The 67901-nt window shown below is 26.6% G+C and overlaps 5 protein-coding genes and 1 long non-coding RNA gene across 8 annotated transcripts; 3 read left to right on the top strand and 3 right to left on the bottom strand.

The window, feature by feature from the left end:
- The first annotated feature begins 9362 nt into the window (after positions 1–9362).
- LOC135922900 (atlastin-3-like) lies at positions 9363–21115 on the top strand. Of its 2 annotated transcripts, none has more exons than XM_065457413.1 (11): positions 9363–9400; positions 9447–9668; positions 9834–9983; positions 12320–12424; positions 13928–14035; positions 14484–14576; positions 14994–15132; positions 16683–16810; positions 18546–18674; positions 19371–19931; positions 20395–21115. In XM_065457413.1, the coding sequence occupies exons 2-11, from the start codon at positions 9456–9458 to the stop codon at positions 20650–20652; spliced, it is 1884 nt and encodes a 627-aa protein (XP_065313485.1). In that variant the 5' UTR covers positions 9363–9400; positions 9447–9455; the 3' UTR covers positions 20653–21115. The 2 variants fall into 2 exon arrangements, with proteins under 2 accessions (XP_065313485.1, XP_065313486.1); XM_065457414.1 differs by having other exon boundaries at positions 9379–9396.
- A 5191-nt stretch (positions 21116–26306) lies between these two features.
- On the top strand, positions 26307–27665 carry LOC135930826 (mitochondrial nicotinamide adenine dinucleotide transporter SLC25A51-like). The gene has a single exon (XM_065467615.1). The coding sequence runs from the start codon at positions 26346–26348 to the stop codon at positions 27663–27665; it is 1320 nt and encodes a 439-aa protein (XP_065323687.1). The 5' UTR covers positions 26307–26345.
- Positions 27666–30014: 2349 nt separating this feature from the next.
- Positions 30015–34478, bottom strand: LOC135932079 (large ribosomal subunit protein mL40-like). Its single transcript, XM_065469424.1, has 4 exons — positions 34342–34478; positions 34132–34302; positions 33888–34086; positions 30015–30186 (listed from the first exon to the last, which is right to left on the bottom strand). Exons 1-4 carry the CDS (start codon positions 34470–34472, stop codon positions 30070–30072), a joined length of 618 nt encoding a protein of 205 aa, XP_065325496.1. The 5' UTR covers positions 34473–34478; the 3' UTR covers positions 30015–30069.
- A 1541-nt stretch (positions 34479–36019) lies between these two features.
- On the bottom strand, positions 36020–48631 carry LOC135931687 (serine/threonine-protein kinase VRK1-like). Of its 2 annotated transcripts, none has more exons than XM_065468956.1 (13): positions 48493–48631; positions 48310–48444; positions 48215–48267; positions 46476–46545; positions 41009–41238; positions 40845–40943; positions 40624–40759; positions 40402–40528; positions 40254–40312; positions 38277–38432; positions 37921–38029; positions 36678–36796; positions 36020–36414 (listed from the first exon to the last, which is right to left on the bottom strand). In XM_065468956.1, exons 1-13 carry the CDS (start codon positions 48497–48499, stop codon positions 36047–36049), a joined length of 1668 nt encoding a protein of 555 aa, XP_065325028.1. In that variant the 5' UTR covers positions 48500–48631; the 3' UTR covers positions 36020–36046. The 2 variants fall into 2 exon arrangements, with proteins under 2 accessions (XP_065325028.1, XP_065325029.1); XM_065468957.1 differs by having other exon boundaries at positions 36284–36418.
- LOC135931688 (uncharacterized) lies at positions 46670–47246 on the top strand. The gene is made up of 3 exons (XR_010573122.1): positions 46670–46950; positions 47009–47091; positions 47132–47246. It is a non-coding gene; the product is annotated as an uncharacterized LOC135931688 (long non-coding RNA).
- Positions 48632–53084: 4453 nt separating the features above from the next.
- LOC135926070 (uncharacterized) lies at positions 53085–59996 on the bottom strand. The gene is made up of 10 exons (XM_065461740.1): positions 59901–59996; positions 59705–59857; positions 59579–59658; positions 59437–59536; positions 58573–59391; positions 58270–58485; positions 56499–56546; positions 55968–56276; positions 55592–55790; positions 53085–53734 (listed from the first exon to the last, which is right to left on the bottom strand). The coding sequence occupies exons 1-10, from the start codon at positions 59965–59967 to the stop codon at positions 53122–53124; spliced, it is 2604 nt and encodes an 867-aa protein (XP_065317812.1). The 5' UTR covers positions 59968–59996; the 3' UTR covers positions 53085–53121.
- Positions 59997–67901: the final 7905 nt, after the last annotated feature.

Genomic DNA, 67901 nt, shown 5'->3' with positions numbered 1-67901 from the left:
ATATAAATTTTTATATTTTTGTGATTTAAATAATTTAAGAATCGATCTTATTTCATCTAGGTCCTCCTTAATAAATTTTTTTATAAAATCATTAACCCCTAATTGAATTGTATGGGCACAACAACGCACACAAATCAGCCCAAATGATTTTCTTAGATCATTTATTAAATTTTCCAAGTCATCATTGGGGTTCAGACCCTCATTGAGATAAATTATCCTTAATAATAATTATTAAACTTTATTAATTAATAAAAGATAAAAAGTATAAATTGATATTATAAATTATACTATATTTTGACTTTAGAATAGGCACACCCCCCCCCCCCTTAAATAATACGAATATCCAAAAGTATTCTAATTATCTCAATCAAATTTAGGAACTAATGTTATCAAATATATATGTCCAATAGATACATTTCTAAAATTATTATAAAAATCAATATTAAAAAATAGCGATGAAATTAAAAGAAAGTTAGCACCTCATTCTGAACTAGTAGTAAGGGGAATTGGCATAGCGATACTAATTTATTAAGCCAGGGTATGCTGACACACTTTCTAAGAAAGTTTCCTAAACCCATAGACCGGTCTGTTTTTTTGATTCCTTTTTTTCAATACCGGAAATTATTTTTAAAACTCACAAAAAAAAAAGATTTATATTTTGATTTAAAAATATTAAAAAAAATGAAATAAAAATTTATTACTGGATATATAAAATGCAAATGTGTTATCTTAAACATAGTAATTACTTATTAATTAGCGAGAGGAAAATATATTATAATAATGTATTATAGTGATCTGCATAGGGCCTAAATTTTCAAGCCCAACCCAAAATTTTTAAAAAATGTTTCCCGGCTCGAACCCGATTAAAAAAATTTTACAAGCAAGCCAGCAAAAATTAATTTTTTATAATTATTCATGTATTTATATTTTTTTTAAAAAATTTCGGAAGAAAAGGAAGCTTTTCAAGAAATTTTTAAATATTATTTTTACAATTCAAATAAATAAAAATTATTTCACTTTTCAATGATAATATTAAAAACTCTTATATCAATCAAAAAAAATATTCTTGTAGGCACACTATTTTTTAATATTTTGCAATCTAATAATAAAGCCATCAAAAATTTTAGAAACATGCTGTGTCAATATTTTTTTTTTTTTAAATTTATTTTTTTCTTTCATCAAGGCAGGAGGAGAGGTATAAAACATAAAAGAAATATTATATTAATAAAATTGAAAAACATCTGGATAAAGGGGTAAAAAAATAAATATCATGAAGATCTTTGAAGATCGTTGATCGCAGCGATCTTCAAAGATCTAGATCATTGAAGATCGTTACACAAAATTTTTAAAAAATAAAAGATCTTCAAATTTTACGATCTTCAAAGATCTAGATCTTTTAAGATCCTTGCTCAAATTTTTTTATAAATAAAAGATCTTCAAATTTTACTATCTTCAAAGATCTATGAGCAAATGTACAACTCTGCTCCTAAGGTATATATTTGTAAAATGTGAAAAAATATGCGGTTTCCATAATTTGCTTAAGAATTATACTGAAAATAAAAGTCGATTCGCAATTTAATCTTATATATTTTCAGAATTTTGTATAATTAAAAGTATTTTTTGCAGATATTAACTTATTTAATTATAAAATGCAAAAAATAGGAGGTTTTCATCATTACTCTATAAATAATTTCAATAGCCAATTCTCAGTTTCGTGATTTTTTAAAAATAAAAAAAATATTTTTTTTTACATAAAATTTTAGATATTAACTTATTTAATCATAAAACGTAAAAAATTTGAGGTTTCCATCATGTGCAGGGTTGCCAGGTCAAAATTTTCGAATTGCGGGAGAAATTAGGATTATGCGGGAAAAATATGAAAATTGCGGTAGAAAAAAAATTTATTTTCGCGGGCCATGCCTTCGGCCAGGATTTTTAATTGACTCAATTATCCGTCTATTATTTTTTAATTAGTTTATAAAAATACAAAATCGGTAACTATTTTTCAAAATAAAATAACATCTTGATTTATTAAAATAAATCTATAAAAACACCAACGATCTTTTATAAATTAAAAGAATGTAAACAAGATAAAATTTTATAAAAAAAAGATTTTAATTTTACAAATAAAAATAAATTTTATGCAAATGTCCCGCAAAACGACCGATTGGAAATCTACCGTGTGTGTATAACATTAAAGGGATAGGCACTTATTTATCACGTTTAAATACATAATAAGGAGAAGGACTGATGCAATTACATTTGCGGCAATTGTAATCACTTATCTTGTAGTACAACATTCACAGAGATACTTATCATCACAATGTTGGTAGAATCTTTTACCCATAATAAATGAAAACTATACTTGTAGAACAAAAATGAGCAAGGCTATCATCAATGTTTTAGGAAGGAAATATTAAAATATTTCTTTTGATCCTCCGCTATTGCAACAAAATTAAGGTCGTTTCAATAAAACTATTAAATTTTTTCCCTCAAATAGTGAAAAATCCAAAGACATAGCTAACTAATGATAAATATAGCAGATTCGAGATTATCGATAAATTGCATGTTAGCTTTCTGATCTGATAATGCCTCAGTGAATTTGGTAAAAACATAGTGTATTTACAGAATTGTGTCAGCACAATGTTGGTTGCGATATGTTCCTAATAGCCGCCATCGATAGAATTTTAAAATTTTATAAACCTTTAAAAAAATATCTCTTAAATAAAAATTATAAAAGCTGTCCTAACATTTTGAAAATTTTTTTTAATAATGAATGGCAGGGGTATATTTAGGAATGATTTCACATATAGGAAATCTACTACATGCTGTTAATGTGCAGTTGCAATCAGAAGAATCTTAACAAAGATTCACAAAATTATTCTGCAGATGTGGTCATCTTTACAGTTAAAAATTGATAATAAATTTTATGGCGGGATTGCTAAAACCTAATTATATTTTATTTGAGATTTAAATAATAGAACTATATGTGTACCGTCGTTATTGAGATATTTATAAAATTCCTGACATGACATATTATATATTTGTTTAACCATTAGCTCGGCCTCTAATGTTGTTAAAGCAATACAATTTCTCTCCTTTTTCCAGGCAGTCCTCATCAGGCTAAAAATGCGCTCGGATGAGGCATAAGAATGAGGTAAGGAGAAGACATACTCGCATATTTTTCCAAGCATGGGAATTTATCGTTATCACGAAAAATTTGGCCCATTTCTCCTCTGCTTTTAGACCATCTAACTTTAAGTATTTTGGCGAATCATAAAAAAAAATAGAATTAAAATCTCCTCAAACAAGGCATCAATGTCTCTTGGTATTTTTAATATATTTATTAAATTATAAATCCATCAATTGATGGTTTCTGTTCCTAGGTCATAATATTTATACAATTATAAATAGAGTTATTAAAATCAAATTTTGTAAATAAATATTCTAAAATTGTCTTAATAAAAATATCTGCTTCATTTAAAAATGTATAATTAGAGTATTATTTGAACATAATATTTTTAGCAATAACGCCATAAAATTTATTATGATTTTTTAACTGTAGAGTTGAACAGAGCTGTAGCATGATTTTGTGAATCTTTTTTAATAAAAAATATTCTGATTCAACTGAATATTAACTGCGTTAAGTAGATTACCTACATGTGAAACTAATCCCAAATATGCTTCTGCCATTTCATAATCCAAAAATTTTGAAAATGTTAGGACAGCTTTTAAAATCTTTATTTGTATTTTTTTAAGGGTTGGTAAATTTAAAATTTTATCGGTGCAGGTATTAATGATAACTACCTGATAGGTACATATCACAACAACTCACACCATTCCAAGTCAGACCACTCCACCAACTCTTTTAATTCATTAACTCTTTTAGTTGATGAACTAAATTCGTTAAAACATTTCATCACAATCATTTCGACATCCACAGATGGTACTTTCATTTCTTCTTGCAAGAAATATGTAGCATATGGCATATACAGCCAATTGGTATTAATTCATTATTGTGCTGCCTCAATTCGGTAAATACACGGTTTTTGCCAAAATTTACATAAGCATTATCAGCGCAGATAGCTGACATGCAATTCATTGTTAACCCTGAATCAGCTATATTTACATTATGTGGTTAGCTACATTGTTGGATTTTTCACTATCCGGAAAATAATTTAACAGTTTTATTGAAATATTCTTTTTATTGTTGAAATAGCGAAGGTTCAAGGGAAGGTTTTAATATTTCCCTTATTAGATGCATCTGTTAGAATTGCATATGGATGCCCATCTTTCAAATCGTCTAGAATTGACCTCTAGGATTCAGATACTAAAACATTTGTGATAGTATTGCTCATTTGTGTTCTAACACAAGTAAGGTTTGAACTTATATTGGAGACATTAAATATGAGAAAAAGATACGAACAACATTGTGATGCTATAGCTCTGAGATTGTTGAACTACATGATAGGTTTATACGATTTCCGCAGCTGTAGTTGCATCTTATTTATTATTTTGGAGAATATTTTTGCATTGCAATCGATGTTGATATACGATATACTCCCTTGTACTGACTTATATGAATGAAATGATGTTGATTTATTATTGGATAAAAATAAAACAGGATAAAAAGAAATTTATAAACTAGACATGTTTTTCGAATAAATATTTAAAATTTATTTTATAAATATATAAATAATCAATTACTGTCTTTCAAAATTATTATTTATATATTAAAAACATTAAAACATTATTAAAAAAATTACGGGAGAAATTAAAAAATTGCGGTAGATTTTTGCGGGAGATTTCCAATTGGGCTAGTTTTGCGGGAGAGAGATATCTGCGTGTAAACTAAAAAATTGCGGGAGTCTCCCGCTAATGGGGGGAGACATGGCAACCCTGATCATGAGATTTAAGACCGAATCTAAAGCTCATTATCAGTATAATTTTTTTAAAATAAAATTAAGTATTTTTTAAATAATAGTGTAGACAGCGTCTAGACGAGCTATAGGGGTAAGAACAATTTGCATCCAATTTTTTTTGAAAAAGGTATGGAGTAGTTTAAAGAGGGTAGGATAATTATTGATGGGTTATCTATTTAATTTTTAGATGAAAGGGCAAAATGTTTTGCTGTAAAAATTAATACTTTATTAAAAGCAGAATATAATAAATATTGCTAAACATCAACCAATCTATATATTTCCCACTATCATAGATATTATTTTCTAAATTAATCAATTTCTAGATCAGTTTTGCTACCCTTTTAAAAGGGTTAAAGATTCTTTCAGGGAACTCATACTATAATAATGCATTCATTGTAAATGTGAGTTTTTAAATTTCGTGTTATTAAAAATAACTACTTTGCGTTGACAATATTCGATAGTTGTTAGTAGTGCATTTATAATTTAAATTACTCATTCTAAAATTTGTGACTGGACTACTATTATAATTAATGTAGAAATATAGGCACCGAAGGCGACTAATTTTTTAGGGAGGTGGGTAATGATTATCGAGAAACGTTTGCGTCTAGTGTAGATACTAACATAATCATCCAGAGCAAAATATTTGAGGTTTAAATAATTTGTATTAAAATTTTTTATTTTTCCTACGAAATCAGAACTAACTTATTTAATTATAAAATACAAAAAATCTTGGGATTCAATCATTATTTCGAAGATAATAATTTATTCTCAGTTTAGTCATTTTTTAATAGGTATTTTTGTTCCTCTATTTGTTATTCTTATATTAAATAAATTGCAAAATTTAATTGCTTCGTTCATATGAAGAAAAATACAAACTATTTCTTAAATTTGACAAAGAAATGATAAAACACTCAATGAAAGCCAAATCTGTTGATATGTCCGAATCTTTTTTTTTCAAAAAATAGAAATATTGGAAATAATAATTTTTGAAATATAAACATACATATAATTGTATTATATTGTAAAAGAATGTATAAAATTCCCTTTGCTTTCACCACATTATAATTCTCAATAATAGCTAAGAAATGATTCTAGAGATAGTCATTTTTATTTCTTCTTTAGTTCTAATATGGGATCCCCAACGTTTAGAACTTAAGGTATTAAAATTTTTAGATTTTAACCCTAATTTTAATTGCAAATTGGAAAACTGATATTGCGAAATAAACTTGAATACTTTTTAATACAATGAAAAATGTTCCTAGACAGAGGTACTGATTTGATAGCAGAGATCTATTTATGGTTGAGTTTATGCACTTGGAAGTACACATATAGCCATTTTGTCATTATTGCGATATCTTTCCTGAACTCCTGAAAGATGTTATTTATAACATTACATTTGCCAGAGAAACATAAATAGCATTTAGGGAATTGTTGCTCGTCGTAATGAATGAGTAAAAGATGTTTTAATGAATATACTTACTTTTTATAAAGAAATTTCTTATACCTTGGGAATATTTGACATGGTAATTAAAATTATAATGAATAATATTATTGATTAGTGATTTTAAACTCGCCTAATTACAATATTAAAATTATTAATTTTTGATATTGTTAACATAGTGAAAATATAATTTATATTTATTCATCTAGTGTTATAATTAAAATAAACTCATTTAATCAAAATAGATAGTTTTATTAATTTTTAAATAATTAAATCAAATCTATATATATAATACATAATAAAATTCTAAAATAAATCGTTCAGGGAACTATCAAAAAATTAATTTTTGTTTCAGGGGATATTAGAAAGCTATTAAAAAAATATTTTTGCTTCAAAACAGGGGCGTCGCTAGCCTTTACAATATCAGGGTGCTCAACTAAAAAAAAATTTATGCATACTCCCCTAATTTGCGGGCCTCGGCCAGGTTTATATTAATATAGATTTTTCAGATTAATTAAGTTGGAACAATTATTCTTTGCGTCTAAAGATTTACAAATGATATAAAAGGTTAATTAGTTCATGCATATGCTTCAATTGATAATGGTTTAAAAACGACATAGACAATATAATTCTTAGAAACTTACATTGACAAAAGGTAATGAAATTAATATAACTTTCTGTTACCATTTTGCACAATGTTTTATGAAAAGGACCAATAAGGAAAAATTTAAATGTCTAACCAAATTAACAATTCTTAAAGAAAAGAATATAAACGACCAATCCAAATCATAAAACTATATGGTTGTTAGAGCCTCCTCTTAAATGATATGATAAAAGTTAGATAAGTAATCGAGATAATTATTGTGAGATATTATATTTCTAAAAGAATATCTTCCATTTTAATGATATATAAACGACTACACATTTGGCCATTATTGCTTATCTATAATATGCTCTCAGCAGCTATAGTAATATTCTTAAAATACATAGTGTCACAAATAATAGATGCTGGTTAATTTGCAGTCATAGCCATCATATCATAATTTATTATGTTAGATAAATTGATAAAATAACAACACTAAAAATAATAAATTTTGCAAATAAATTGAACCTTGAGTTATTTACATGGCAAGGATGCCATATTAGAAATGAAACATTTTATAACTATAAAATAAGAACCAGAGTGAAATGATGAAAGCAATTAAGATTTTATATATTATTTCGCACAACATTAAGTTGGTATAGAGAAGAAAATATATCTAATTTATAACAACCTTTGTGGGATGAATAATAAGATGTTTAATTTTAAATAATTTTTAAATAAATAGATGGCGTTAAAGAAATGCAAATTGTTACTTATATTTATTATCAAAAGCATTTAATAGTAAAATTTATTAAAATATTAACTGTTAAATATTATATTATATAACTGTTAAATACGTCTGAAGTGGCATTTTACCTAATATTTTATAATCAATTATATATAATAAGAAATCTCTTATACTTTATTTGGACCTTGAAAATATTTTTAGGAAGAAGTATGGTAATTAAATTTAAAAATGAATAATATAGTTGATTAGTGATTTCGAACTCGGATAATTACAATATTAATTTGTTTCAATTAATAAATGATTATATTTATTTATTTAGGGCTATATAATAATTTAAATAATAACATTCAATAAAGCTTCAACTGTTTATGTTAAATTAATATTTAGTGATTGATATTGATATTCTATTTTAACACAGAATTTGATTGCAAGCTGACATACTTAAAATATAATTTATATGTAATAATATAATCTATTAATTAAAATGGTATTTGTTTAATAAAAATTTAGATAGTTTATTAATTTTTAAATAATAAAATTAAATCTATATATTACTTAATAGAATTATAAAAGAAGTCGTTCAGGTGGCAAACAAAAAAATTTATTTTTTAGATCAAATGGACATTAAGGAGCTATAAAATAAATATTTTTCAGGGGGCTATTCAAATTTTTTAGGGGGCTCGAGCCCCTGCACGCTTCCCCCTAGTAATGCCATTGCTTCAAAAGGCTATCAAATTTTTTAGTGGTCATTAGCCCAGCGCTTATAATCTCCCCCCCCCCTTATCTTGACCCTTCTGAGTATCAATCAAATCGATGCCATTTTTTAAAAATATTTTAGCTTTATAGGGAAGATGTATTTGGTAATAAATTTAGAATGATAGATAAATATCAAGGAAAATTTAGAATCGATATTATTTGGAAGAATAAATTAGTAGCGTGTTTTTTTCTGATGTGAATAGGATATATAAATGTAAATTGGAATATATACAGATTATACGAATAATTATTGTAAAATAATATATATTAACAAATATGAAACAATATTTTTTAAACAAAGAATATTTCACTTTGGGAGGGGATTATATCCCCAACGCTGTGTATGCCAATGGTCTTCTAAGTAATCACTAAATAAATTTTTTAACATTATTGTTTTTTTAGCATGGATAAAAAAATACAAAAAAAAAATAAATAAAAAACTAATAAATAATGATAAAAATTAAAAACATAATAAATAGGACATAAAATTAAAAAGAGATAACAAAAATATCGAAAAAAATTAAGAAAGAAAATACAAAATACAAAATTTAAAAAAATTTGGCAAAGTAATTCCATTTCTTTCAGGGTAATATAAAATGACAAAAATTCTGTAAAATGACGATTTACCTTTTGTGAATAAAATTTTACCTTTTTATGAACCTTTTATTATAGGTTTTTTGTTAAGCAACCCGATTTTAAAAACGGAAAACTCAAAACTTTAATAAAGTATACTACTGGATATTTTGCTCATAGGTGGCAGAAATGTTTATAACAAAATTTTGAGAGCTTACATAATATTATTTTGATTAAAATCTTAATTTGGCTATTTTAAAAATTAACTTAAATTCGTTAAACAACACCATTTAAAGAGCTTTTCATTTTGGTAACATTAAATAATTTATAACTTTCCTTGTGCTTTATTAATTATCTTGCTTTTAGATGAACAGTTGGTAAAAAAAATTTCATGCACCTTTTATAAATTTAAAATTACTTTAGACCATTCTCATGGATCAACATGAAGTATCTACTCCTCGACCTCTTCAAATAATTTCTGTCCATGACGTTCATAAATTTGAATTAAATGAGGAGTTATTAAAAACTATTTTGTTTAATGAAAAGGTTAAAAATAAAAAAGTTGTTGTTGTATCTATTGCTGGTGCCTTTCGGAAAGGAAAGTCCTTCCTACTGAATCTATTTCTCAAATACCTTAATATATCAGTAAACATATTATTTTGTTATGTTTTAGATACACATATATATATTTTTTTATAAATCATCATTATTGCGTTTATTAATAACATTTTATGGTATTGATTTCTAAGTTTAATGTTCTATCACGTATACTTAATTTTTGATGATATCCATAAAATTGATTTAAAATAGCCACAAAATGCTTCAACTGGTAAATGGTTAGATGATAAGAGTCATGAGCCTTTAACTGGGTTTCTATGGAGAGGAGGATCAGAAAGAGAAACTACAGGGATACTAATGTGGAGTGAACCTTTTATTAGGAAATTACCAAATGGGGAAGAAGTAAAACAATGCAATTAATATTTTTTTTGTTATAATATATATATAATTAATCACTCTTTAAGCTTACATTAAATTTCATATGTAAAAATAATTGTTAATCTTTTTAAAAAAATTAACATTTTAATTATTTATATAATATATTAATTATTTAAAAATTTATTTCTAATTTGATTTATATAAAAAATATGAATAATAGCAGCCATATGCTTAGATATTTTCTCACTTTTCTATAATCACCAAAATGTTTACCCATGTTCATATTTTTAAACATTAACAGTTGCCTATTAATTATTTTAGTAAAACTATATACCATAAATATAATATGCATTCTTAACTGAGAATTATTTTTAAATTTAAAAAACAGCATGTCTCTTTAAAAATATGAACATGGGTAAACATTTTGGTGTGAGATTTCTAAAATTGAGAGACGTGCTTCTTTCTTAATTATAAAGGTTATATTGAATAGGATATCTATAAAATAAAAAAAAAACCATTTTAAAATTCAGATGAAATTTATATCTTGAGGTAATAAGAAATAGGGTTATAAAAACATAAACAAAACTAAAAGCAGCTATTTCATATTATATAATCTTACGAGGTTGCATGATTTCAAAAGTCCTAGAAAGTATTCCATTTTAAATAATATAAATATTGTTAAATATCAAGATATCCTCACCAAAGTGCAGAGCCACTTAATTTATTATTAAGACCTTAAAAAATTACACCTTTTATAAAGATGTTCATTTTGTAGAATTTATAAAATACCTTAACAATTTCTGGTGCTAAAAAGATGTGTTGATAATTTTTTTATTTTCGTTATAGTAAAAAGTTTTACTTTTATCTATATAAATAAAATATACCTTAAATTTTTAAAAATTTAGAAAGAATAAGTGGTATATGGATACCATCTCCCCCAGCCATAAAGAGTCAGAAATTTTAAAATAAGATTAGATGAAGGGGAACATTGCATTAATTCCACCTTTATCTTTTTAAATTTGTTTTAACCATCAAAATTAAAAAAAAATCATATCTTTTTAAAAATTTCTTATTTGATTAACTTCTGTTTCAAATATAAATATAAATTTTAATTATTTAAAATATACTTAATTTTAATATCTTGGTGGTTTCAATAAAGATGATCTAAGCGTTAAGTTTAAACTTGATATTTAAGTAGTTTACAATTCATATTATCCAGTCTGAAAGGATTAAAGGATCATAATATCAATTTGTTACTCAGAATAGTGATCTGCTTGGGCCTAATTTTTCAAGCCCGGCCCGAAATTTTTTTTAGAAAAGTTTTGCCAGCCCAGCCCGAACCCGTAATTTTTTTTAAAAAGTTTTGCCGACTTGTCCCGAACCCAAAATTTTTTTCAAAAAAATTTATCGACCCAGCCCGGCCCGAATTTATTTAAATATAGAAATTAATCCTTATAATTACTCAAAATAAAAGACATATATTTCGTTTAGTTTCAATAAATAAAATCAAATATTTTTATTTTACATAAAAAATTCAATATAAAATTGATAAATTTAGATATATTTAAAAAAATTTGCAAGGTCCGACCCGACCCGGCCCAAATTTTTTCTTAAAATATAAGGCCCGGCCCTAACCCAATTATTTTAAATAGATATAGGCCCGAGCCTGGCCCGAAGCCCGTTTGGGCTGGGTACGGGCCGGGCCTAACTTTGCAGATATCTAACACAGATCCCGATTCTATTTGGTAATATTTAAGTTTAATTCAAATGAGAGATTGGAAAGCACTGACCTGGAAGAAATAATTATATGTTTTTTTTAGTGTTTATAGGAAAATCGATATCTCAGAATGTATCCCAATATTTCATTAAATAAGTGCCACGAAGAATAGAGTTATAAAGTCAATTTTAAATAAATGGATAAAAATAATAATTTTTCAGCATTGTAGGACAATAATTTTGAGTAGTAATATATTTTAAAGAATATATTTTTTAATAATTAAAATATATTAAATTTTGTAAATTTTTCATTTTGATTTTTTTTCCCTCCATAATTTATATATTTTTTTTTAAGCTAAAAATAAATAAGAGTTAGATATCATTGGTGGGACATACTGTATACATAAATGTATAGAAATTTTTGTAAATCATTCTGTCACCAAAATATCAATTTTGCATAATATAAATCTATTATTCGTTATAAGCTAAAAATAAATAAGAGTGGTTAGATATCATTGGTGGGACATACTGTATACATAAGTGTATAGAAATTTTTGTAAATCATTCTGTCACCAAAATATCAATTTTGCATAATATAAATCTATTATTCGTTAATATTCATAAATTATTTTCCTAATTAAAAGGTTGTAATATTATTAATGGATACGCAAGGGGCTTTTGATAGTCAATCCACTGTTAAAGATTGTGCCACTGTATTCGCTCTTAGTACCATGCTAAGTTCCGTGCAAGTAAATCATGGAATATATAAGCTTATTCAATAACAATATGAATCGAATAGTTCAATTATTCACATTTGATTCGTTTAAATAAATCGAATAACTTATTTTTGTTATTCATTTGAATGTTAAAATTAGTTTTTGTATTCAATAATATTGATTTAGAGAATGATAATTTATTTTTAACTGCAAAATATTATTTATATTTAATTTAAAATCTTGTTAAAAAAAGAACTTAAGTTTTAGTTGGTTTAACGAAATAATTAAAAAATTCACCTGACAATAAATAATGGATATTATTTTCTACTCTTCATTTTCCCCAAACGTAATATACGTATGCAAATTTAAGAGTCTTGGCGTGTACTAATTTTATTGATGAATCGAGATCATAAAAAAATAATATTCAAGATCCTTTTATTTTACAGTTTTAATGATAATTTTATTATTATAAAGAACTTAAATAGTTATCTTTTTTTTTAAAAAAAATTATTTTTTTAATACAGCTGGAGAAATGGAATTCTATTTCAAATGAGCAAAAAAATTGATATTTTTAACCAGAAATTTATAGTCACGTTATAATATGTTCTAGTTATATCAAAAACAAAATTTTAGCTCATTATCAATTATATTACCTGAGATAATAAAAAATAAGATTTTTTTAAACTCTTTACCCCATGTTATGAGGAAAATATCGAAAAAATTTTTTTTAAAAAATAATATGGGTTATCCATATGACTATTGAAAGATTAAGACTTAGTTAATTTTTTAACATCGGTAAAAGGTTGTTTAAAAAAAATCCCGTTTTTTATCTATAATACCCATAATCTGGAAAAATAATTGCTAATGAGCTAAGATTCCGTTTTTGATATAACTATAGAAGATATATAGTGTGCCTAGAAAATTTTAATTATAATTGAAGGGGTTCCGATCTGGGGTATTTGATAGAGATGTTGTTCTTCCTTTGTATTTATAATGCTCTTGCATTGATTACAATCAGCCTTTTCACTATTTACATGGTTATACACATTATTAAATTACCACCCATAAACTTGATCATCATGTTCAATTAATATAATCACATTATTCATTATCCGTAAATTATGCTAGAATTTTAGGTAATAAAATTATCACAAAATTATTAGGGTTAGAACTATAAATTTTTCACAATTTTGGGATTAAATTTTATTTAAAAAAAAATTGGTATAAGAAAATTGTAAAATAAGTAATCTATTTCAATACAAATTTGGAAAAAAATAAATGATGAAATTTAATCATATTTTTTTTTAAAAAAAATTGCTATTTAAAAAAATAAATTATCTAAATAGTACTATATTATTTGAATCGAATAACTATTTATTCGTATTCGATTAAAACGGACAATTTACTATTTATATCTATTTCTATTCGATTCTTTTTTTGAATAGGCTTAATCCTTACAGCTTTTATTCTCTTTCAAATAAACTAAGTCTTACTATCTATATTTACATTTTTTTTACTCTAAAAAAATATATATAGTTATTCAACCTTATTCAAAATATTCAAGAAGATGATTTACAACATTTGCAATTATTCTCTGAGTACGGGAGATTAGCCTTTGAAGATTACACTAATAAACCTTTCCAAGTAAAGCTTTGATTTTCATAATTGGAAAGTTTATTGTTTTATCAACCATTTCATCCATCGCCTAGTTTAAAAACGCAGAGTTCTAAAATGAGTAATTTTTTATAACAAACTGGAAATGCCTCGATAATTTTATTATAAATTTAACATCTGACAACAATTTTTCAATTATTTTCGCATTTATTCGTTTTAAATAATTTATTTAGATTTTATGAGCATATTAAATAAATAATTCTTAATCATAAATTTATAGTGATAATTATTTAAAATATAAAACATAATACTTAATCATGACATATGTAATGTAGTCTCTAATGCCTTATACTTCATTCTAAAGCAAAATAAATCTAGTTTTTGATAATTCATTTTATTATAAAATAAAGTAATTTTTTAATGACTAAAATGGCAGGGTTAGTAATATGTTACACTAATTTTTATCGTATATATTTAGCATCTAATGTTCCTAATTAGGGACTGGAGCTATCCTTACGAGTATCCCTTTGGCTTAAGCGGTGGTATTAAATTGTTGGACAAACGATTAGAAGTTTTCTATATTTATTTCTATATTAAATATATCATATAATACAGATATATGTTTACTATTACTATGATATTTTTGTTTTTTGAAGATTTTTCTTTTGCGCCACCTATTCTATATTAAACTGGCTTCTTTGCTCGCTCTTATTATTTATATTCTTATGGTTAATTTTTATAAATTTGCGCATGCTCATAAATGAATTATTTTAGGCTTCGCTAGCACGCGTTCGCTGCTCTCATAGCGAATGCCACGGGTATTTAATATTATTAAATTATATAAAGTCTTCAACAACTATTTAAAACCTAACTTCAAGAAATATTTATTAAAGCTAGCGTGTTATTTTAAGGTTAAATTACAAATATTTTTTTTAAAGAAATACTATTATTACTCGAATAATAATAATCGCAACTAAATATACAAAAGATTCAAGATAATCAACATTCCGAACTTCAGCAGATTAGAGCTCATATTAGAACCTGTTTCGAAAAACTTGATTGTTTCCTTTTGCCCCACCCAGGTCTTAACGTTGCCACCTCTCCACAATTCGATGGAAAGATTAAAGGTTTGAATTACTTTATATATTCATTTTTTAAAAAAAATATGATACGGGAATTATCATTTTTTTAATTTTCAAATTGACAGCTAAAGTTGATAAACGGCTCAATTTGAGCCCAATTTTTTAAACATCTAACTCAATTTCTTAGCCAGAAAAATATTACGCAAGCCCTGAAAATTTTGCTCATATATGGCACAAAGGTTTAGACGTTTATTAACGCAATATCGAGGCTTTGGTTGTTTTTAAAAATCGGCTCAAATTGAGCCATTTAACAACATTAATCAAAGATGACAAAACTAGAGTTATCGAAATATCTAAAAAAAATTATACAAATTGATATTACCATATAATATTTAAAAAAATAATTAATATAAAATTTTTTTAAATACCTTAATTTTTTTTTTCTGGTCATGGGTTACTTTATTTGAATATTTACTGATATGATATATTGTCGTAAAAAAAATGTACGGGAATAGAAAATGATGCAAAATACAAGATTTAAATTATTTTTATTAATATTCTCAATAAATATCTTAGATCAATCAAAAATAATTTTCTACCAGTTTATCCAAATCATTAAGAACATTATTATTAAAATTTTTTATAATTAAGTAAAATATTTTCTATATAAATATTATTTTTTTTTAAAAAAAGGATATATATTTTTTTAAATATTCGATGTTTTATGTTTGTCATAAATTATTTTTATGTCCATCAAACCCATGTATATATTTTTAAATATTACAGGGTAATCATATTAAATATTCTTTACTTATCATTTTGACATTTAAACAAAAAAAGGTCGTTATAAAATTCTTCTAAACTATCTGATATATTTTTGGCCAAACTGGATATTTTGGGCTAGGGGTGAGTTTGAGCATTAAAAATTCATGCAGCAAAACAATTTCAGATTTTTGAACCCCCCAACCTGGTCCAGAACTTTACAATTATATTATATAAATAAAATAAAACGAATATGATTCAACTCAAGGAAATTATTTAATCACATGACCCGTCAGATTTGACAAGTTATTAATAAAAATGATTAAATTTGATTAGAAACCATTTTAATATCTTAACAATAACAATCTTTTTAACCTTTAATACAAGACACTTGTCAATTACATAAGTTGGGTTACTTCAAATAAAACATATAGGTAAGTAATATTGTCTACATGAATATTTCGTCTGCTATATTAAAATCCATTTACAAAAAAATATTTTAAGAAAATAATAATATAAAATGGCTATGAGCCTTTGAGATTGTGCGTTTGTTAGTTATTATAAAAAATATAAATATTTACATATTAAAAATTTGGATATTGTTTGGAATTATTACCACTAATTAGCAAACCAGGCGATCAATATTTTTAATATTCGAACACCCGAAATATCCAAAATTTTCAGGAAGAAGGTTTTAGCAAAGTTTAATATTTTCCTTGCTATCCTCCAATAGTATGGTCTTAATTTGCCATTGTTTTTTTTATAATGTGATAATTGATATAATTATAATTCTCTTATGAATTAATAATTAAATTTATTTGTTAATGCGCAAGATATTCAACCAGATTTCACGGAGCTCATGAAAATTTTAGCCCCTTTAATTTTCGCCCCAGAAAATTTAATGATCAAAGAAATAAATGGCATCAAAATTACCGGGAAAGAACTTTTCGAGTATTTTAAAGTAAATATTTTATATATATTGTTATTTAAAAAAATAAAAATATATCATCTGTTGGAGTGAACTAATCGACCATTTTTTTGAAGTAAGAAAGAGACCAGGATTTGATTTATAACATTTTTTATATCAAAGTGACGGGCTTTAATTCTTTAGTGTAAAAAAAGGATCTATATATAATTAGACGTCACATTTCGATATTCGATAAATGGATCTTGCGCAATTTGAACCTTATTGGTCTGGTAACGACATCTCCCCTAATATTGAAAATTTAAAATAAAAAGTTACTCAAACGGATTTTTAAATTTTATTTTGTTGTTTTGAGGATAAATATATATGGTCGAAATAAATTATTATTCGGTCCAACATCGAAAAAGATTGACACCATCCATAACTGTATTGAAAAAGTTATCTATCTCTATGTTTTATTGACACTCAGGTTTAGGAGGACATCAATGGGTTTTCAACCGTAATTTATTCAACCTAATTATGAAAAAGAATTTTATTAAAAAATACTATTTGATGTTTTGAACACGTCCATTCAAATTCCAAGAGTGTTATCATTTCCTCCAGTAATTCCTCCAACTCCACCTCAATGACATCAACAAATGGTCATTCCTTTTGTTTAATTGCGTTCACAGCAGGGTTCGTTAAATTCACCGAGCTCTCTCGCAGTTGGATGAATTTCATACAATGGTTGCCCCTGGACTACACGAATTTACCCCAATTGCTGCCTCTTGTGTGGACAAATTTCCCTAATTTCTACCATGAGCCCTGATTGAGAGGGGTAGGGAGTTCCCTGAAATTTGTCAACCCACAGTAATAATCAGAGAGAGTGGAGTGAATTCAACTATCCCCCCCCCCCCCCAACAATTACTGGGATGAAATGATTACTATATTGGGAACTAATAAAAATAAATACAATTTAACAATAAAATCAATTTAATGTTTTGAACAATAATTGAAATCGCAATATTATAGGATATAAATGTATTCAGAGAAAAAAATATTCATTTTCAGCAAAATAGTTTTTTTAAAAATAATCAAAATTGATGGCTCATATGCATGTGAAATTAGTGAGGTCGAAGTTTTATTCTTTAGATCTTTAACATAATCTGATTGGATCGATTGACTGAACTGTCTCATTTATGAGGACAGCGGTTCAGACATGTCTGTCGGTTTCAATTAGCCAGTTTTTTTACTTACCCTTTATTATTTAAAAAATTTATAAAGAAATTTTGGAGATATACATTATTAGATCTCATAATTTCTTATATTATTTATAATCATTTCCCTGATAAATCTACTCTCTTTGGCATTTGTATGATTATAAATAAATAAATTTATATATATATTGGTTATTTGATGAACATATATATTTAATGGTTAAAAGTCTTTAAAAGTCTGAAATTAAAATATATCTAATTGTTAGTCGATAATTCACTCCAATAACGAGGTGGTGGCAATATCTTATATAAGAGTGCCACATTGGTATATTTAAGTGCAATTATTAGGCTACATTTCTGTCGAAAATAATATGAGAATCAAACATAATTATTAATACAAAATTTTATATAATGATTATGAAAAATCTCACTAAATTACACTTGCCCACTTCCGCTTGAAGTGGCTTAAAATATTTAGAAATATTTTTTTTTATTATAAATTATCTTGTTAGCTCGGTTTATGAAAAAAAAGCTATATTTACTAAATTATTATATTTTGAATACATTTTTTTTAGGCCTACATTAAAATTTACCAAGGTGATGAGCTCCCCGAGCCAAAAACCATGTTATTAGCAACAGCCGAAGCTAACAATCTCACCGCTTTGACTAATTCGAAGGATAGATACTCTCAATTGATGGACATAGTTTGAAAAAAATTATATTATTTATGAGTATTTAATCTTTACATGGTCTGGTAACATGAAAGGGGGATAGGATAGATATCTCACACAGAAGAGTTAACCTCAGTTAGAAAATATTATTGGAGGTAAGGGGTAATTCTAGGCGTGCTGCTAAAGAAAATTTTTCTCATGAATATGCTGCGTATAGGGTTTTTACCTTCAACATTCCTAGTGGTCTCTAGGGTAGGAGACTATTTTTTTCAATTATGATTGTTGTTGGAAGTGGTGAATAAAGAAAAATTTGAATAGGTTATTTGGATATATTAAATTGAAAAAAACGAATGTAAAGTGATTTGTTTTTTTGTTGTTAAAGAAAATTTTATTTTAGTAAGCAAATATAAAGTGAAATAATGAAAAGTATAATTTTATATTTAATTATTGTTTTTTTGTTGCTAAAGAAATTTTTTTTTGTGATTGATAATTTAAATTATAATAAATTTGTGTTAATTTTTGGATAATTAATTATTTAATTGTTATACATTAGTGCGATTATTTGGTAATCATTTAAAATACTGGTGCCGGATTAATTGAATATACCTTGAAAATATTCAGTTCTAAACTTCTTTAACAACAAAAAAATATATTATTAAATATAACATTATTCTTTTCTTTTATAACTTTACCATTGTACTTACGCCTGCCTTGAACTTATTTATACAGGTATGCGGTTCAGATCGCCCCTACGTCAATCCTGCCCTGGTTGAGAGAGAGGATGCCATAGACAGGCGCAAAGCCTTACTTCTCTTTAGGGGCACGAAAAAAATGGGAGGGCCCGAGTTCAGTCGCCACTTTGAAGAGAGACTTCAAACCGAGCTCAAAGATATGTATAATAATTACAGGAGGAATAATGAGGCCAAAAACTTATTTTCGGCCGGCAAGACTCCGATTGTTTTAGCCACCCTGTTGTCAGTATGCTATTTACTTTCATCTATCCTCGGAATCGTAGGGCTCACGGGCCTGGGTAAACTCGTAGGTTATGCATCAGGAATATTTCTCATTTTGCTTGTAGTATGGATCTATTCGCGATTATATGGTGGTTCCGGTTCCAACCTCAGAGTCACTTCATCAAATCCCAGCCCCTCTGATAACATATTGATAACCGAGAATAGAGAATTAAGTAATGCGAATGATAATAATGAACTTTATGCTGGCGTAGGTGGTATAGGGTTGAGCGAAGTGGCAACTGCTATTGACGCAATGGCTAACATAATATGGCAAACAGTATATTATATACTTATATTTATTTTGTTCCTTTTTATTTTGGTTGACTTAAGTTTTATTGCCACTAAAAAAATCCATAATATATATTATTAAAAAATATTTGGTGTAGTTTATCAAAATTAAAAGTTACAAAAAATAGGGGGAAATACCCCCATCTCCATTTATTAGAAAAATAAACCATTAAAATAGTTCTTGTTAAAGAGTAAAGATAAGAAGGCAAGTTTAAAATTGTTTAAATCTACGAGATGACCAATGTTCTTAATGGCTATTTTTTAAAATAAATTTTATGGTGATGAAATGTAACTATAATATCCGAGTTATGTGATATCCTAATGGTCATTTTTTTAATATAAAGGTTACTAATGTCGTTACCTTGAAAAAAATTAAGAAATAGATATCCGATTTTATTCTAGGCCTTGACTATTAACATTTTTTTGAAATAATTTTTAATTATTATTAAAAGGTATTTTGCGAGTGGTTCACGATGGTCATGCAACACCCCACGATTAATAGCACATTTTACCTACCTAACCCTCTTCAAAATTCCACTATTCACTCATCGTCTTCAACATCTAATCAACCATCTAAGACTTCTACACACGATCATTCTCATAAGAATTTTTCATCTACTAGTAAATCCGAAGCCAAACCATCGCAAATAAAACACCGAAATCCTAATTCCAACACGAAGAAACAAACGAATAGAAATAGTATAAATTAAATAAAAACGAGTAGCTTATTTTACAAAAAAATTATATTTAAGTCATTTTTAAGCACGCATTCATGATATTCTAACTAATTATTAGATTGTAAAGCTCCAAAGTTTATCAAAATTAAATATATATAATTTTATAAGGCATAATTCCTAGCAATTCGACTATTTTATATATTTTTGTAAAATCTTCCATTAAATTTACTGTGCATTATTTATTAGGAATAAAACATTTTGATATGTTAGGATTACTTATTTCAAAACTATATGATATGGTATAATATGCATACGAAATTATATAATGTAGTCATGCAATCACAATTTCTAAAACACAAATTATAATGTTTTTTTAAAAAATATTATTTCAAATTACTATTTTGTAATTATAAATAATTATTAGAATTCCATATGTACAAAACATTTAATTTCATATACCAAAATCTTTAAAATGCACAACTTTTATTTTAAATTTTATATTCAATATCATTGGACTAGCTTTGATATAAATTTAAATGTTATTTTATAACTAAAATATATAATTATATTATGATTTAAAAGTGAATATTAAATGCTTTGCAGGTTGTGGGGACCTTTAAAACAAGGATACAATGCAATGTCATCATTGAAATCTCGAAGGGGAAGCTAAATTAAGGGCATCTTATATTCATCATGCAGGGTCTCTTTTCTTAGGAACCAGATGGTTTGGCCTGCGGGTAGATGTTAAATCTACAAATTCCGTACTTCATAATTTATTTTTTATCTGGGAATCTCAAAAAAACATATCCAAATAGAATTTTTTTTAGGCTTACTAAGTAAGTAACAAGATTAATTTTTATTTCCGTATCTTGTAATAAAAATGGAATATCCAATGATGATACTTCATATTGAAATAAAGAATTTGAATCAATTGATATAGAAAAAGATTAAAGTCGGTTTGTTTTATATTATATTCATTATTACAGAGCAAAAGTATTTAGAAAAAAATTCTTTGATATATTGGCCTCTATCGTTTAAGTAATCGCATTAAATTCCTTGGTTTTGTACTCGGTTTTCTAAATGAGAACAGTGGCATAGGCAGTGACTTTCATTAAAGATCTACATTGAAATATTAAATGTACCTAATAACACTTTCCCTAAATTTATAATTTGTTAAATGGCATGGCTTCACTTCAGCTACCATTTTTAAAACGGATAAAATAAATAAAAACTCTTTATTTTCTAAACAAGCTAAATATTACTATTTGACAATTGAAGCATGCATATTTGCAAATCGTACAACTCACTTCTAAAAGGAAGATAGATTTTTGTTAATTTTTAATTTCTTGCTATAATCTGTTTTTTTTGTTCATTTAAATTTCATCTTTTTCCTTGTAGGGAGGGAGCTCCCTGATCGTCTGAAATTTCTCATTGAGAACTCGTTTAAGAATTAAAAATATCTAATCCATATAATGGACCGAAAATAATTGACGCGGTTTATGCGTAGAAATTAAATGTTAATGAATTGATTCCTTAAAAGAAATAATATTCATAAATTAATCTTTTACTATTACAATATTGACAATTCATTATTTAAATTAGTGATCTGCATCGGGCCTAATTTTTCAAGCCCGGCCCGGCCCGAAATTTTCTTAAAAAAGTTTGCCAGCCCTGCCCGAACCCGAGATTTTTTTAAAAAAAATTTACTGGCCCGGCCCGTTATTTAAATATAAAAATTAATTTTTATAATTACCAAAATAAAAGACATATGTTATATGTCGTTTAGTTTCAATAAATAAAATCAAATATTTTTATTTTACATAAAAAATTCAATATAAAATTGATAAATTTAGATATATTTAAAAAAATTTCCAAGGTCCGATCAGCCCGGCCCGAACCCAATTATTTTAAATAGAATTAGCTTAACTTTGCAGATCTTTAATTTAAATCTTCCCATGGATAGAAGTAAGCTGTTCCGCATTTTGTGGTTTGCATTTCTACTAATTGTCTATTTATCATTATATGAAAAATATTAATGTCATTTAATAGATGTGTAAACCACGAAATACCGCTACAGCTGACTCCTATGTATGGACAGGTTAATGATGCTTGGTACCTTAAGGTACCATCTATCAAATTTGAATTTTGTTCATTTTTCATTTGGATAGGCACTACCAAATATATTTATAATATATATTTGAAAAATCGTGATTTTTGGAAAGCCTCTATGGCCTAGTAGGCAAGAGCTTGGCTTACTTATCCTATGCTCCCGGGATATCCCGGGAATGATTATGTTTTTTTTCTTATTCTAACTTGGTGGTTCCATCCTTGGGGGAATGATATATAAAAGGCCGGACTCGACCACGTAATTCCGTATTAATATATTAAATAATAAGGGTCTTATTACATTTTAATAAATTTTGGTCGGTATTTAGCAAATTAGATTGGTATTTTAAATATTTCCATACATTCACTTGGTAGTAAGCATCATTAACCGTATGGACACTTAAATACAAGAATGAACTTAAAATATAAATTCATCATTACTTTTACCTAAAAAGATTTAGAGATAACTTCTTAAAATTTATTTAAGAATGCTTAAAAGTTTTCAAAGGTATGAATTAAAATGGCCTTAAAAAATCCTCAGCTGCTAAATCTTAATCGCATTTACATTGTGATATATATATAAAGAGTTAATCAAATTATACATGAAAAAATTATTTAAGTAGGAATCACAAATCATTATGTAAGTATATAATTTCTTCAGTTTTTAAAAATATATTGTGGGATAGAGAATAAAGACCATTTTCCTGAATCAGTTGTCCAAATGTCTATATGGACATAGCTGTCTAGAAGCTCCTGGTTTTGGATTATTTATAACATTTCGCTGGATAACTTATTCATCTTTTTTGTCGGTAATAATTCAAAGGCATATGTTTAAGAATATGTCCAAAATCTAATAATTTTAGTTAGAAGGGGAATATTTTTGGTTCACCAATTAAGTTCAAAGAATAGAAAGGGCCAGGCAATACCTTAAATATAACACAAGAATTTTATTCCCCTTTAATTTTTAAACTGATAATTAAATCTCAAGAATATTATATTTATTTATAAATTTACAATTCCTTAAAATAAGATAAAGCAAATATAAGTAATGTGGAAAGGATGGTTATTATTGATATTATGGAAAGGTCAGTCATTGAAACTATAGGAAATTTTTAATATATTTTTTTAAATAAAAATAATAAATATGTGATCAATAATAATTATGTGATCGTATGGCTTGGCGAAAATTTTTTGATATGATAATAATTCAAAGTTTCATGAAAATTTTCACAATTCTATAATTTTACATTAAAAATGGTTTATATTTTTTTTCCTGTTGAATTCGCCTATTTTTCGAGATTTATATTTATATAATTAGGATATAGTCTAAAATATATTTTTTTAAGCAATTTATTTGAATAAACCTAATATATAAACAATAATAATATAGATAGATATAATTTAAAGGAAAAACAAAAATAATTCTATATAAATTTATATCATTTAAAAATTTTTTTTTTTCTTTTTAGCTTCCACCTTTTTGGCGGTAAGCTCATTCAATATTTCTCTCCGCTTTATTACTCATGCTATCTATTTTTATCTAATTTATATTTCTGATCGATTCTATTTGGATCTCCCACCGGAATATCGCTATCAAGGCCCATAAACTCTCAAAATGTTGAGTTGTTATATATAAAAAAATATTATACGTCAAATTAAATAAATATTTTAAAAAACAATATTAAAAATTTCCCCTAGTTTCAGTGACTTACCTAAGGAAATATATGTTCGAATATATCATATTATTTTATTTGTATATTATGAATTAGTTTTTTCGTCAATTATATATATTTAATTATGTAATTTCCGGATCTATATATAGTGTTATAGCTGCATAAATGAATGTTGTATGAATATCTCAAATATTATATTGGCGCAGTCATGTATGTAAATGTAAGTATGAATTTAATCTAATTTATGGAGGGGGGTTTGCCTCAATCAAATTTTCAGCAATGTAGACGCTGATTGGCGACGACGAGACAAAGAATCTGTAATATGAATCTATTGGATGTTTTATGAAATAAATTATGAGGAATGATTGAAAAATGTCATAATAAGTATGAACTATTTTGTAAATGTGATATTAGTTTGAGCAATATGATATATTGGATATCTATGAAATTAAATTTTGGATAAAGACAAAATTATGGTTGATAATGAACTTAATTTGGAAAACATATAATGGATTGTGAATGAATTAGGATTATGAAATCGAATAATTAATTATATCTGATGTAACATGGAAAAAATAATAAATTATTATAATTACTGACAAAGAAAAATTGACTGATGAAAGTAATGTATATCTATTATCGAAATATGGTGATCTTTTGAAATTGGTTAACAGTATGACCTTGAAAAATTGAGATATTAAAATTTTACTGAATAAAGGAAAACATGGGTTTATTAATGATAGAGTGGCAATTACATCGGGATTGAGTTTATAAATTATGATTATTCAACTATGGTAATATAGACATTTGCAAAATGGGTTATGATACTGGCAAATTTTGATGTAAAGATATTAGAACGTTTGGCTCTAAAATCATGTGACCTATACAAAAAATGGGACTTCCGTGAGCCAGATGTTGCCCTATTTGGGTTAAAAAATATATGATGACTTTTTATGCGATGTAGAGATAAGGATTACCTGAAAGGCCATCCAAGAATGATAGCGATCCAGTTCTAGGACAGCGGTGACCTCGTGGGCCGTTCAAACATAATAAAGACCATTTCAAGTACACAATGGCTAAAATTTAGTTTGATGGGAAACTAATATAAAATTTTAAATAAAAGATATAGTATAGCATTATATAAGACTTACTAAAAAAATTCATAAGATCAAACTCTTACTTTTAATATACTTAAGAGAGTGACCATTTAAAATGATAGTCTTTTCTAAAATTGTTAAGAAACACTATGTCATAAGTATATTTAAGATCTTGTAATATAAAATGTGGTGGGTGAATAGGTTTTTAGGGGCACTTTACTTTTGCTTACAATACATAGATTATGATGAGATGCATTGTCAACCAATGACATATAATATACCTAGACTGACGATTCATTTATTAAAAGTGTACATCAATGCAAATCAGCTGGGGACGACATCTTGGTTACAGTAATTATTATTAAAATTTTAAACGAGAGCCTAATTTATTCGTATATCTGATGCAAGCTTTATTAAAGAATTAAATGTTTAATTTCAAAAAATTAGAAAATATACAGTAGTTTTTAACATGAAAATAATTATTATAGGTTACCAAAATGGTGGGTCCAGCTGATTAGCTTTTGACGACGCTTTATTATTCATTTTAATGAATGAATCGTCAGTCTAGGTATATTATATGTCATTGTTGTCAACCCATGAAGTGGATAAAAGGTCTAGGCTCTCATAATTATTTTTTTTTGCGTGAGTTCGAAATTCAAAAAATATAGGGTGAATTCCCTTTCTCACTCTAAGGGTACCTATGATGGTTATTTATAACAATAGATAATTTATCACATATCTTATAAATTTATATTGAAATAAATAACTAACATATAATATGAGTTTCCATCCATTTACCATATGATTACAAAGTTATAAAAAAAATTTCGTATCGCTAATAAAAATAATAATGAAAATAAAACATGAGGATAATATTAATGATTTTAGATTATCCTCACCTGATATGCATACCTCATATTCTATGATAGAATTTTTATCTGGGGCAGCTGCATCATTTACAAATGTAATTATAACTTATCCAATATCAAAAATAGTATTTAGACAAATGTTACATGGAATTCATGTGTCTCCTGCAATTAAACAGATTAAATATGAGGGCCTCTCATCTCTTTATCGTGGAATTTTACCCCCTATAATTCAAAAAACTGCCTCAATTTCTTTAATGTTTGGGGCCTATGATGCTTTTTTAAAACTATTTTTACCCTCTTCATCATTAAATTATCATTTGTCACATAAAAATCCTACATATATAAAAAATGATTCATCTATCAGTTTGCAAAAACATTTAGATGAAAAAATTAATCAGAAACCTCAAGGTATCAATAGCTTAAATTCATTTAACATCATGAACTGTAATTATAAAAACAAAAAAGACATAAAATGGTATAATCTAATTTCCAATCCATTTCCCAGTGATCAAATAGATTTAAGGATAATATACCCTTCAATTCAAGAACTAAACCATGATGAAAATTCCTTTATAAAAAATAAATTTACGAATAACCAACTTATTCCAGTTAATGATACACAATCCATTGATAATTCCATAGACAATTATAAGGATAACAAACTATTAATTTTAGTAGCATCAACTGCTGCAGGTGCATTGGAAGCTTTTGCATTTACTCCTTTAGAGAGAGTTCAAACATTGTTACAACACAGTACTTTGCAAATTGAATTTTGTAATACTCCTTCAGCATTTTATAAATTATGGACTCGTTATGGCATGGCAGAATTATATCGTGGTTTTTCTCCTATTCTATGGAGAAATGGACCATCCACTGCTGCTTTTTTTGAATTTCGTTTGCCTCTGAGGGATTTTATATCAAAAACTGTAGAATCTTTTAAATTTAGTAAAATTAAGGCCAATGAAGTCACAAATTTATCAATAAATAAATTACAAAAAATTGATAATGCTCATCACTATGTTGAAGCTTTTAGTAATTTTCTTAGTGGTGCATTATTGGGGGGCACAATTAGCACCATTTTTTATCCTTTAAATGTAGTTCGAACTCGAATGCAGTCCATTGTTGGGGAAAAGTATTTAAACATGTATCACACCTTTGCCATTATTTACAAGGAGAGAAACTCTAAAATTTCTTCTTTCTTCTATGGAGCAAGATTTAATTTCAGTAGATCTCTCATTTCATGGGGAATCATAAACTTTAGTTATGAGATCTACAAAAAGCTATTGAGGAAACACATTTAAGTTCATTAAATTTTAATATTCCCTTCAGCTTATCTTAATTAATATGATGAACGACTAAACATCAAGTGCAATTATTTCATCCTAAATCACTAAAAATAATAATATGCATCTATTGTGTCTATTTTTGACCACATTTTGAGTGCACTTCCTTCACAGTAGTCAATTATTTTATATAAATCTTAAATTCAATAAAACAATATTTGTAAAGCTCAATTGATTATTTATTGATGAAAATATATGTACATTCTTATTCTATTCTTTATTTATTTTTTCTACTATTACATTTTGGTTTACTTAGTAATTCATTTCAACAATATCATAAAATAAAAGATGTTTAATAGTTCAAAGTTGTTTTAATAAAATTTACTGAGAGTCAGTTATTTAAAATAATTTTTTTTAAGATCTTATTTTAGTTTTAAGCTCATAAATTTTTATAAATCTTAACCTTCTTTATTGATGATTTGCTATATTCTTTGAACCAATGTGATAAAAATAATCAATACTTTCTATTTAAAAAAAAATCTAATTAACTTTCATGATTTAGTAAGTGTATTTTATTTTTTTTCACCAAAAATCAATTCTCTTTTTTAAATGTGCAAAGTTTATGGCTACATGCAATGCAGTGTTATTATGTGGCTATGAATTGGTGTATTCCTAAAAGCAGGTAAATCAAAGATTTTAGTCTAAATATTATTAACTAAGCCTAGAAATATTCGATAATAGATATCTTAACATTTCTGTCATCTGTAGGCAAAGTTCTGAAGCTTGTATGCATTATTTTTTAGCTAAAATATTAAGTTAGCGGTTTTTTTAAAAATGGGATAAATCAAGTTGTTTAGCAATAGACAAATATGACTCGTCAAATAGTTTTCAAATCCATTTCTTTTGCAGATAACATAATTTTTTAAAAAAACGATTTTTAGGTAATTGACCTTATAATTTCATTTTTGTTTAAAACATTATAAATAAATTGAATTTTGGTTCCTTTACTTATAGTGTTAAATGATTTCGGTCTTAAAAATGGTCCGATTAACATTTTAAAAAAATATTATGTAAGAAATTTGGAAAATAGAGGTTCAGTTTATGCTATCCATGAGCAAATCTCGTGGATTATACTATATTTTTTTAAGTAGACCGTTTTTAAAAACCTACCCATTTAACATTACTTAATAATAATATTATTATAAATTTATAAAATAACCAAAATCAATATATAAAAAATATTACAGACATTAAAGCAATTAATTTATAAAACGGTTGTTTATAGAAATAGATAGCCATAGAGTAGAGATACTAGCAATAGGAGGGTGAAGGGAAAATATAAAAATAACCCAACTCAAGGAAATTTTTTGATTGGGTGTATCATTAAATTATTTTTCTGGCATCCCGATATACAAAGTTAAACAGGTAAGTGGGCTTAGGTGTTAGAAAGATATGGGTTGGGTTAAATAAAGGTTTAAGAGGGTATTGTAAAGATTGTTCAAAATCAAATCATTTTTATTAAACAACTTGTCAAATCTGATAGCTCATGTGATTAGAAGTAATTTCCTTAAATTGGACGGTAATCTGGTAATTTATTATAGACATTAAAAATGTAAAAGTCAGTAAATTTATACAAAAAAAATTCTAACGAGCCGGACGTAAAATTTAAAAAGAGCCGAGACTAAATCTTCCTTAAAATTTTAACGGGCCTTGTTTAAGAATCTTTAAATTTTTTTTTATAAGACTCAGACAAACATTTAGATAATGGACCGGAAAATTTGCGCTAAAAACTTAATGGGCTGAGTTTTGCAGATCTTTCAAAGGAAACAAATTATTTTTAAAATTCTAATATAATCTAGAAAAATAAAAAGTATATCTAGTTTATATTCCAAAATAAATACCAAATAATAAAAATATCATATTTTTTTTATCCTTTCACAATATCATTTTTCATTTTATTTATTCTTATCTTATCTAGCACGTTGGTCATAGACCTGCCCAAAATGAGCGAACGTAAATTTTATGAAGGCCCACCCTTCATAAAATTATGCCGATTTTTTTTCTCAAGGATACCGACAAACCTTGTACCCAGTTGTAGTTTAACTAAATGAGTGGAACTTATCCTTTCCGATATTGTAATTGTAATTTAATAATTAATTATAAAAAGGCATATATCTTATCTGTTTTTTTTGTCTTGAATAGTTATGTTCATGATAAGGAGTGAGTTAAGAATATTTGAATCCATAGACATGAAAATTTTATTTCATTTGTTAGGTTATATTCTTCCAAAAGATGAACCGGAAAATCTTCGCCATTTGGGATGAATTACTGATCGAAACATTTTAATTTAAAAAAAAGAGAGGTATATTATAACTATCCATTTTATTTATTAATAAACAGTGAAATAAATAATTTATTTGAATTATCTAATGTAAGTTTTTGTTATGTCGTTGAATTCTCCGTCGGGTGAGTCATAATTTTCGAATGGAGGCGAGTTTGTAGGGCCTTCAAGAGTTGCTGGAAGAACATTTTCATTCAGCTATATATATTTTTTTTTATAATTTAAGTTTTACAAAATGTGGCGTCTCACTTAAATTCGTAACTATAAAAAAAACTCTTTACTCCTATACCCAAAGTTAATTTACTTTTCGTGGACAATAATGTAATATGATGCACATATTGAATTCATAACGAATGGCTTATTTTATATTGTAATGGATGTGTTGAACAAAATTTATTTAAAAAAAAATATATATAATTAATGCCAACCGATAAAGTAGAACCCCTAAAAAAATATATCAAAATATGCCTACTTAGTAGATGTCATGCAAATTTCCAGATTTTGTTTGATTATTGGTTAGTTAAGCGGTCGACATTTAACATATTTTTATATTAATATTGACATCAATATGTGTTTAGCTGGGTAAATGTAAAAGAAAAAAAATGAGGAAATTTTCATTTATTAGTTTTTGAAACAATATTAGAATATTAATACTATATTTGTAAACAGATGTCCACAAAATGGATTTTTTTCTTAAGTAAATTAACTTTATAGGATATAATAGCTTTAAATATATTGTCTACTTTTCATAAATATGAAAACATATAAATAATATAGGGATGCAACGATATTTTACGTTTTTTAAAATATTGGTCGTCAGCTGATATTATAAAATTTTCCGATCCGATAAAATGGCGTCTTAATTTTTTAAAAAATTAGCCTAAATAATCTTTATATTTGTTTATTATTAATTATGTAAATGGATTAAGGATATTATATAAATAAGTTATTTATCAATAAAAATATTTATAATACTTTTAGATTCATGAATAAAACTATAACTGATTATTATAATATATTTAAATGACTTATGCTATGGTATAGTTAAATTATAGATCTTATACTATTAAAAAGTATATGAGATGAGTAGATGTATGTAGTGATGCAAAATAGCTCCATTTGAGCCAATTTATAAAAACGGCTATAATATTTTACCCAGAAAAATATTGCGTAAGCTTCGAGATTTCGCTAATAGTGCAAAACCTTGTGCCATCTATGATAAAAATCTTCAGGCTTGTGCAATTTATAAAATCAATCAAAATTTGCAGTTTTTAAAATTGGATCAAATATATCGACTTTGCAACACTAGATGTATGCATTAAAAATTAAAACCATTAATATGTTTAGAGAATACAAAACAAGATATAATATAGGATCGGTCGATATCAATTTAACATAGGAAATATCAGATCCGCCTCCAAAAAGTGGTATCGGTAGCGGTACAACCTTAATATAGATAATAGATTTATGTTTATTATATATAGAAAATTTAGAACATTTCTACAATGGAAATTTTTTTATAAATATATTAGTCTTTTTGTTTAGAAATACTATTTAATCAGCAGAATAATGTCTTTGTGTATATATCTTCATGGATTTTGAGACATGTCTGTCAAAATTGAAATATATGTTGCTAACTTAAAAACAATAGGTATATATATTAAATAATTTTTGTTTAGATCCTAGAAAAACTTCAATCAATAAATTGATTAAAAAGTATATTAGATTAAAATTTAAACCTAAATATTTTGCGATTTCCAACTTCCAAAAGCTAATCTAGCACTGATTTTTTTTTATATTAAATCGAAATCATGGTAAATATGTATTTAACGCTCAAGTATTTAATCGAATTACATTTTAATTATTTGAAGAAAACTAAGGATAAGGTTTTCCAAAATCAATAAGATCAGGGACTTAAGTTTTTCTTGTATTATGAATAATATGGGTGGGCCAAGAAAAAAAATAAATATTGGACAAAACATGCACTTTTTAAAAATATGCTGATGCTATTTGTTTACTGAATGCGAAAAATTAACTATTGGATAAGCCATTCCTGTATTAATGTTTTGATAATGTTAGAAATTTTGCTTCCATTGTATTATACGTTATGATGAACATTTAACCATTTATTACTATCGTAATTTTCGCAATTTATAATTATCGTAATTTATTTTCAAAAATAATCGATATTTTTTTTTGTTGATTAAAAAAATATAATATTGTATTATTATTATTTTTTAAAAAGTTGTTGAAAAAAGTTAATATTTTTTTTTGGGATTAAAAAAATAAAAAAAAAACTAAAAAAAAGAAAGATATAGTCATCAAGAATTATTTTTTTTACTAAAAATACAAAGTGTATTAAAGAAAAAGTAAGATTTTTTTTTGGGGTTGAATAAGAAAGATAGTTGGAATCTATTCAAAGTGTTGATCGTTAATAAAAGTGAGAAATACCAACTGTTGATCGTTTTTGAAAGTGAGAAATACTACATTGGAATCTATTTAAAGTGTTGATCATTAATAAAAGTGAGAAATATAAAGTGTTGATCGTTTTTGAAAGTGAGAAATACTACATTGGAATCTATTTAAAGTGTTGATCGTTAATAAAAGTGAGAAATATAAAGTGTTGATCTTTTTAAAAATTGAGAATTATCACAATTACAAAATGAATTATTTGGATAATAAGGTATCATATAATAATAATAATGCATTTTTAACCATATTCTAAAATTTGGTGGGTCCACATAAAAATTTAACGATTTTGCAATAGTAAGTAATGTGGTTAGAAAATTTATTTCAATAATATGTACAATGATCTAAAGAATCATTTATACTTTTATTTGTTTTAACATCTTTCAAAAAATAAAAAAATTTCAAAAAAGATACAAATAAAAGGACAAAAGGACCATTTTTCGAATACTTAAATGTGAAATATAACATTGCTCTATAAAAAAGGTATTGTAGTGGCAAAAGCAAAAAAATTATTAAATGTAAAAGGAAAGAAGAAAAAAATTGTGGTATTCTGGAAAATAATATTTAATAAATTTTAACAAATTTGTGAGTTAAACCAGCCCAAGTTAAGATAGATATAGAATCAGTCCATGTATGGATGCACTTATAAGATGTTTATTTTTTACTTTACATAGTGAGATTATAATATTTTTAGTTTATATTTTATTTACTTTGCAAAAAATAATTAAAATAAAAATCTTTCAAAATCATTTGTTCAAATGAATAATGTACAAGATGTAAGGCAAAGGGACAAATAAAAAAGTCCCATGGATAAAAAATAAAATATTACTAGTATAAATTTACATTATGAACTGACTTTTGAAAAAATAGTATCAATCATGACAGAAACATAAAACCCTCTAACATAGAAGGGATAAATTAATGATATGAATATCGTATATATATATATATAGTCAGTATTGGATCAGTATCATAGGCTCAAGGAAAGGGGAAGGCTCTGCAGATAGACCTATTTGTGCCATTATTTATAAAATGAAATATTTAAAAAATCAGTCATAAAATTAGTCATTAAATGATAGAGGATAATGAGTAATCAGAGTAAAAAATGCTCTTCAAAATTAAAATCTTTAAAAAATTGAAGATTTTTTTAAGAATTGTGATTTCTATGCAGGGAAAAATTTTTTATGGTAAAATCACAATTCTTTTGGTTTCTTTAATTTTATTAACTACAAAGATTGCTCAAAATCAGCTAGTAATAAAAAAATTATATATTTTAGAAAAATAATCATAAGCGATAATAATAATTTTGCAAGAAATTGTAATATTAATCATAAGATAATAGAAAAATTTGAAACTAAGATAATAAACCTTAATAAAACAATGCCTATGCAAATCATGATAGAAAGAATAAAAAAAATAGATAAATTTACTTTAATTGCTTCATTATATAAATCTAGTGATTCATTTTTAAGTTCCATCAAAGCCCTTTCTTGGGATAATAACAACTTTTGACATGATTCCATAAATTGTTTGCTTTGTTTAGTTTTATATCTTGTCCATTCTTTCTGTAATAATGCACGTTCTGTTATTTCCTTACCTTCTAATATAGGAACAAGTCTTTCCCTTATTCTTAAAAATATTTAAATCACTACATAAGATATTAACATTTATCACTTGAGTTCTCTAAGAAACTTAGGTTCAGGCTCACATTCAATTAAAGGTTTTAATATTTTTCCACGCTTTTCTAAAATTCTTACAGCTTTTTCTAATCTTTTCTTTTTTCTATCTTCTCTTAGTTTGAGTAAGCCTGGATCGATCCTTTTTTTCTTTTTTAATGGTTCTGCACTATATTTTAATTATATTTTATACTCAATATTAATATACTAAAGGGTTTCAGTAATTTTATAGTGATGAATAATTCCAGTATAAATGTTTCTATTACATATTTGAGGTATATAGTTGTATAAAAAATTATTAAAAAATATTTTTCCAATTGAATTTTGTAAAAAATTCATAGATGAGTTAATGCAACAAGTTTAGTAATTTACTAAACAACGACCGTTAAAAAAAAATAATATGAACCTTTCTCAACGTCTGACCTGAACAAATCATTTTCACCTTAATGATAACCTCGTCTAAGGGGTTAGTTTAAGAAAAAACATTAGTTTCACTGTCAACAATGGATTACTCTCATCATATCAGACTTCCTCAGTCCATATCTGTAACCCTTTGAACCATTGACATTGAAAATAGTAATTATTTTTATAATGCTAAATCAACAATATATGTTGAGCTAGCCTTAGGCATAGACATATAAAATCTAGATCTTTTTTAGGACATATATCTGAATATGTATTCAGTTAGATTTAACCCAGGCTGGGCCAGGCCTATTTTTTTTTAAGAAATACCCAGAGTAGGGCGAATATTTTAAATCGCCATTATCTATAAAGTAAATATTATATAATTTTAAAAAATCCAAGTCGGGCTATGGAATTGTTACCTCGGCAGGTTTCTGATTTAAATTCTTATAATATTTTAAAAATTTTAGCTTAAATATATGACATTAATAATTTATCATATATTAGGAATTTTAACAAGTGACTAATGATTAAAATGCCATATCTCCTACTGTGCTCGGCCTAATTTGAAATTTTTCATATTAATTAATTCTGTAGCTATTCATAAAAAATTTAAGAAAAATAAAAGCCGATTAGATTTTGCACCCATTTCGGGTTTTTCACATTTAAAACAGTCTATATAAAGAAATTTAAATTCATTTTAGCTCAATTATATCCATACTATTTTAAAACTCAAGGATGTGAATTTTGCTCAAAATGCCTATCGACCTTTAGAGGCCCGTATCTCAGCCACTGTTTGAAAGCTAAAATTTTATTATTTTTCTTTATAATATACGCTCTGGTAAAAATTTGACGGAGGAGGGGCGGATTGAAATTCGTGTTGTTTTTATTGGGATTCACCATATATTTATCATTTAATTTATTTTAATAAATATAACTTTTATAAATATAATTTTTTCAAAAAAAAACACAAACTATATGGCTGATCCTGGATCGACTTATTTCTGTGTAGCCCAGACTAAACAGCGTTTAATTAGGAACTCCATTTTATTTTGTCTTTAAGTGTTTGATGACATTGTTAATTTTCATATTTTTCTTCCACTTATTTTTACTTAGTTTAGGAGCCTAAATATAGACGACTTAACAGCCAGATGTTTAGTAATAAGCCGAACTACGTACTCTATGAAATTATTCTTTCCATATCAAGATAAAAAACATAGTACAACTATTTATAATTTCTTGTCACATTTTATCAATGATAATAAAAACTATTTTAATTTATATTAAAATTTTTTTTAAATAGTTTACTTATATTCACATTCAAATGTTTAGGTATTTTGAATGTAAGAAAATAAATTTATTATTTAAAATAATTAATTCTAAAAAAATAAAAGTAAGTTTAAAAATATATTATCGTATAAAATAATATATTTTGATATCTTTGAATTTATATAATATAATAATCATATAAATTTGTTCTAATTTTTGCGAACAAAAAAGGCTGTTATAATTCATCTTAAAACACTAATATCGTTTGAAAACAAAGAGTCGCAGGAACTATGATTGAACCTAGGGCTTCGTCTAACGGAATCTTTGCTCATAAAATTATTCTTAAGGGTAGTAGAAAATTCTTCGGGTGGAGTCATGTATTTAGTCTGATTACAATCTATCACATTTTTGTTGTGGTTAGTGTTATGTGATTTGGGCTTAGGCACGCCATTATATCGGGTAAATAATGCAACATTCTTATATGAGGGAGGAGATATAAGTTTTTTTCTCATGTGCTTTTTGTTGTTTATAAGTGAAGGTAGTTTTGGGGGGATAAATGATCTTGGTAAAGAAAGGTGGTTAAAGTGCGGAAGGCAATCACTTTTTATGTCTTTCTTGTTTAAAAAAAATAAATAAAGGATGTAAGGAGTACAATACAATAAGTTTTTTATGTAACGATGATAAAAATACTTATCTTATAGATACATTCTTAAAAATAAATCTTAGCTAAAATTATTTTTTTAAAAAAAACCATAGAATTTTGTGAATTACATTACATTGAAACCTATTCATTGTATTAATAAAAGGTTCGCAACTTTTTTGCGGGTATTAAAAGTATGATCTCAAAAGAAAAACATATAAATAATATCAGACTTTTATTAGGAGGGATTCTAGATGTTGAAGGAGCCCCACCACCAAAATTAGAGTCTTCGGATAATTCATCCGTTTCACTATTTGACGATGATTTAGACAATATCAAAGGTCTTTTATGGCTATTTAAATTTTTTTTAAAAATAAAAGATATAAAAATTATATGATTAAATATTATATTTTTTACTAAATATATTACATTACCCCATGTCCTAATTGAAGCGTAAGAGTATTTTAATATTAATTTCCATGGGTGATTTTGAGATTAACGTTTAAAAAAACACTCCAAATTAGGACACAGAATTAGGCCTAAAACGAATTATTTGTTATTTGATATTCGATTCAATTCGATTCGTATTTTACGAATACGAATAACACAATTATTCGATTCGAAATTTCGAATCGAATATGAATAATGAGGAAAATTATTCGTATTATTCTAAATTATTTATATATAAATATTCGTAATTATTCGCAAATATTTTATTGCAAGTAAAATAAAAAGAAGTAATTAAATTTTCCTAGTGGATATCATTTCGTTTTATTTTATTTTATTTCCTATTATCAAATATCAAATCATAACAAGTTATATTTGCTGAAAAAGTTTAATGGAAGAAAAGGAAAAGCTTCAAAGTAAAATATAATTATTTAATTGTTTCTCTTTAATAATTTTTGATGTTATGAACAAGTCAAAACATTTTTATAGAGTGTGCCTCTTTCCCATATTCTCGAGCTCCTGGCAGATAAATAACTAAATTTTTTTGACTAGTTCTTATTATTTGATAAGGAAAATCCTTTTCCCATTTAGTAACCTTATTTTTGGCAAATTTTAAAGACAATCTAATTCAGATAGTGCATTATAATATCTTCATCCTCTATTACATTGTCATTATCACCTCTAAAAATTATATTAATAATTAAATAAAGGAAATTTATGCTACTAAAGTATTTTTAATAAATAAAATCTATAATGAAATACTTTCTAAAATTTTGTTATATTTTATATGCAAAAATGACAATTAGTTTGGAGAATCCTTAAAAGTGTCATCTTTAAACATCTGTAAAAATTTTTTTGCAAAATATTTTATAAGCTTTAGAAAAATTTTCGAATCGAATATTCGACGAATCGAAACGAATAATGATTTTATTATTCGTACGAATACGAATAGCGCAATTATTCGATTCGTTTTTTTGTAGGCCTACACAGAATTAGACGCTTTTTATGTAAAATAAAAATTAAGATAACTTTAATTTTGGTTCATTTTTAACTATGACATGTGGAACAGTTGATTTACCAGGTTTGGCGTAGGGTATCTTAACGACAGTAGGAGGTTTCTTGAAGTTTTCAACTTGAACTAAATAATACATTTTTATTAAATGTATGTAATGTAATTGTTACTAATAAATGTACAAAGAGTAAGTATAATAATTAATTATTTTGGGGGAATTTTATTTAAAATGTTAAACTTAAACGATGAGTTTGAGCATTTGCCCACATTAATTTTTTTTTTAAATCCTTTTGCTCAAATTAAAAAAATAAACAAAGAAGAAATTTGAAAAAATTCATTGCATGATAATAATTAATAAATGAATGAGGAAAACTTGAAGAATTAGAAGGCCGAAAAAAGTCGTCTTTGTAGTTTATTTTAAATGTTTGCTTCAGAGTCGCGTTGAAAATATCTTCTCTTAAAAGTTCGTAATCTGGCATCTCCTCGTATTTCAAGCGATTGAAGTATTGAAAGTATTTTTGAATTTCAACTGGCAGAAAAAGTATTATAAGTTGGGAAAAAAAATCGAGTTTAAGAATTATAAATTTACATGTAAATGCTTTTTTTTAAACAAGATTAAATTATAAATATTATACTAATAAGCCCTAAGATCTAAATTCCTTATAGTAATGGTACTAGTACCTATGGATTAATAATGTGGAGGAAAATAGGGCTCTGGCTGAGATACGAAGTACTGGAATTCATTTACTTAAAAAGTTTTATAAATTAATTAGTCACGGTTTAGTCAAACTTGATATACCAAACTTATTTAATATTTCCATAAACAGTGACATAAAAATATATAAGTGCTAGTGAACGCCTGATTATTGCATGGTATTTATAACGTGTAATGAAGCTAAATCAAAGAGGACTGATATTTCGGAATGCTATGTTTATATTGTGTGGAAGAGAAAGCAAATAGAATTTCTATTTAAAGGCATTAAGAGTATAGAAAGTCATTTAAATGTATCAGATGAGCTAGTAAAAAATTTCATTACTGAAGTCGTGAGGGTTACTGATGGATAATGGCCGTGAGACTAGGTTATGATGAGAAAAGTTGTTTGCCTATGCTCCATAACTAAGAAAAAAAAGTTGAAACTGCATAAAATAATATGGAAGTTAGAAAATTATTACCTAATATAAATTGCTAAATTTGATACAAATACATTAATTTATTAAAAAGAGGATCATAATGAAACGTTCTTAGTTACCGGGAAAATATATTAAATGGAATTATTGTTCAAGCTTGGCTTAAACTGGACTTTAAAGTCAGTAAGTGTCGTAACGACAAACTTTTCCGTTTATCATCATGAATGAACATTATGCGATTATATTATTTATTTTTAGTTGTATCGCGTTAATATTTAAAATTTTTAGATTATAAATTTTGAATTTGAAGTAATTAGGTGTTGCAATTTTTTTAGTTATTTTTATTTTATATTATTTTTAGTGAATTTCGGCATGATTTTGGGAAATTATAATTTTAATTAATGTATTTTTAACTTGTTTTTTTATATATTATTTTTTTACAAGTTTTTCGTTTTTTGTTATAAAAATTTATATTGGAAATTCATTGTTTTATTCGTATTTTGAGGAACAATATTTTGAGGGAAAGAGGCGGACACCATAATAATAAGTATGCCTTAACCCATGAGTACATGCCATAAAATTTACGACACGATTAAACTGGCAATGGTAACTAGATAGATTTGATAGAGACTTGGGACATCTTATAAGGAATAAAACTAATCATATCTTTTCTTTGACAGACATAAAAATATTCCAGACCTGAAAGTAACGAACTTAAAAAATTGTATTAAATCTATCTACCCCCCCCCCCCCCCAAATCCCAGTATCCATGGATGACTCCAAGGCTTAAAATGATGCTTACGGCTAGGAGAAGAAAATAAGATCATATAAAATTGGAAATAGATGAAGGATGGGGCGTATGTTAAGATGAGCGCAGGAGGAAGCGAAAGAGGATGTAGTTAATAAAAGAGAGCATCCCACCTTCCCAAACTAGGCGTTTAAATCTACTTACAATTGAGATGGTAAAATAGAAAGATGATGGTGATGCCCTCCGAGGTCAAATAACATCTTCATTGGTGAAAGATATTTAACAGACCATTGTGGAATAAAGGATTTGGCAAGGATATTGAATGAATATGATAGCAAATGAAGATATGCCGAGAGATAAACATAATAAAAATAGAAGTGTATTAGAAAAATCTAAATCAATAAATAAAGTAAAGCAAATATAGATAAATAGCTATCAATTAAAATTATAAAAAAATATATAATTTATTCTAACCAGGAAATGGATTATTTTTAAAACAGGCTTTCATCAACAATGGTATATTTTTGAGATATCTAAGTGATTGGGGAAGAAAAAAAATTAATTATAAGGATATATTTTTTTTATAGAATTGACCATAATCAAATTGAAAAAAAGCTTTTACTTGATTTTTTCTTTCATAACTAATTCTGGATTGTTTGTGAAGGTATTGGTTTCCCAAGGCAGTTTCCCTACACTCCATCTTAACAAATTGTAGCCTAAAACTTCCAAGTCTGATCTTCTTGAAGGTTCTATATATTTATTTATTATAAGATTATATATTTTTCTTCGTCTCATTTACTCTATCGTTTATTCATTCTTTAGAAATGTATAAAAATAATATAACCTGTACCATTGTGGGCATCGATACTAGTAAACTCTACGGTTCCATCGTGACCTTTCTTATTATCGATTTTAAAAGTTTTGTGTTTTTCGCCTTCAAACTTGTATTTTGACACCAAGCCATAGTCTAACAAAAATATCTTTCAATTTAAAAAAAAACAACATTTTATTTATAAAAAAAATAAAATTCAGATTTATAAAAAAATATAGGAACAAATAAAATACTTGATGTAAATGTGATTTGCTAATTCCAGGAACAATGTTCGAGGCTTTAATGTCAGAATGAACATACCCCTTTTCGTGAATGTATTGGAGAGCATAAAGCTAGGTATAAAAATATAATTCATAAATTATTATAGTTAGTTTAAAAAAAATAACTAAAGTATTACCAATCTGATCGCTATATGACATATCATAGACCTTAAGTTAGCATTACACTTGTTGTGAACATTGGGATTAAAAATGGTCTTCTCCAAATCTGGTCCAAATCTTTCCATGATCAAAAACCTATATTTATTTTGTGAGGAGGCTAAGGTGTGACTACCGCAAGCTATGTAATAGGGAATCGCTAAGGATAAAATCTTCCTGACACTATTGTGATTATGTATCCACTCTTCAACTTAATTTAAATTATTTAATATAAAAATCAATTTCTGATAACAAAATAAGGGCCAGATGTGTATGATATAATTAGTGCTGTAAACGTTACTTCAAAAAAAAACGCTTTACTCGTTATGCGTAAAAAAAGGAACGCGTTGCCGTTACTCGTTATCTTGAGAAAAATGAACACGTTTCGCTATTCAATAAATAAAAACGCGATATTCGTTAATTACTTATATAAATTAAATATTATATATATAAATTTTTTCCCCCATAGATAATAAAAATAAAATTATACAAAAATAATGTATTATAAGTTCATTTTGAAATAATTTTTTATTTATTCTTAACAATAATTGATTTTAAAACTTTTGATCAGAAAAATAAGAACGCTTAGTGCTTAATAGTTTTCACAGTGCTGAACCCAAATTCGATTGGCGAAGAGGGTGGAAGTGGGGAGTGTTGTATATTATTTAATATATAAAATTTCCAATTGGATGAATCAATAAAAAAATATTTAACCCTTCATGGCACAGGTGAATCAATTGTTAATTTAAAATTTTATGACAGCTTTTGCCAAGAGAATTAAAAAGTGACAAATTATTTTAAAATGACATAATATATTTAAAAAAATTATTTAAATACATTTGATGTTGTATAAAGTAAAAAAAAAGTGCATAAGCTTAATATATCAATGCTAAAACAGATGAAAAAAGTTTGTGAACCCTGAGCTCAAAAAACCTTTATAACTCATGAACTACCAAACAAAATCAAAATTAAATTTGCACATATATATTTTACCTAAAAATATTAAGCAACTAAAAGATCCAGACAAATATATCAAAAGATTTTTAGTATTTTTTAAATGACTGTGTTTACATACTCCCACCTGTGTTATAAAGGGTTAAAGAATGATCTTTAATTTTCAAATTTTTTCTATTAGATCCTCTTCACAAGAATCTTCATTCAGATTCTCATCAAATTATTTTTATCTAGAATTTAACCTGAATTCATATTTTTACCTTCTTATATTTTTTAGATTTGAGCTGGACATTGATGTTTAAATATTTGAATTTGGGCAAAATCCACACTTACAAATGGAATTAATGTCTTTAAATATGTTCTGGGACTTGGGCAGAGTTAAATCATCTTCATATGAAGAAAAAGGTACTACTGACATATAGTATTTGGGTTATTCCATACCAAATCGATAACTTTTCGGCCCGACCTTTTTAATTTCGATAAAATTTTGTATGCTGAGAGAATATCATTTAATAGCATCGAATCCAAAATTTTAGCTTCCTAGTAATGATAGTTCCAAAGATATCAATGGTCAAAAGTGTCAAAAATGACCTATTTTCGAAGAATACGATTTTTTGAAATTGAGATAAGTTAAAAAATAATGATTTTAAAAATATAAGTTATATGTCATTTAATAACTTTATTAAAGGCCTTTTATTAAATATTAAGGATTTTTTTGAAATAATATTGTTGCGGTTTTTATTTACGTTATAAAATTTAAACATAAAAATTCCGGGTGTTTCGCTTTCCAAATTTTTTTGAATTTAATATTTTCTTATTCTCTAACCTTATATCTATTCATAAAAAAAAATTGAACTTGGGACAGCCATGGTTTTTTTTGTTATTACGATTAAAATAATCAAAAAATAAATATTTTTTTCAAAAATAGATGGCGCTCCTTTCTAAAATAAAGTGTTTTGTTATAATTATTATTTTTTTTAAACTTTTTTTCATTTTTAAAAATAAATAATAAAATTTTCCAGCATTCAGGAAAAAATATTTTATTGATCGTTTGATAGGCTTACTTATTATTATTGCTATATTGATAACTTGTAAAAATTAGTTATTATAATAAATGATTGAATTTCCTAAAAAGATAGTTAAGATTCCGATATCTCCTACAAGAAAATATAATAATTAATTGTTGAAAGATAAAAGCAAGTTTTCATGCACTTGACCTAATATTAATTAATTTTTATTTTACAAATATTTTGATATTAATTATATTTCTTCTTAAAATTATTTATAATGTATAAATATAAATGCGTAAATCCTTTTAAAGAATCAAAACACTTTAATTATGAAAAGAACTTGCGTAAAGTCATGACGTGAATGACACAATATCCAAACATTGAGGCGGAACACTATATTTGTGATAAATGTCGCAAACGGTTATCACAAAAAAATATTGAAAATATAAATTCTGATAGAATTTGTAAATAACACACAGCATCAACATCAATAGATAAAATCAATATAACTCTAAATGAAATTGGAATATCTCCTATTAAGAAAAAAAACTAACCGATGCTGAACATTCTGCCTCCTAATTGGAGCGCAAATAAAATAAAAACGACATTCAACGCTAGATATCATATGCCATATAATTCCAAAATCATTTTAGAAGAAAAGGGGATTCTTTCAACTCCAATCGAAAGCCTGCAAAATATCTCAATAAAAAAACAGTTGATATTGTTAAAAAATTTTTTTTGCAATGATGAAATTAGTAGGGTATTACCAGGAAAAAAAGATTGCATATCTATCATTGATAAGGGGGAACGAGTGAACGCTCAAAAAAGGTAAAGTTCATAATAATTTGAAATATATAATCATTTTAAGGCGAGTAATTCAAACTTAACAATTGGATTTTCAAAATTTGCTAGCTTAAGACCAAAAATTGTATATTAGCAGGGGCTAGCCGAACAAATAGTGTATGTGTTTGTAGCATACACCAGAATATTAATCTTATGATTTTAGGCTGTGAATTAGCAACATTGACTAAAAATGGTGAGGATACATTAACAACTTATAGAGATGTTATAGACAGAATGATTTGCAATCCCCCGTTACCCACTTGTTATTTTGTTGACTGCAACGAATGTCCTGACTCGGCACTCTTAAAAGAACCCATCGGAAAATTATTTATAAAAAATGATATAGCACTTGTTACGTTTAAACAATGGGTTTCGGTAGATAGAACAAATCTGGAGACTATTTCTCAATCTTCAGACGAATTTATTAATTATTTTTTCGATAAAATGAATATTCTCATAAGCCATTCATTTATTTGCTAACAAAGTTCATTTCACAATAACCTTAAAAATAGTTTAGAAAATAATCACTATCTAATTATTTGTGACTTTTCAGAAAATTATTCCTTTATTGTCCAAGACGAAGTTCAGGGTTATCATTGGACAACTTCGCAAGTTACGTTGCATCCATTCTCAATTTATTATAAAATAGGAGATCAAATAAACAATCTAAGTTGTATGGTAATATCAGAATCCTTAATTCATAATACTGTTTCATTCCATTTATTCCAATAGCATTTGATTCATTTTTTAAAAAATAAATTCGACACTCCACCAGAAAAAATTCACTATGGTTCAACAGCGCAATATAAAAATAGGAAAAACTTCATCAATGTTTGCTACCATGGTGTTCAAAAGGTTCTTTATTTATTTTTATAAAATTAAATAAAGCCATGGTAAAAGTGCCTGCGACGGCATAGGCGGCACAGTAAAACGGTTAGTTGCCAAGGCAAGCTTACAAAGACCTTATATTGATCAAATAATTACACCTTTACAATTTTATAAATATGCGAAAGAGCTATAAAAAATATAAATTTTTCTTATGCCAATATACCGTATGAGGAAGAAGAGATAAGGCTAAGTGATAGATTTAGTAAATCTATCTCAATACCCGGGACACAAAAAATTCATGCAGTGTTTCCGATTGGCTTAACTAAACTCAACACTAAACTATATTTTAATTCGCAGGCATTTATTGTGGAGATATCCACGTGAGGATCTGTTAATCGATGAGATTAGAAGATATGTAACATGTGCATATGAAAACGATTGGTGGTTAGGATTTGTACAAGAAGTGAATGTAATTAGAGATGAAGTAAAAATTAATTTTCTTCACCCTAAAGGACAGCAAATTCTTTTTTTTATCCAGCTGCACAAGATATCCTTTTCATACCAAAAAATAATATTTTAACATAAGTTAGCCCATCAACGGCTACTGGGCGTATATATATAATTTATCGCAAAACGAAATTATCATGGCGTCAAAAAAACTAAATTTTAATGTAAAGCCGAAAATAGGTAATATCTTTCATGAATTTTAATTTATCTATTATATCTTCAAAATTTATAAAATAATTTTTTGATAAATTAAAATTTTTTATAAAAAAAAATGATTATAACCGCAGCTAAATAATCCCATTTAATGATATTAATGCTGGAAAATCTTATTATTTATGTTCAAAAAAGTTAAAAAAAATAATTATTATAACAAAACACGTTATTTTATAAAGGAGCGCCATCTATTTTTGAAAAAAATATTTATTTTTTGATTTTTTAAATCGTAATAACTAAAAAACCCATGGCTGTCCCAAGTTTAAATTTTTTTATGAATAGATATAAGGTTGGAGAATAAGAAAATATTATATTCAAAAAAATTTGGAAAGCGAAACACCTGGAATTTTTATGTTTAAAATTTATAACGTAAATAAAAACCGCAACAATATTATTTCAAAAAAATCCTTAATATTTAATAAAAGGCCTTTAATAGAGTTACAAAATGACATAACTTATATTTTTAAAATCATTATTTTTTAACTTATATCTATTTCAAAAAATCGTATTTTTCAAAAGATCATTTTTGGCACTTTTGACCATTGATATCTCTGGAACTATGAGTACTAGGAAGCTAAAATTTTGGATTCGATGCTTTCAAATGGTATTCTCTCAGCATAGAAAATTTTATAGAAATTAAAAAGGTTGGGCCGAAAAGTTACCGATTTGGAATGGAATTACCCATTTATAATATAAAACACCTTGATTGATTCAATATTATTTAGATAAACAAAATTGTATAAAATTCAACAATAAAAATGTAATAAATAAAATAAAAATGAGAAACTTTGGTAGTTGGTATTAAAAACTCGGCTTAAATTATTTATAAAATTTTTAAAATGTCATAATATAAAATAAAATTATATTTTTTTCCTATATTTTTTAAGGAAAAAATGTGTAACGAACAATGTCTTGCATCATCGCTACTCAGAAAAAAATAAAAGAGTTACTCGTTACCCATGAAGTAACGAATGGCGTTCCTTTTCTTCAAAAATAATAAACTGATTAATAACGAACGACGTTACTTTTATCAAGGTTACTTTACAGCATTAAATATAATATATTTTTGATTATCAATGAAATAAATAATCACTTTGTTCTCTTTTACAACATCTTTGATAAAAATGCATCTCTGTAAACAATGGTCCATTGTTAAAAGGTTCCTTATTTATTTTTATAAAATTAAATAAAGCCATAATTTAAAATATTCTATCTGGATATTTGTACAGTGATGTACACCAATTTTTTTCACCAGTGCCAGGCCAGTACCAGATATAAATTTACAAAAAAAATTACAGTAATTCAGGCACAAGATCTTATATAAATAAAAATATTTATACTCATTTCATGTGGAATATAAAATTCAACAAAAATATTGTTATATTTTTTGAATGCTTTTTTAATACAACCTTTTAAAATTAGTGATACCTTGGATATTTGTTTAACTCATTTTTTGTTTAAGAAAAGAGAGGTGAAAAGAGAAAGAAAAGTATTCTTATCTATATTAAATTGTGAATGTCTGTATATGGAATTAAAATTTTGTAAAAATAATGACTACATTGTAACAGGTAATATCATGTAATAAGATTAGTTCAATATTTCTCTAATTAACATAACAAATTGAAGCTGAGTAATGGATTTAATACGAAATACAGAATCAAACTTCAACATATATTTAATTAAAGAAATACCCCCAAAAGTTGTGGCAAGTATATATATTTTGTTAACCATATTGTAAATATTTTTTAGAGACAAGAGGAAAAGTATTTTGGGAATATATTGATAAAAATATTCCTTTTATCTCAAAAAAGCTAGTTGAATTACGTTTGAATGTTATTTTGAGCTCTTGAGTTAGTGAAAACTTAAGGAAAAGAAGTAAATACTCATTTAGTAATTTTAATATAATATGGTCTATAAAATTAGCTTAATTAGACAAGATAATATTTAGTGTACGAAGTAGTAGTGCAACAAGTGAAAAATTTTTTTGTGGCAGGTTGGACAAGCCCAAAAATGTCAATAATTTATTATTTTTGCATTCTAATTATAATTTCAAACCTTTTTAAAATATTTGTTTTAGAATATTAGTATTTTATATACTTTTATCTATCCTTCAAACAAAATATTTGCATGTATATATATATTAAACAAAATAAAATATTTATCACATGAAGAATTCAGGACCAGGCAAAGTCAGAAGTTAATTTGGGGTGAGTGAGCAAAGAATATAATTCCATTTAAATAAGGATGACAATACAGCATATCTTATCATAAGATATTTGTAAATAATATTTTTGACCATAATCTTAAATTTTAATTATCATTGACAGAAATAAGACATATTGTGTTATGTATTAGGCTAATTGGTGAATTTTAAAATTCTATAGAAGTGATAATCAAGAAAGTTGAGTATTTTAATTTAACAACTCCCTAATATTATAAATAATTGTTTATTATGGTGTTAAACTACATATATTTTTAATAAGGTTTTTTATTTTTAAGAAAAACTGGTGTCAAGCGATTTTAAAAAAAGCTGGGCAACCTAAGTGAAAAAATAGAATTAGGATGAGAATAAATTTTACTGGGCAAAAGTGAAATCCCAATTGGTCAGGGTCATTTGTAGATTCTACCCATGACTGAAACATATTGCCAAGTTAATTTACAAATTTAAGAAAAACCACAAAAATGATTTACAAAAGAAATAGAAAAATCAGAAATAAAAAGATTTATTAATCCAATAAAATATTTATTAAAGTTACATTTAGTGTATATGCTTTAAAATATAAATATTTATCATATATACAAAATGTTAAAATTAATAAGAACTATGCTCACAATTTTGGCAACATATTCTAAATTGGTCTTAGATTGAGATAAATGAGGAATTGCTATATATTAATCAATTTTAAAAAGCTGTCAACATATATAACCTAAATAAATAGCACCAAAGCCTCCTATTCCAATTTGAACACCTAATTTCCATTTATTTCCAACTAAATCTGTTAATATTTCATTCGCAGGAAATTTTTCAGGCAATTTATGTAAAATTTTGGGTTTCTTCTTAGCTAGAAAAAACGATATTCAAAATAATAAGTATAATATAAGTATATTACCCGGCATTCATAAAATTTGAAATTTTTACGAAAAATTAACCGCGCCTTGGATAAGGCTTTACCACAAGCGGTCGGAGATACAATAAAAATATTTTATATATCAGACGAATCGTCCATATTTACAAAGAAAGGATTGCTTCCCTTAATATTATTCCATCTCCAAATAACTTCTCCTTAAATTCAATAAATTATTGTATAACATAATGTAAACATAAAATTTTAACTTATGAATTTGAATATGGATTTTCATGGGTATAAAAATGAATGTATAAAACTAATAATTATATTATTGTATATTATTTTTCTATAAATAATACTAAAAAGTATTTTCATTCTCTGGCGTTTTTGAGAATATGATTTTCATATTGTTTATGTTTATTAACTGATATCTTTTTCACATGATCACACTGATCCTTTTTTAATATGATAAATTCAATATTAAATTTAAAATTAAATATATGTCTATAAATATGATATCAAGGTAATGATTAACAATAATCTATATAGATCATACATCACTTGTAAGTTCAGTTGGATTTTTATATATTCCCTTTGAGTATTATGGTAATGAAATTGAAGGCTAAGAAAGCTGTTAATATGTTGCAGAGTTGTTAATCGATACTTTTAAAAGTAGCACGCTACCGCTATCGCTATTTGTCAAAAAAGTAGCTCGCTATTAGCTATTATTTTTCAAAAATAGCTTTAGCTACTTTTTATAAAAAAAATTTAGAAACAAATTTGTTATATTTTTTTGCTTAGAATATTATTGTATAGTAAATATATAAAAATCAACATTTATAAATATTACAGTTAGTTTTGATTATAATGTAATAAAAATAAATATTTATGGTAATTTGTTGCATTTTATAAGTTTTTACCTAGTGTTATGTGTCCAACTATCTGCCGTGGTACATATATATGATAACTCTACTATTAGAGTATCTTTCATCACTTTAAAGTTATCTGCTATTTTACTCATTAGTGGCTGGCGACATAAAATTGTTGTACGAGGGTATAGAGTTTTAATCATCATGGTAAATGATGTATTATCAACCAAGGACATTGGCTGAACTGTAACAATTATAAAATCAACAATAACATTATAGGCCAATTTTTGAGAAATATTGTCATTTGTATTATTAATTAATTTGGTTTGAATTGAATTAGTCTTTTTGGATGGAGAGTCGCCTATGCCAAAATTATTTAGATGTTTCTCCATTTCCTTAAAGCTATTGGTATGAACAATCTTATAAAATAAATACTATTAGAATGTAAAAATGACAATTTACCTTTTGGTGTTTCTTGAGGTTATAACTGGATTGATTTGAGGAAATATATTTTTTGAAGCCAGTTATGTTTTTTATATTTATTTTAAAAAAAATTTCAAATCTAGGGAATGAGAAATTTGTATTATAGCTATTAAAAACATTTTCTTCCCTGGTATTTTCCATTTCTTTAATATCATTGTCTGAATCACTTTCAACGATTTGGATATCCATAGGCGATGACATAAATCATTAACCCGTGATTTAGGTTTGTAATACAAATGAAAATATAAATTACAAATTGAAAATATATTTCTATTTCAAAATTAAATAATAAATCATAAAAATTATAATTAATTATGATATTATATTTAAATTTTCATGTTTATACTTACCTTCATTATATTTTTTTAAAAAAAGTAGCGCGCTAAAAAATTAAATAATTATAAAAAAAGTAGCCGCTATTAGCTATAGCTACCAAAAAAGTTAGCGCGCTACTTTAACAACTCTGATATGTTGCATAACACCCATATTTTTCTGAAGTAATTAGTGTGTAAGTGATTTTCTTTATACATATGGGAGTGTTGTTAAAGAGCCTGATTCGTGTAGACTTTAAAAATGGCTCGATTAAGATTATAACCAAAATAAAATTATGGAAGCCTAAAGCTTTTGCTCATAGCTGGCAGAAATAATTAGACATATATCTAAATTTCAATGTTACATAATATTATTTCAGCTAAAATCTTAATCTGGCCGTTTTGAAAAATCGACCCAAATCAGGGTTTTTAACAACACTACATATGGGTAATATTATTATCTTTTATATTATAAAATAATCAAATATTCTTTTCTGCGAATATTTAATGTTGATAAAAAAAACTTTTGCTCACTCTGAATTTATTATTAACATAAAAATGATAGATATTTTTATAAATAGATTATATTTAAATTATATTAATTTGATTTTTTATCACCATCATATTGCCAAGATTAATATAAATTTTTTCTGTTTTTGGTAGATAAATTTGCAGCAAATTTATCCACATTGCAATCATTTATGGTTTGGATAATTCTGGCTTTTATTATTTCACTTTAATAACAATACATATATGACTTTTTCCTTTGTAATAGTTTTTTTCTTTGAGTTGGCTTCCATTAATCGAATTTAATAGGTTATTCTTGTTAATATTTTATTATTTGGAACAGTAATATCAGGATATGTTAAATATAGGGGAAGAAAATGAGGAGCTACATGTTTGTATAGCAAGCCTCACCAGGACTATAATTTAAACGTCCATAGGTAATATAAAAAGATTTGGACAAAAAGTCTACACCCGAAAATTGCGCATATAATTCTCACTTCTTGTGTATATAATATATATACTATTCTATATTTATTCAATTTAACTGGCCTTTTATATTATATCAAATATAAATGCGCTATACTAATATATAACAAATATATTATTCAAATAACGTAGAATATTATAACCTTATAAATATACGAAATATAACAATAACGTATTGACTTTCCAATTTATTCTTATATTTGGCAATCGCTTCTAAGGGTGCAGACAAGAAATATCAGATAAAAATATGTCAGTGTCATAAGATAAATAAAAATAATGATAATTATTATAAACATCTATTTAAAACTAATATGTGTGAATCATAGTAAAGCCAAATTCAATACGTTTGACGATAATGGTTATAATGAGTAATAAATGTGGGTTAAGTTATAACCTAGATGAAAGTTGTCTAGTCACAATTGCAGCATATAACAAATGTAAGAAAATTGGTATTGTGCAATTTGTTGCAAATCAAAGAACTTAAATTATATTTGAGCCGCAAAAAATACAGATATTTCTCATTCTTTTTTTGATATATTAAAATTTTTATTTAATTTAAATTTGAGTTAAACTATTAAAAATTTTTCTTTTAAATTTCCCACTAATAATATTAATAGTACTGTATATGTATAACCCGTTGGTATAGTCTTTAATAAAATTTAATCCTAGCCAGTACTGGGAAAAACTTAATTTTACAAAGTTGAAAGATATTAAATGTAAACAGCGTCTACATGACAGGATTTTCACTGGATGCAAACCCCCTTCAAAAACCTTTGCCTACCCCCCTAAAAAATTATCTAAAGGATTTATTTTTTAGATAATAATTTCAATTAAATCCTCCATTATTTACAATGAATTTATTATTATAATTTTATGAGCTTGCTGAAATATCTAAACCTTTTAAATGTAATTTAAAAGGATAGCAGAAAGTTTTATTTGGAAAACAATATGTAAAATTGTTTGCAATATATATATTTAATCGATGAATTGTATTATAATAGTTCTATAATAAAAGTAATAATTTTTACAAAATAAATTTTGTACTATTTCATCTCAAAATTCAATAGATAATCCCCCCAAAAATTTATCCTACCCCCATTAAAGCCGCCTACCCCTACCCCCCTCAAAAAATAGGATACAAACTGTTCCTACCCCTCCCGCTCATGTAGACGCTGAATGTAAATCTAAACGAGTATCCTAAAGCAATGTATCCTTTAGCAATAACTATTGATAAGCTGCGAGGCAAAATAATTTGGGGACTAGGTCCTAATTTTATTTGTTAAAAAAAATAAGTTTAGGTTTTTGCCTATCGTTAAAGTCATAGAAATTAGGTTGAATAAAAGTAGAAAATATTTTTATTATTAATATAAAATGGTAGCCACCATTTAAATCCTTATTTAAAATTAAATGGGATGATATTGATGATAAAAAAAATATTTGCAAAATCGGTTACTGCACATCCATTTTTAAGGACAGGGTTAATGAATTTGACCAGCCTTAGAAATCATCCTCTTTTATTGAAGAGGGCAATTATTTTTGTTTTAATAATATTCTTTCAAAAAATAATGAGGCTAATGAAATCGAGGTGGTGATATTTAATTATATTAAAGACAAATGTCTTGATACTCGCAGCTTACATAAATAGAAGCACATCAATTTTTTTAAATATAGCATTATTTTGCTCTCTTTGACCCCACAAAATTTTTAATTATCTAATATATTATTAAACTTTTTTAAATATATATTGTATCTATATCTTAAAAGAGTATTTGTATCTTTATCTAGTAATTTTTTTAAAATTTGTCAATCCCTTCAGACAATATATTAATAACCGAAAAACATTTAAGCATAATTATTAATATCGAACTAATTTCAATAACCTTTTTCAAAGTGAATGTAATAAATAATATTAATTTAATCTTTATTATAAATGTTTGTACAATATATAAAGATATAATTTACAATCAAAATCGTTTATAGCACACAAATGCAATCATAACAAAAAATTTTCTTAATCAATTTTTCCTTCCAGTGCTCTTTTTCCTACTTCCGCCAGTATTAACTCTTTTTCGGCCTTTAACCTTCCCTTTCCCTTTTGCTTCTTTTTTCCGTTTCCAATCATCCTTTTTCATTCGCCGATCCACCTTTTTGACTTTTAAATTTTTGTCACCTCTACCTTTCTTTCTCGAAGAGGAAACTGTCCCGGCGTTTCCTTTACGCCCTTTCGCCACCACATACATCTTGTCCCGTTTGGAGGACGCGGCGATACTTCGCGTGCGTTTCGCTCGGGCTATGAGGTTACGCTGAATAGCTTGACTAGCGGCGCTCGTATCATTTTCTCCACTTTTATCGCCGTGAATACCGAAGGGGTTAATGGAGGCCGTCAATTTTTGCGCTCTATCTACTACTTTGGCAAGGCGTTTTGCTGCGCGTCTTTTTTTGCGCGCCCTGGCTTCAAGAACCTTTTTGATGGGTCGAGAGTTAAGAGATTGACCATATTTCAAACGCGTTTCTTCGACAATTTCGGAAGGAAGAGCTTGAGGAGGCAACAATCGTTTAAAATAGTGTTTACGTTCGTCGGCCACGAACCAGTCCGGAAGTGACGTAGCCTTTTCACCGAAAGTGTACCTAATTTAATATGGTAAGAATGTTTTTTTTTACAAAACAGATATTTCTGATCAAATTTTACCTAAATATGCCAAAAAGGATAAGTTCTAATTGACGAAAACAAAAATCGCTAAAAATTGGGAATCTAGCTTATATTTCCTTTTAAAAGTGATATTAAAAATAATATAATAATGAAAGTAAACATTTCCTCCATTTTAATCGATTTTGTTAAAATCTCAATTTAAATAGCAAAATTTTGAATTTTCTTAAAAAATTTTCTATAAAATATAAACGATATCCTCAATTTTTTTTGTTCTTAGAGATTCAGAACGGGAACCAAAATACCTTTAAAGAAGATAATATCAAAAATTTTAAATAAAATCTTTGTTCATAATATTTTAATGAATTTTTTCATACTCTGGCTTATTAAATGAAAATATTTTGACTTATATTAAACCCAAATAAGTCATAATACTTTTTATTGTTTTATTTTAAAAGAAAGAAAAATTGAATCGTATACTAAATCACAAATATAATGAGTCACTCTCGGAATCAGAATCAAAGTCTGCAAGACAGAAAATTCACGGGAAGCAACCCCCCCCCCCCCCCCCCCCATAAAAAAAATTTCGAGACCAACCCTTTAAAAAAAATTCGCATACAGTTGATTACTGAGTTCTTAATGGCCTAAATATCAATCTCCAAGCTACATTAAATATTTAGCAGATACTATTAATTAATATAAACATTTATAGAAATTAGTAAATTGTAATATATATTCGTTCAAATAAATTGATATAGTTCAAAATTCTTGCAAGAAATAAGGCGCGAATATTTTTTATTTGTAGAATATTTTTTTTACAATAAAAAATATATTAAATTTCTATATTTAAATAAATTAGGGCCGGGGGACAAATAATTTATATTTCGGGTCGGGCTTTTCGGGACAAATAAAAAAAGAAATTTCGTTCGAGATCAGGCCGGGCAGGAAAAATTTTAAAAAAAAATCGGACCGGATGGGGGGGGGGGACTTTTATTTTAATGCCTGTGATTGTAAGCAATAATATATAGTATAGTTTGGCTTATGTTTGATAATTTATTTATATTAAAATAGGCCTATAATTTAATTATTAGAGCAATATACTTTGCTTTATTTTATCTAAATATGTCATTAGTAACCCATAATAAATTTAACCAACCATTAGATACCTACCTTCTACCTCCCTCAGAAATTTACCCCCCTACCCCATTTAGATGTCTACCAACTTTACTTTCAAGGTGGCTTGTATATATATTAAGCTATATATCTCTATTAGTATTGTTAAAAAGCCCGATTTGGGTCAATTTTTTAAAATTGCACTAGCCTCAGGCAAATAAAAGCCCAAACCTTTCTGCCATCTATGAATAAAATCACCAGGCTTACACAATATTATTTTGCTTATAGTCTTAATTGGGCCGTTTTAAAAATCGACATGAATTGGGCTTTTTAACAACATTAATCTCTATTTTAGATACCCATACTTATCAATACAAATAGTTTGGTAAAATTCAATCTATTCTAGCCAACTCCAAACCAGCGAATTAATCCAATCTACATAAAGCTGAATTTTTAGTTTATTTCTGAGGCTTGAAACGTTTCAGAGTAGGTTTGAGTAAGGCGAAGGAAAAATAACCATTTTTCTCGTGCATTTATAAATAAAGTAAATAATCCGCAAAATAATAATAAAATTAATGACGTGATACATGAATGTAAAACGGGTAACCAAACTATACTATAATTTAAATAATAATTTAAAACTCCAATTTACCTTTAAGATAAAAAAATATAATGATGATAGATTCATCCAAAAAAACCAACTCAAAATGAATAAATAAACTAACCTATGGTAAGATTCGTCCTCGACCTCGTTCTTCTTTTTCTTAGATTGAACCATATAGGTCGCGAGTAACATCTCTTCGGGTGTATCAAGATTACCGCTGTCGTTTTCCATATTGTCCGCTTCAGTATCGTTACCGTCATTACCATACGCGGATTCAGCCTCCGTCTCTTCACCCGACATTTCATTTTGCATTCCAATAGCTAAGAAGATGTTAATATTATTTAATAATAAGGTTAGCACAAAAAAAAACTACATAAAATATATAATTTTAAACACAAAAGTTTAAATTGAAAAAATTGTCATTAAATTTTTTTTAAAAAAAAAGATAGAGGAATCGTAAAATTCAAGGGATCCTGAAAATGTCAAAATATTCGTACCTGAATCGACACTCGATTCTCGGTTGCCTGTCTCCCATCTGAGCTCATTTTGGGTATCTGATTCGATATCATGTTCCGACGTAATAATTTCATCGTCAACCATCATTCTTTTTGGGTCATCCTCAACTTCTTCGTCAGTTTGGTCAAAATCTGATTCTCGAGAATGTCTTTGGGTATCCCGTTGGGCCTCAGGATATTCGGGCAAATTTTGGGATAACCATTTAAAGCTAGGCCTATCGAACCATTGTTCCACCTTGATTTCCTGCCTGTCTTTAGGGTCATAAACTAGATCCTGAATGAGTTCACTTTCTAATATATGGTATTAATAATGAACGTTTTTAATATGCTTTCCCCTTCGCTTGCAATGAGCCTGTGCTTAAGGTTATCAACTAATCTCCTTTTAAATATATAGTTTACCCTCAAAAATGCCCTTTTAATTCCGAAGCGTTTGAAACTCTCTTAAAAGAATACAAACAAAACATTTTAAGAATACCATAAATAAAAAAAAATTAAATATCACACAAAAGTTACCTTTGGCGCCCAATATTTTTTCAGCATTTGCAAGAGATTTTATATTGCCTTTATAATTTTGAAATAAAAAAATAAATCATTGTACAAGCAAATTATACTAGTTTATCAATTATATTTCCAAAATATAATAAAATAAAAGAAATGTTATCTGCATTGGGGCTTATTTCTCAAGCCCGGTTCACCCGAACATATAAGCGCCTTGTTTCTTGCAATTTAAAAAATATCAATTTTTAAGAAACCGTAATGATATCTATTTAAAAATTTAAGCCTGATCTGGGCCGGCCCGTAATTTTATAAAAATATATTAGATCCGACCCAGCCCGAACTGAAATTATTTTCCGAAAATAGGCCTTTATAATTTTGAAATAAAAAAATAAATCATTGTACAAGCAAATTATACTAGTTTATCAATTATATTTCCAAAATATAATAAAATAAAAGAAATGTTATCTGCATTGGGGCTTATTTCTCAAGCCCGGTTCACCCGAACATATAAGCGCCTTGTTTCTTGCAAGAATTTTAAAAAATATCAATTTTTAAGAAATCGTAATGATATCTATTTAAAAATTTAAGCCTGATCTGGGCCGGCCCGTAATTTTATAAAAATATATTAGATCCGACCCAGCCCGAACTGAAATTATTTTCCGAAAATAGGCCAGGCCTGGCCTGGGATTTGCAGATCTCTAACATTATTATCGACTATAATTAAATTTATTTATTAATATCTTTTATCGTTCATGTCATTTAAAAAAAAATTTATATTATTCCAACAGTTTTTTTTATTTTTTTAATAATTTTGATGAGCTGATCTTTTATACATTGGCTTGCAAAATGAGAAAGAATGTAAAGATTTTAATGTTCCTATATTAAACCACCAGGCATGCAAACGTTTATCATAAGTAGATGGAAAATTTAATTTAATTTTTTCTATAATGTTTTCTTCTACCATAAATCAAACGGAAGGTGATAAATTTGATATGGTGAAAATATTATCAGATATTTCTAAATGTCGAATGCCTCTCAATAGACGATGCACAGATTCGATATTATATAAAAGATAGTTAAAAAAATTGAATGGAAAACTCTTACGTTTTATAAATAAAATGTGGTGTGTCATACTTTCTGCTATCAAGGTAACCATAAAAGAACCCTAGTCAAAAATAAATTTGACAACGTTAACAAACCCCTATTTACCTAAGCCCTAAGAAAATAAAACCTAAATCAGTGAAAAGAAATATTAAAAAAGGGAAATCCAAACCATGATTAGCACCCAAAAAATTGGAATGCAAAATTGGCAGGATAAATGGAAGGAAATTTAAATAGCAAAAAAAAAATCAAAATCAATCCACAAGAGACAAAGATGACTGTATCCAAAAAAGTCTAATTTTTACAGCTTGGAGTCTTGGCCCTATCGTTTGCAATGGGCCTGTGCTTCAGGTCACCAACTAATCTCCTTTTAAAATATATAGTGATCGTTTTTTTTAAATATAAAGGTAGCTGCAGAATAAAAACAAGGATGTTTAGGGAATATAGCAACAATTACTTTTAGAATTAAAAACATTCCAATCTCCCAAAAAAATAAGTCAAAAATAAAATAATTGAATGAGAATAGAATTATGGTTCTCATAGCATAATGAATCATAATTAGTTTAAAAAATTGTCAAATATAGAAAATAATCATAAAAAATTAATTTAGACAGAAAGTTTATTAAAACTAGCTTCGAAGAAGCCTCCACATAAATAAAATATATAGTTAATAAAACAATATTACTCATTTTCTTATTAATTTGTTTCAAATCAAAAAGATCATCATTGTGTATTGTGTCCGTGATATCATGAGGTAAATCCATTTGGAGACGCATCCTTTCTGCTAATTTTGCCTTCATTTTAGCTATTTTACGCCTTTTAATTTTAATAAGCTGTTCTGATTCTAGCTTTATGGCCAAAATTTTTTTTTCACCCATTTCTTCTTCAGTGAAATCCAAATCTTTTGTTAAAATATTAAATAATATTTTTTTTTAAAAAAATTGGTATAAATAGTAATTTCTGTTTATTCAAAAAATATATATCATACCTTTATCAGTTTCAGAAGTCTTGGAAGTGTTTTTGATAGTTGTTAAAAAGAGCTGTTTTTTAAGTTTAAATGCCCATCTCATCAATATTCTAATGTCACCAGTGCCTAAAACTTTGAGATCAGAACATAGTGCCTTGACCTCGGGTGTAGTCAGAGGATGATTTCTAATTCTAGGATCTATTAATAAAATTTCTTTGTAATTAGATTCTTTCAAAATTTTCTTATGGCTATGTGCTAGTATATAATCTATATCAGATATCAATGTTTTAGTATTTTGAGTGGCAGACTCATCATCTATATTAACTATAACTTTAGAATCTTGTTCCAAGCGAAATTTTAATTTTTGAATTTCTTTATAATCACCTATTTCATACTTTATAATTTGTTTAAGTTTAGTTTCATCTTCTTGAATCTTACTTTTAGGCATATCATTATTATCTTTAACAATATCCTCTAAAGGTAAGTGAACATTTTTCAATTCTAGATCCATGTTTCCTATATTATCGTTTTTATTATCATCTAATTTATTTTCAATTGCATTTTTAACAATTATGTCATCAATTTCCTGAAAAATAAACTTAGGGTCCAAAAATTTTGGGTCTACTTTGTTGTAATGGATAAAACCTTGACAAACAGCATAGATTTCTGCTGATTCATTTCTGGAAGCTTGAGGTTTTGTTGACTCAACACTTTTAAAAAATTTTCGAAACACCCAGAGTAATGAATCATAATCTTTACTCCTAAATAACTTTGTAACAAATGTACCACCTGGAGCCAAAAAGTGGACTGCTAATTTGAAAGCATAAAATGCTAACCTCACTAAAATTTTCAAAATATATTTTATATAATAAAATTTAATTGTACCTTGTGAATGAGCATCAAGGAGCCAATTAGTTCCTAAATTTGGTGCACCATCATGTAATATACAATCAATTTTGCATGTTTTTAAAAATCGTTTTATTAACTAATATTTTAATATAATTTAAAAAATTGTTACATATATTACATGATGACATTTTTCTGTAGTTATATCCTCTTGAAATAATTCCACATTAGGTAGAGATTTCACAGGAGCAAGATCAATTCCTTAATATGATTTTAAGATACTATAATGTAATATTAATTATATTACCAATAATTACAGACGAGGCTGGTAATGTTTTTGCTGCCACTTGTAACCAACCTCCAGGTGCACAGCATAAATCTAATAAAACAGTACTATTTTGAAGAAATGAATATTTTTGATTTAATTGAATAAGCTTAAATGCTGCCCTCGATCTGTATCCTTAAAAATAAATTAAAAATTTTCAAATAATTAATCTAAATACCTATTTCTTTGGATAATTTGTAATATTTATCTTTCCTAGATTTTCCAGTTTTTAACTTTTTCCCCATTTTTTAAAGATATGTGCGATAGATAGACGTTTGGTATTTAAATTAAATGGTTTATCAGATGAGTCTTAAACGTTGACTAGTTTAGCAACGCAGCTATACTAAGAATCAACTACAACTATATAAGCAGTTGTAAATTGCTTAAAAATTTGACTTGGAAGGTGGAGCTACAATATTTTATATATTATCAGAAAATATTGTATACATAAAATCAATTTTTTTAATTACGAATATAAATAATTTCTTTATTTATATTATATTTTAATAATTATGACACAAATTAAATATGTATTCAAAAAATTCCCATATATCTTTCATTTCTTGATTTACTTGGTCTTATTTTTTGAAAAAATCTTATTTGGCCCACGATATTTCCTCTATACCACATTTTAATAGGTAGATATGAAATACATTTCGATATCAAAGGTCCAATAATATTTGTAAACACTAAATTTGACAAATTATTTATTCTTAAACTCGCTCAATTATCTATCATAATCAAATTCATTAGAAGCCCGCAGTTAAAGAATTTTTTAAATTTTTCATTAGGAATATCTTCCTCTATATATTGGAAGCCTAGCAATCGTTTATATTTATAGAGTATTTGGCAGATTCCTTTTATTCGTTTCTCGCCAAATAGCGCAAGGTTCTTATTTATATTTTTCTTACATTTTTGTGATTTTGGCCAAATATTTTATATATTTTTTTATTTAGATTTTCGGGATGCCAAAACGCTTAATATTTATTCTAGATTTTGTGGCAATACCCTAACTTCTATGTGGTTATAAAAAAGATATTAAAATTAAAAAATTTTGCAAAATTATTTTTGACTATATAAAAATTTTAGTTTTTATAACAAAGAAGAAAAAAATTGTTTAAAATTTAACACTTTTTAAAAAATATTAAAATTTCTTGGCGGAGCGCTCAGCCTCTCCTCAAAATTTGGAAAGGAAAAGTCAAAGAATTAGCAGGCGGGACTTAGTCCTCTGTAGCCTCCTTGGAAATATACCCCTCTTTATAAACTGTTACTATAATATATCCACTTATATTATTTTTTACTAATATTATATAACAGATACATTTATATAAAATACATATTTATTTAATTTATATTATTAGTTTATTTCAAAGTCGTAACATTGTAAAAATATATATAAAAAATATAATTTATAAACTAAAAAAATATATATAATATGTAAGAAATTAAAAAATTAATGTGCTAATTAATGGAATGAGTATTTTAATATTTTGTTATGTAGAATGGTTTTAATATTAGATTGTGAAAATTAAGTACAATAAAAAAACAAGTCTACCAGTAGTACAACGGTATAATAACTCACTCAATTTAACAACATAACTCTAAAACTAATAAATCAGCTCCAAATTTTATTCGCTAACTAAATATATTTTTTTTTAAAAAATTAATTATAAATATAAAATTCGTTCTTTTTATACTTTACAGAAATCATGAGTTCTACACCTGATATATAAAATTCAGCGACTATTTAATATTAAACAAAATAATTTTTTAAATATAAATAATTTTAAATATTAATATGACACGCCTTCCATAAATGAGCTCGTTCAACCCCCATATTCCTGACCCCGTTGACTTTAGAATAGGCATACTTTTAATCTAATTCATCATGGGTTCTCTCAATCGTGTCAAATATTCAGGTTTATAAATTTTGAATTTCTATTACCGATTATCATTAATTCCAAACTATTTTATTATCAATTAACCATCAAATATTGAAAATTTTGAAGAATATATATTTTTTCTTCTTATCTGAATAATATAGAATTCCATAATATTTCACAAGAACCGACATATTTTATCTTCCTTCCAATATCTTTGATAGTATAGTGGTTTCCTTTTCAAATTACCAATAATCTCGCTGAAGTAGGCCTTGGCTGCATCGTTTATGATCGAATATTAGTTATCTTGAACCAACTTTAATGATTTGCCTCCGTAATCTTCATCGAGTTTGAAATATTGTTATCTGCTCAAAGTTAATGACTTGTCTCCGTAGTATCGAGTTTGAACGAATATTAATTATCTGTACCCATCGTCAACGATTCGTCTCTGTAGTCTTTATCGAGTTTCCATATTTCCCAGAAATTGTTTTACCGCATGCTGATAATGATAATCTATATCCATTAGCACAATCAATTCTTAATTTTTGTTTTTTTCATAATATATTTAGTTGGCAAATAAAATTTGGAGTTGAAGATTTATTAGTTTTAGAGTTGTGTTATTAAATTTAGTGATTAAATAGCGTTGTACATTTGGTAGAGTTTTTTTTATATTATACTTAATTTTAACATAGACGATGTGATTATTGATAGTCCGATATAGGATCTAGGTCGACATAATTTCTGGTGGGGGGTTTTCTATTAGGGCGTTTTTTGTTCTCTAGATTTATCCCTCTAAGTTTTAAAGTTGAAGATTTGTTTGCCTTTGTTAAGGACTTGGCGAATTAGGTTATCTTTAATTTTGGGGGCTAATGGGCAGTTAAAAGTGCAAAAGTAGCTCTTATTACAAAATTGGTATAAATTCGAAAAATGGCTTAGCAAAGCATCCTATTTTTCCAAAATTAGCATCCAATTTGTAAGTAATTAACACCCATTTAAACAAATAGATTAATATGATATTTTAATAGCTTTCTTAAAAAAAATTTGGGCAAATTATAAATGAATATTTTTTTCCTCGTGGTATTAAATTATTTTATTATTATAATTTCCTTAATAAAAAGTTAAGCAAAAACAAAATAGTGAAAAAATATTTTAAATGGAAAAAAAATAAGTATATAATTTATTTAGAAATTATAAAATAAAACAACCCCTAATACATCGGTTAATTCCAAAGGAAAACATGGTCTTAATTGTATATAATCAAGGCAGACATGCAAGGCTTCTCTTGCTAGGGTCCAAATATCAAACTTCCTGAAGCCTGCTAATTTATCATCAAATAATGGCTTACGGTCAATTAACTTATGTATCTTGGTCTTTGACGAAATCCTTATTTGGAACTTCACATGCGTATTTTTATTTCCAAAAAGTAAATTCTAATTCGATTGATATAGCCGAGAAAAAAAATAATATTTGAAATTAACAAATTATAATTTTTTAGTTTTTTTACCAATCGTTATCTCTATAGAACTTATAAATTTTTAAAAAATAGAGGCAGTAAATTAAAAGCCTTTACATCATAACCCAAGAAATTTTTATTTTAAAGCAAAAAATTCAAATTACTATTCTAAAATATAATTATTTGTGTTTTTTGAGAAAACCTATAGTCCTTTTTTAAAGTATCGGTGCCTTTTTATTTTTATTATATTATAGTTTAAGATTAGAATATAGTTATATATTATGAATTTAAATAAATCGATATATCATAAACAAATATATGAATAAATTTTTGCTATAATTTTTGTGATATATATTTTTTATTTAGAAACTAAAATAAAATTTTGATTATAATATAAAACTGATAAAACATAAGTTTAAAATGTAAACAAAATATAAAAAATCAAAATGTATAATATAGGAGGGATGGGGGTTATGTGTGTTAAAGGAATAAGAGGAATAAGGGAGTATTTCAAAGAAACACTTATAATTCCCTTTTAGGATTTCAATTTGAGATTTTTATTTGAGGGAAAGGGATTCGTTTTTAAACCAGTCCTTATTAAAATTTTCTTACCCAATTTTATTAAAAAATTTTAGGGATTGGGGACTGTAAAAGAAATTTAGAAGAGCCTATATTTTTTGCATTTTTTAATTTCTTGAAGTTCCAAGAGGTCAGAGTTTCTATTAGAGGGAAATAAATAGCACATGACATATACCAGACAAGTCTTTTGCCGCCGAGCCAAGATGTTAAAGACATGCCATCGGGACGCTTACCATCCTCATTTAGGAGACCTAACGGCTCAAACCTATTAGGGAAAGTGGCGTAAAATAAAGATTTTCTGATCATATTTAGATTGACATGTCGCAAAAAATGGCCGCTGGCTTTAAGGTAAGAGAAACTATGCCTGGAAAATGGATCAACATGCTTATTGCGACAGCACAAATGTCAACAGACGGGATAAAACAACCTAGCTAATGGCAATTTGAAGCTAATCGTTTGTGAGTAACATTAACTTTTTCTTACTCGGAATTGCATCTATCCATTCATGGCCGCTATAATTTTTTTGCATTTCTGAATAGTTGAAGGTTAGTTAGATCGGCATACAAACAAAGTTTTTCAGATGCACATTGAAACATGGTAACTAGGAAGCTTTTTAAATGACTGGAAACGGGATGATCGGACCCTTGGAGAACTAAAGTAAGCAAAGATTGTTTGACCGAAGCTAAAAGTGGATCATTCAACTCTATAAGCGAGGAAATAAAGTTATTAAAAGATATCCATAAAAAAAGAAAACAAACACTTGCCATTAAATTTGGGGGGGGGGGGGTAGGGTGGTGAAAATCTAAGTCATCCCTGGTAAGCCGGTAAAGAAGTAAATGATCAATTAAAATTAGAAAACTTTAAAACTAAAAGGGGTTGGGAGGAGGAAATTATGTTGGAAAGCCGGGAAAGATTTAAAGATGTGCAATTTAGGAAAGAAAAAACATTTTTTGGTGAGGAAAAAAACGAATATGTGGGAAGATGATAAAGATTTTTTAGAGAAATAAAAAGAGATTGAATCAAATTGTCAAAAAAACATTGACAAAAGGAAGTTGAAAAGCCGATAGGAGAACCTAAAAGGAAGATGTCCTCGAACGGAATGATTCTAAAGTCTGTGTGAGAGATAATATCCTTATTGCTGAGAGAGGATATCTTGCATTTTTTTCTATTTAAGGAAAGAAATTTTGAAGTTACCATTATAACGTTCTCGATAACAGACATAACATTGGGTACAGATCCGCCAAAAGAGCCATCGTTGAGATACCATAAATTTAGGTCTAATTTGAAATAATGCTTTAAATCTTCGATCAAATTCTGAATACCTATAATAAAGTGCAACTGAATCCCTTCTTCAGAGGATTTGGAATATTCCCCGATTTTAGTAACGAGGGAAATCCATAACAGAAATTAGGTAAATTCCGATTTGGGGAAATATTGCAAGAAAGAAGATTATAATGAGCTCCTATGAATACTGTTGAAGGTATTTCTAAAGTTTAACGTGCAGAAAACTTTATCCGCCTTATTGTTTATAGTATGCTCTACATGTGAGGCAACTTCGCACCTACCTCTAACTCCAAAATCTAATTGTAAGAGAAATTGAAGGGAACTCCTTAGAAAGTATCCTATTTACTATATCCTTGGCGACTAATCGACTAAAAGATGACCCTATGGCTATGGGTCTAATATCTCTATCAAATTTGGTTAATGATTTACAAAAGAGGAACTTCGCGTAAGAAAATATCATTACAAAGTTCGATTAATGATTTTAGTAAAGGGTTAATAAAACCATTTTCAAAGCATTAGATCAAATAAACAAAAATCAGGTCTGAACCCCTCTAAACCACCTGTCGTCCCTTTTTTAAAAAACCTCAAGCACTTAAGAACTTCATCACAGGCAAAGAAAATAGGAGATGGGCCATGCTGGTGAATTTTAAAAGAGGATGCCAATGGATATTTTTCAAGAAGTTATTGAAGCATTGATAATAGAAGTAATATCATCAGAAATCAAAATTCTGCCAACACCTATAATAACTCCAAGGTCTAATTTTTCAAAGATCAATTTCCTGCAGAAAGAGTTAGGATTTAAATAATTAGATTGAGTAAATTCATCAATGATAGTATTATCAAAATTGGAAACTTTCTCCTTAATTGAGGCTGATAAATTATTTATTTTATTTTTGGGCTAACTAGAACTCGAAAACAAAAACTAATCAGGTCTAACCATAGGATATTGAGGAGAAATCTGAATTCAAATTATTTATAAGAGAAGTGAGGAACTTTGAAATCAATTCTCGGGCTGCTATCGGAATTCTAGAAGTGGGGCCTTATGTGTAATAATATATAAATCAACAAAGCTTGAAGATCTACCATCAGGACCGGGGTCAAGCGAGTGAAGACATCTAATAAAAGGATCTGGTAGAGATGGGAGGGAAAATTTTTTCAGAATTAAGGCATGCGGGTGAATAATGTTTCCTAAAGTGCCATTTAAATTATGTGAAATCGCTTTTAAGCACACATGACAATAAACGTTTACCATCGGCTTTGGATGGGGGAAAAACATGAAGATATTAAAAAGAGTAATATAATAAGGGGGTGGGGGTATTTTAGGAAGAATAAAATAAACAAAAGCTTATGATATGTTAGTTTTTTTTTAAAAAAACGAAGTAAAATAAGACCAAAGCTGGAAAAAAAATAAAATATGCATGTAGTATAAAAAGTATTATTAAAAACAAGAAAACAAAAGAAATTAAGGCGGTTGATTATTTTACCAAATATCAATCAGTTTTCACTATGGACAAGTTGTGAACACGTTAGGGTGAGTGGGGTAGATATTAGAATGTTCTAGGACATACTGTTGTACTGTGGAAAGAGAAGAAGAATGGGAAAGAGTGAATATTAATTCAAATGCAAATTTGGACATACTATACTTATCAAGAAAATAGTTAGACCTCGCCGATATGGAGAAGTTGAGTAGAAAGAGCGGGTTCAACCAATTTTGACGAATTTATTTTTATTTTTTACTAAGACCGCTATAATGCAAAGGTGGGGAACGGAGAATATAGGGATATAGGGCAATAAGAGCGAAATGAAATAATCTTCCTTTTCTTTGTGTTAGTTGTATCAATAATCCAATTATAATAAGTTATCTATATCAAGTAATATGTGATGCGTCTTGAGAAGGTAGGAAACGGGAGATATGGATATATGGGATAATAAAAATGTGCGAAATGTATAGGCCTTTTCATAATATTAATTCGATAGGGTTGGAGAAAAAAGGCTAATCGATAATCCGTGTAAAGATAAAATTAATAATGAGTTATAGCAAAATCGAGGATTTAAGAGTCAATTCCGTTATATATATATACAAAATTTTATAGGGCGAAGGTTAGGGAAAAAAAAGTGAATCTAAAAAGTTGTGCTTATTTTACAACTAGTTTTATGCTTGTTACTAATTTAGCCTCATTTTACTTTTGAAGAAAATAAATATTTAAAATCAAATGACACTCTTTGTAAATATATTTCTAATTACATTTTGTTAAAAAATCGGAAAAGCAAAAGCCTATAGATTATGGTTATTTAAGGATTTATTCTATTATTAGTTATAAGCATAAAAACGTTCGAGTTAGATTTCACTTTTGTGTCGACATATAATATCAGATTTATATCATCCCTCGACAAATACTGCAGATAAAAATTCTGAAATCTCTATTTCCCAACCTAATTGGATTTTCCATCCTAAACTTATCATTCATTTCAACTTATCAAAGTAAGCCAAATTTGGCATGAATATTCGAAATGATTATACCGCTGAAAAAAAATCGAGTCTAAATATCATCAGATATATATATTATCTAAAGATGTTAAAAATAATGGAAGCACATTAACCTCATTTTGACCTTAAAAAGTTTAAAAAAATTCTAAGGGGCTTTTGGACATTTTATTTTTATCAAGAAGATTTTTTTTCAAGGGGTCTTCTTTTTCTTTCCTATTAATATATAATTTATAAGCCATTATTGATGCTAACCTTGTTTTTTTTCACCTATCCCAAATTTTTTTTTGATTTTATAAAGATTAATAATCAAATAGGGAAATAAAATATGGATTTTATTTCTAGTAGATTTAACTTCTGACCCCCTGAATAGATGGCTGTAAGTAAAGTTCCCAGAAATTTTAGTAAAATAATTTAAAAAAATGGTTTACCAAACACCTAAGCTGAACCATATATAATCGGCTTGCTTATGCAATCCTGGTTTATATATATATATAT

Source organism: Gordionus sp. m RMFG-2023, chromosome 1 (genome assembly GCF_954871325.1).
Source record: "Gordionus sp. m RMFG-2023 chromosome 1, tfGorSpeb1-WG-v2, whole genome shotgun sequence".
NCBI classification, from domain to species: Eukaryota; Metazoa; Nematomorpha; class Gordioida; order Chordodea; family Parachordodidae; genus Gordionus; species Gordionus sp. m RMFG-2023.
Note: the sequence above shows the minus strand (reverse complement) of the source record. Positions and strands in the feature narration are given on the sequence as shown.

Excerpts from the sequence above, each read along its gene's own strand:
- LOC135922900 (XM_065457413.1), top strand. The coding sequence starts at position 9,456 with ATGGATCAACATGAAGTATCTACTCCTCGACCTCTTCAAATAATTTCT. Across the intron at positions 14,577-14,993 it reads TGTTGGACAAACGATTAGAA|ATTCAAGATAATCAACATTC; the intron begins GTTTTCTATATT and ends AATATACAAAAG. Across the intron at positions 19,932-20,394 it reads CTAACATAATATGGCAAACA|GTATTTTGCGAGTGGTTCAC; the intron begins GTATATTATATA and ends TATTATTAAAAG.
- LOC135930826 (XM_065467615.1), top strand. The coding sequence starts at position 26,346 with ATGAAAATAAAACATGAGGATAATATTAATGATTTTAGATTATCCTCA.
- LOC135932079 (XM_065469424.1), bottom strand. The coding sequence starts at position 34,472 with ATGAATTTTTTACAAAATTCAATTGGAAAAATATTTTTTAATAATTTT. Across the intron at positions 34,303-34,341 it reads AAAATTACTGAAACCCTTTA|TGCAGAACCATTAAAAAAGA; the intron begins GTATATTAATAT and ends ATTAAAATATAG. Across the intron at positions 30,187-33,887 it reads TATATAATGAAGCAATTAAA|CTGAATGAAAATGTTCTTCC; the intron begins GTAAATTTATCT and ends AAATATATATAG.
- LOC135931687 (XM_065468956.1), bottom strand. Across the intron at positions 40,313-40,401 it reads GTTATGAAAGAAAAAATCAA|ATATCTCAAAAATATACCAT; the intron begins GTAAAAGCTTTT and ends CCAATCACTTAG. Across the intron at positions 38,433-40,253 it reads TAAAAATAATCCATTTCCTG|TTGAAATTCAAAAATACTTT; the intron begins GTTAGAATAAAT and ends TTTTTCTGCCAG.
- LOC135926070 (XM_065461740.1), bottom strand. The coding sequence starts at position 59,967 with ATGGGGAAAAAGTTAAAAACTGGAAAATCTAGGAAAGATAAATATTAC. Across the intron at positions 59,392-59,436 it reads CCTTGATGCTCATTCACAAG|TGAGGTTAGCATTTTATGCT; the intron begins GTACAATTAAAT and ends TGAAAATTTTAG. Across the intron at positions 58,486-58,572 it reads GACTTCTGAAACTGATAAAG|ATTTGGATTTCACTGAAGAA; the intron begins GTATGATATATA and ends TTTTAACAAAAG.